Raw genomic sequence first — 60,948 nt, forward strand, 5'->3', positions numbered from 1 at the left:
TTTCTTTAACACTGCTTTTAATTTTCTTGATCTCTATTATAATGTGTAGTATTTCTTTGACTTTAAGTTTAATGTTTTCTCCTTATAATTCCTTAAGATAGAAGTTAGGTGACTAGATTAACTACTCCTAGTTTTTAATGTGTGTATTTAGAGCTATAAATTTTTCTTAAATATTTCACTGCAACTCAACTCAAATATTTCTGTGAGCTTTGTTCTCATTTAATGCTTCAAAGTGTTTTTATTTTCATTTCTTTCTAGACTACTTGTTTGACATATGAATTCTTCAGAAACGTATTTATTATTCTCCAAGAACTTTGTGCCTACAATAACTTTTCACCCAATTTTACTTTCTCTTATGTCTTCATAGCATGCTTATATGATTTGTATCCCTTCAAATTTGACAGTGTATGTGAATGGACAGAATGTGGCCTATCATTATTGCCATATATTCTATTCCGGCTTGAAAATGTGTTAAGTATTATATAAAACTTCATTCAGCTTATGGTAATTTTCTGTTCAACTATTTTCTTACTTATTCCATCACCTTTGCATCCATTAGATATTCACGAGTGATAAAATCTTTAATAATGAGCTTTCATATCTTTGACTAGTAGTTGTCTTATATGACTCATTTTAACCCTGTGCATTTCAATGTATACATAATACACAAGCATGTTATCATCCTTCAAAAAAAATTAATGATTTTATCATTATGTCTTGCCCATCTAGCCCTGATAATTTTCCTTGATGTGAATTCTGCTTCTTCCTAAAATAAATATTGTTCCCTCAGATTTCAGCTTTCTTTTTCTTTATGTTATTATTTTGTGCCATTTCCTATTATTTTAAATTAATCAGTGTGAGTGGTGGAGAGATGACTCAATTCTTTAAGAGCTTGTGTATCTCTAAGAATACTTACAACTTGAGTGCCTCATTCCAGAAGATCTAATTCCTTCTTCTGACCTGCACTCATGCATTCACATAGTCTAATATTTAAAAAAATAAATCCTAAACACAATCCATTTCTATCCTGCATACACACACACATATGATCTCAGGGCCTGACTTCATTTAGTGCTTGTTCTCAATCTGAATTTAAGTTTACTATTAATTAATGCTCTAACATTTCACATTATTTGTAAGACTCTTATAGCAGGGTATTCTCAATATTCTTTCTTTTCTTTCATAGTGTCATACATTTCCCAAGTTCATAAAGTATAAACACTGAATGTATTAGTGCTCTTATCTTTAATAAATTATCAGCTATATTGCATATAAATACAAAATGAAACTTTTTTAGCAACTATTTCTTTCATGATACATTTGCATTCTATATGAAGATCTGAGTTTCTGGTTTACTTTATTTTCTTACTCTGAAGAAGTACTTCCAACGTTCCTTGCAAGGCACAATTCTTGGTTACAAATTATCTACGTCCTTCTGTGAAAAAGTCTTTTTGCTTCATATAGAATTTTATATTGGTGGATATATTTGTTTTTTAGCATTTTAGGGCTTTATCTTGATTTTATCTCATCTCTGTGCCTTTATTATCCACCCATGTTTGCATTTTTTTTTACTTTTTTCAATATACTTTTTAGCATATTAATCATTGGTATTTTAAGTTGTTTGATTGGTTGATAACTTTAAAATATTTTCTATATCTGAATAATACTCTAATGTTGTGTATTTTTTCAACCGATTTTTTTCATTTAATGTAAGCTTTAATATTTTGTGAAATTCTGGTAACTGTAATACTTAATGAGGAAATAATTTATGTGCTTAATGTGAAGTTTCATGTTTTTATACCTGGGAGTCAGGCTGTGTTTAGAGTGGTGAAAATGGTTGGGTGCTGAAACTGTTGTCTTTTTGTCTACTTTTTGTGAGATGATCAGTTCTGTCCATTTTAATCCTGTTATTACATAGGATCCCTCTTGATGTTGTGGCAAGCTGTGAGGTGAGGGAAAGCATTCTATAATCCTACGATTAGATCTCAATGTCTTAGTGAACTTCTGTCATATGGCCACTTCATAAGTACTTTTCAAGTATTTTTTACACTTTAGATGAAGAAAAAAGTCAAGAGGGCATGTAATTTGGTGTTTCATTTCGACTGCTTAGAAAGCTAGAGAAGTCTGGACATAAGTATTTTCTTTCTTCCAGACTTGTTAGGTCCTGTTGTACCAGGTGCATGCACTCTATTAACAAGCTTCTCTTTTGGTGGGCTTTTCTGTCAAAAATGGGTTACCCTGCAAATATACCATATGAGATATTTTCTATCTCTCAGTTTGAAATCAAAGCCATCTTTAGCCAAAAGTCAATACAAATTCTAACAGCCTGTTAGATTCTTCAAATTAAAAGTCATAAAAGCATGGGATACTCTTTGTTCTGGACACTACTGGGGTTGTTTAACTGTCAACATAGTCTACTATGATAACCCAGCAGTCTTTCAAAGCGTTTTAATGTTTCTTATCCAGATAGTGTCTCCAGATGTGGCTTCTGTCCCTAGTTTCTGTTCTAGTGGGTTGTGATTATCTTTATTTTCTGAATGTTTCTTCAGGTTTTAGAATAATCCATTCTCTAAATGATCTATGAAAAGTCGTGTTTTTAAGCTTGGTCAACTATGTCATTGTGAGGAATACTGGGGTGATAAAGTCCAATCTTTTCATGTTAGACTACAAACTAGAAACTTATGTCTAAGTCCACTGTTTTTTTTTGCCAGAATTTATTGCCTTTTGTCTATTGTATAAAGTGTAGTAGGATAAATCAAGAACTCTCTAAGATCTCTTTCTCTTTCTCCCTGTCTCTGCCTCTTTAGCACTGGGAAACTGGGACTACAAGTACACACCACTATGGCTGAGGTAGGAGCTGCGGGCCTCTTCCCACAGCCCGGCTCATGGCTGCCTTGCTAGCTTATACCCCAAAATAACGACACACACACTCTATTCATTTAAACACTGCTTGGCCCATTTCTGTACATGTGTGTAGCACCTCAAGGTGTGCTTAACGGGAAGATTCTAGCCTACGTCCATCCTGGGTCAGAGCTTCATCGCATCTGCTCTGGAGAGGAGAGCATGGCTTCTGTCTCTCAGAGGAGCTGCCTTGCATCTGAGCTCACTTCCTCTTCCTCCCAGCATTCTATTCTGTCTACTCCACCCACCTAAGGGATGGCCTATCAAATGGGCCAAGGCAGTTTATTTATTGACAAATGACCTTCCTCCATCACTATGGCTGTTTCTTATGAACTGAAATTCTCATGCTTCCGTAGCAAGTATTTCACTATTTTAGCTTTCTCCCTAGCTTTTGTTTCTGATTTAGTCATACAACCTTCTCAGTTTAAAATAGATTCTGAAGTAACATGCTTTATTTTCCTTTCCATAAAATACTAAAAAACATGGCAACTTTCTTCACGGGTGAAGCTAAGTACCAAGAATTAATTGATAGCCTCTTGGTTTGTTATGTAATGTAGATTATTAGAGAAATTTCATCTTATTTTGCCATACTCAATTTTCAGAGTAATGTCTCATCAGATTTTTCATAGTATTTTCCTATAAACCTAAAAAACCTCTTTACCCACATTTAAGGGATAAAGCATGAGTTATGACCACCAAAAGGTTAGAATCCTTAGGGAGCCATGAGATAGATCCTGCTATTATCTGTTTCTAGGCCCCATTATCCATGTCCTTATAGCATACAAAATGTACTCACCTCTCAAAATTCTTTCAACCCCATATTTACATTATCACATCATATAAATTTGTATTTCATCATCAAAACAGCAATCACATAATGATACTTGTGTTAGATTTGTAATAAATATATCTAGTAAGTCAATTTATGTATTTGCTTATAGATTTGAGAAGCAAAGAAGTCACCTATCCCATAGTCAGTGTAAATCAGTACTATAAGTCTAGGGAAGTGGTCATATACATACTTAGATACTGTTCTGCTTTGCTTTATTGATGCTGTGATAAACACTATGACCAAAAAGAACATGAGGAGGAAAAGCTTTATTTTAGCTTATAGGTTATAATCTACCATCAAAGTAAGGCAAGGCAGCAAATAAAGGCAGGAACCTAGAAGCAGGAACTAAAGCAGAGACCATGGAAGAATGTTGCTTACTTGCTTGCTACCTTGGCTTGCTTTCTTATACAACTCAGGATCATCTGTCCAGGGATGACAAAACCCATAGTAGGCATAATCATACAATATCAATTATCAGTCAAGAAAATGATCCCTTCGACTTGAACATGGGATAATCTTATAGAGACAATTTCTCAGTTATGTTTTATCTTACCAGGTGTGTAAAGTTGATAACCATGATTATTTATAACAGATACATACAGACATTATTGGAATCACAAAAATATTACTAGACAACAACAGGTCTGATATCTTGTTGAAAAATATAATCAGTTTTTTGGTATTTCAAAACCTAAAGTTAATTATTTTGTCTACTGGCATCATCCTAAAGGCTTCAGGTTCCACCTTCTCTGTTAGATTTTTTTTTAACAAAGAGTAGCAATAGTTTACAGTTAAGTAAGCAGAATGACTATTTACCTTACTGTGATCAAATGCTGTATGGACCTGGAACTCCAGACTTCTCTCTTCAAGTAAAATGTTTCTCTTGGAGTATCTAAGGTTCAACAGTAACAGTGAAGGGTCATGTTGCATTCTTGGCTTTATTAGATACTCTGGTACAAGCTAACTACTCCTGTAGGCTTCCTCAACCACAGTGATGTAAATATAAATGTCGGCAACATGGTAACATATTACAAGTGTACACAAAGACATGTCTCAGGAAACTTGTATCATTTTTTCCTTTGTAGACTTCTACCTTCTAACAATTTCTTGTAAATGATTTCTCTGAGCTTTCATGGCAGTCCACAAACTTCCAATCTCTCCTGTAATACATACCAACCTCACTAAAAAGGATCATATAGTACCTTTCAAAAACAATTAGTTAATGCTTGAAGGAAAAAAATGTAAACAGTGTACACTGAAACTGATTATATTTTTTTCCTTTAAACTTACATTATGGAATCCACAGCCCCAACACAATAATGTAGCCTTTTGAAAGTACTTAGGTCATGTGGATTGCATTCTCATGAATAGGATTAGTGCCTCCAATGGAAAAAATCCTGGAGATGGAAGTGCTATGCAAGTTCCAAGATTGTATTTTTTCCAAGTTCTTGAATAAGCAAGAAAAAACCTAATATTTAACCTTAGAAATTTTTTTACCAAATAGAAGAATGACCATCTAGAGAAGGCAAAATTTCAATACTTTCCCCTTTATTTACCTATATTTCTTGAGCTCAATAAATGTTATGCACCATTATTTAATATTTCCAATAAAGAACATTTATGCCATATTAGCCTGAATCACAAAATAAGGAAAAATTTCCAATTTATTTTCATATGCATAGCAGTCACCATAGGAATAAGTATATAATTAATGTCATAATTCTTAAAGGTTGTGTTCCAAAGCTACTTAAACATTCAGTAAAGGGAGAATATCATTTAGAAATGAACAAGATGAGAAAAAAGAGAATGAGAGGCAGGAGAGTTGCCCAGGGGCTAAGAGTACATACTGCTTTTGGAGAGGACTGGAATTTTGTTCACAACACACACCTCGAGTGGCTCGTTACTTGTCTGTAAATCCAGCTCCATGGGACCCTACACTTTCTTCCATGGGCTCTACACCCAAGTGCACATACTCAAATGTATATACACATACATATGCATATGTATTAAAATAAAAATAAAACCTTTAAACAAAAGAGAATGATGACAATAAAGGAAGGAAAATGAGCAGAAGAAAGATGGAAATAAATGATTAAAAAGGAACAGAGGAATGAGGGAAGCAAAAGGGAAGAAATTCTTCAGAATATTCATCAAATCAAGATAAAAATGATAGTGTGTTGTGTTCCCTTGTAGTCAGTACTAGCCTTTTGTAAGTTGTTAAGTTACTATGTAACCAGAATGTAAACAACCATCTTGCAACTTCAGTAGCAGTGGGATATGTTGCACACTGTCCAGAAACATGGAATACCTTCAGTAAAAGCACCATCCCTGGTTTCAAGCCAGACTTGGACTCTTTTAATATTCTTATTAAAAGTTCTTCATTTAGAGATAGAAAGAGAAAAATGTCTTGGATTTTAATAAACAATGTTGGACTTTCTATTTTATTATAGTTTCAGTATGAGCTCTTGTTCTCCCCAGTAACTCAAAATTGATGTTATCACTGTTGAGCACATACTAAACTTCCTGTTACATTTTCCTATACTATCAGATTTCTGGTTCTGAAGTTTGTTGGTTTCTCATAGATAAAATGCAGTATTTCGAACTGTTTCTGCATCACACAAAAATTATAAGAAATTCTCAGCTACCTTTAATAGTGCAGTTGCCTTGGATGGAGAATGACTTCAGGAGATTTATCTAGACCCTGGATTCTGGTAGTCTCTGTCATTACTCTGATTCATCATTGATGAATGCCAGCATTTTGAAAACAACACAGGAAGGCATGCCATTTTCAGAATACCTTAAAACGAGGTCAGTGACTCTTCCCTCTTACATGCCATAGACTACATTGAGTGACTAGATTTGTTTTTTGTTTGTTTGTTTGTTTTTTGCTTTAAAAACAAATTTTTTTATTTGTATGACTACAAAAGTCTAAAGTAAATGACTTTTCTATGTGATAGATTCTTTTTGCTATAAAGCCTGTGATGAATGAAATTATAATTACACTAAATTATTTCTAATTTGTTGAAAGGCCTCCTAACATGTTAATAGAAAAAGCAACTTGTGATCACATCATATAGCTTTAATGTTGTCTTGATGGGTGACTAGATTTGAATGTAAATTTGTTGATGATTTTCAGCATGTGTAACTTGATCCTAGAAAAGCTAAATAAGAAGGTGAACCCAAAGAAAAACATATAGTTATCCTCCTGGATATTAACCTTGATCAGGCGATGAAAGGAGATAAAGATAGAGACTCACATTGGAGCACCGGGCTGAAATCCCAAGGTTCAAATGAGGAGCAGAAGGAGAGAGAGCATGAGCAAGGAACTCAGGACCGCGAGGGGTGCACCCACACACTGAGACATGGGGATGTTCTATCAGGAACTCACCAAGGCCAGCTGGCCTGGGTCTGAAAAAGCATGGGATAAAACTGGACTCGCTGAACATAGCGGACAATGAGGGCTGCTGAGAACTCAAGAACAATGACACTGGGTTTTGATCCTACTGCACCTACTGGTTTTGTGGGAGCCTAGGCTGTTTGGATGCTCACCTTACTAGACCTGGAAGGAGGTGGCAGGTCCTTGGTCTTCCCACAGGGCAGGGAACCCTGACTTCTCTTGGGGCTGCTGAGGGAGGGGGAGGGGGAGGGAAATGGGAGGCGGTGGCGGGGAGGAGGCAGAAATCTTTAATAAATAAATAAATTTAATAAAAAAAAGAAAAAAAAAGAAATCTTAGCAAAATACACAAAACAGAAGAAACACTTCTTTTTATGTACCAAGTGGTCAAAGTTAATAGCTAACACTCAGGAGTTCATTCATACAGATCTGTATTACACATTTTGGCATTTCATTCAGCACATACCAAAGACTGAGATGTGCTGTGTTGACCACAAGGAAAGCAATATTAGTAAGAGACTGTCGGCCCAATGCTTGCAACAGATGAATTAGAATATATGCTTTTTGTGCAGCCAATGAAATAGCTTCAGTACCTACATAAGCTTGTTTACTGTGAAATTTTGTGTAATTTCATAAATACAGCTTAATTTTTTTATATTTATTTATTTATTATGTATACACTATTCTGTCTGTGTGTATGCTTGAAGGCCAGAAGAGGGCACCAGACCTCTTTACAGATGGTTGTGAGCCACCATGTGGTTGCTGGGAATTGAACTCAGGACCTTTGGAAGAGCAGGCAATGCTCTTAACCACTGAGCCATCTCTCCAGCCGCAATACAGCTTAATTTTTAAGATTAAAATTTAAGGTAAGATAAAAATTAAATTGAAACATTTAAATTTAGTAGATAGTTCTTAAATTTATAGTTACATTTGGCTTTCACGGTAATGATAGGTATTTACATTATGAACTAGTTACTATAGTTCTGAGCTACTGAGTGGGTACACGAATAAGGCAAAATGAGACTGAAATGAATAAAATGAAAATGTTCCTTTTCCTCCCAACTTTCTAAGAGTATTTGGGTAGGATTTGCTCATAGAGTTTCTATTTTGTGTAAAAATGGTAATCAATTAATGCTTTCATTGTAAGTGTTTTAAAATGTGCAAAACTCTAATGCATTTGTGCATGAATTTTATTTCATCTTGCTGTTTTAATCCTCATATCTTAGGATATATGGAAAGCACCCACTTTTTGTCATATTGAATATAGTTTGAAGTTCCATGGTTGCTTGTGTTTTAAGGAAAAATGGGCACTCAAGTTCATAATTAACTTTCATGATTAAAATATTAATAATAGTCTAGAGTATAAGCAAAAATTCACTTTATGGACTTTAAGAACTTTTATTGAGACTTCCCTGACAGGCAGAGCTTCTGTAATGCTCAGATGTTCTTAAAATAAGCTGTTGACATCTTCTGAAGAATGATTGGTAGATAGGATGAGCAGGGAGGTATGGAGAATAGCATGTCATTACAGCAGAAAGTATCTGGGAGATAATTAGAAAATTTAATTTTCATTGCAGAGGCTTGAGATCCCTCTTTTTGGTACTGGCTCAGTAGCATCTACAGACAGATGTATGGTATTTTTCTGGACTGAATACAGGGGCAAAGATAGGATCGTTGTTTGATTCTGAGTTTTGTGATCTGCTCAGTCTTCCATCATGTGGATGTTCATTGCTTTTGATGAAAGGCTTATAGTTTCCTTGTGCCTTTGAACAACGATGTCTTTCGTTGAGAATGAGTCAGTATGTCAGACTAGATGTGGAGTAGGGCAACTGTGGCAAAAGGCAAAAGTTCAGGGAGGAGGATGGCTTGTCAGAAGAAAAAAATATTGATTTATTTCTTTCTCTACTGGCCTGAATCTGTCTCCCTTTGTCACTGGCCAGAAAAGATTGACAAGCAGCCCACAATGATTATCTAAGCTGGATAATTTGGACAGACCCTGATCTTTTAAAGTTATTGTTAACATTGCATCATCTACCATAAGTGCCTCTTTATTTAACCCACAAATACAGAAGAATATATATGTAATAAAGTTATTAATAAATGTATTTGTAAGTGATTCTACATTCACATGTTTTTCACAAAAGGCCAAGAGTTTCACGAAAGGTAATGTTAACTATTCTGCTTTTATTTTATTTTTTAAATTACATACAATCATGTTGAAAATTTACGATTCTCACCTGTTAAAAAAACTAAGTTGTAGGTTTTTAAGTTATGTAACCTATGGAGTCATTGTGCTTCAATCATTTAGACTTTTCTGCGTTTGAATCTATGATCCAATGTACTTTCTCAGGTTCCTGTATCGAAGCACTATTAATGCAATGTTCAAGGATATTTCAGGAGGAGAGAAGGTTAGAGTTTTAAGACATTTAGTTTATTATATTGTCATTCTTATATCTTCTCTCATTTGCTATAGAGTAGCCTTAGCTCAAGGGCATGTCCTTCTCTTCTTCCATGGTGAAACTAAGACTTAATGTATATGAAAAAGCCATATGTAAATCTAGTAATCTAATTTTAAAAGTACATATGTTTAACACTATTTGAGTGGTTCCACCCTGTATTGGTAGATAATGCTGCTCCCCAACGCAGTAGGTTAGCTAGCAAAACTCCCAGTGAGAGATGTAGCATACCTCCCTATAAATTAGTTATTGATTAGAAAGGCTCCAGAAACTTCCAAACAATGCAGGCTATTGGCACTATGCTTTGTAAACTGCATAGCAATATTCAATTGCTGAAGACACCATACAATTTGATAGTGCTATATAGATAAATTAAGCTAGGACCAAGCTAATAACTTCTTTGTTGATTGAAAGCCAGAAGATAGTATGCAGGCTACTAAAAGAAAAAAGTCATTCATAGCCCTTCCAAATTTTGAACTCTGTGTGCTATAATACTAACCTGCCAGGCAAAAATATGTCCACTGATGTAAAAGTCACAAATATTTTGGGAGTACCCAAATGCATTATGATTAGATTTGAGGTCTGCTTCAAGGAGAGAGTACATAGGCCCTGCTGTAAAGCTTATGATTGGGGAGGTCACAGTCCACAGTGGGAGCTCTACTATTGATGATGGACAGGTAGCCAAACTACTTCTAAATATTTTTGTTTTACCCACAGCCAAATGCTGTTTTGAGAATTTTTTTTGCAATGTGTGATGGTTAATGTCAGGAATCACAATTGATCAAAATGCAGAGCATAAGTGACTATTGAGTACTTAGTCTTAAATGAGGTCTATGTTATTATCACCATTAAAAGGCCCAAGGAACACCATAGAAGATAGAGCAAGAAGCTTCTAAGAGCTGGAGAGCGGGAAGGATTGTTGTGAAATTCTGTATTATCGATATGACACAGCTGTAGCAATCATGAATACACAATAGTTGTGTTTAACTGAATAAAACTTGTGAAAGAATACAACATTAATGTGGAAGGGGGACCAGTTGGGAAAAAGAAAGAAATCAGCAGGATTAGGATGGTGATAAAAGTGTGTTAATGGGGGTGAATATAATCACAGTACATTGCATGCATATATGAAATTGTCAAAAATCAAAAAAGAAATAGTATAGCATCAATAATTTATAAGGATCTGGAGCCATTGCATCACTCATACATTGCTTTTTGGTAGTCAAAATGGTCCAGGGTCTATGAAAACAAATTTAAAAGATTTAGTAAAATTAAACTCATGTTTTTCATATGATCAAGTGACTCTGTCCTGGATATTTCACTATAATGAAATAAATCACATATTTTTGTAAACAAATGTACCCATCAGTTACATTCACTTTTCCTGTTCAGCTAGAAAGAAATATCTATTCATCCAAAATAACAAACCCATGACACATTAAAGAAAAGTTTCCACAAAAGACAGTTTGGCAAACAAGTGAGGGGTGTGGGTGGGCTGGGTGGGTGTGGGTGCATTTCTTTTTGACTCACTTACAGAGTATTGATGACTCAGAGACAACTTCTTACTGCAGTATCACACATCATGGATAATGACATGGATAATGACATGGAAGTTGCATTATGGACCCCTCTTTGGTTAACCTTCTATTTCCTATGTACTCTAGTGTCTCCCATTATTACTTGTAGTTTGGGAGGACAGAAAGCAATAATAGCTGGAATGCTACGTGAGGATCCTGTGACTCTCCCCTCAGTCTTCTAACAAATGTCAATCATTCTGTTACTATTAGCATATATTTTGGTTAGCTTGTAGTTTTAGGTCTTCACTCAGAGAGGAGGTAGGTTCCTTTCTCTTGGACAGAAGGAAAGAAATTTCTAATAAAAGAAGACCACTGTAAGTCGGGCAGTGGTGGCACATGCTTTTAATCCTAGCACTTAGTAAGGCAGAGGTGAGTTTGAGGTCGGCCTGGTCTATAGAATGAGTTCCAGGACAGCCAGAGATACACAGAGAAACCCTGTCTCAAACAAACAAACAAACAAAAAAGGCCACTGTAAAACTATCGCAAAATTGTGATAAAGACCAGAAATGGGTTGTCAGAGGTTAAGATTTGGGGAAGAAAAGTGTAACTTAAATGCATAAGTAAAGATGTTTAGTGTAGTGAAGTTTCCCATCCTGATGATAGTAGGGGCTACATTAATGAATAAATGTTGGATAAATATCAGCATTATTAGTAATTGTGTGATGGAGGTGGGTCTTGTATTAATCTGTTGCTTTCATTAATTAATAAAGAAACTGCCTAGGCCCGTTTGATAGGCCAACCCTTAGGTGGGTGGAGTAAACAGAACAGAATGCTGGGAGAAAGAAGCCGAGTCAGTGAGTCGCCATGATTCTCCCACTCCAGACAGATGCAGGTTAAGATCTTTCCTGGTAAGCCAGCTCATGGTGCTACACAGAATATTAGAAATGGGTTAGATCAATATGTAAGAGCTAGCCAATAAGAGGCTGGAACTAATGGGCTAGGCAGTGTTCAAAAGAATACAGTTTCCGTGTAATTATTTTGGGGCATAAGCCATGCAGGCGGCCGGGTGCCAGGGACGCAGCCCTGCCACAGGTATTTTAACAATTGTGTTAGTTGGTGTGTTATCATTCTCACAAAATACCTAAAGAATAATTTATTCGGGCTTATGATTTCAATCCATGGTTATCTGCTTCCATTAATGGCAAGAAAGCATAGCAGAATATGTTGGACAATGCAGCTGCTTTTCTCATGGTGACAGGTAAAACAGGAAGAATGGGGGGAAGGGTCTAGGAACAAGATAACTCCTTTAAGGCCACAGCCACAGAGACATAATTTCTCCAACTAGGGATCACCTCCTACTTTCTTTTACTTTCTGTTAATGATATCTAGTACTGAAAAAACCAGCGGATAAATCTTGTCAGAGCCATCATGTTTCAGTTATGACCCTTTATACTACCAAAACTGAATAAAGTATATTACTTTTATACAGTTTTAAATGTGGAATCCAAACATGTCAGAGAAAATGCGCTTTAAATATAAATACAATTTCTTGAAACTTTTTTCAAGATAGCCTTTTAAGTTGTGTCAGTATACATAGTATAATGCTTAAATTTCATTTATTCCACAATTTATCAGTGGAGGGTTTAAACTCATTTAAAACTAGAAGTTGAATATATTTAGGGAACTACTTAGCCAATGATGCAAATCAATATCCTAGAGCATACAGTTATTTTTATAGTTGCCAGGATTAATTTTATGTCAAACTGACTCGACCACTGTGTGTTTATATATTTAGTTAAACTTTATTCTGGATAATTGAATAAGAGTAAATTCAGGAGATATTAGGAAGAGAAAGCAGAAAGATTGTGAGAGCCAAAAGGTATGGATGACACCAAGAAAATACTGTCTTCAAACACAATGGGACTGACACATATATGAACTCAAAGAGATTGTGGCAATGAGCATAAGACAGGTTCAAACCAGATAGGGTCTCAGTGCTAAGAGGGCGAAGTGGACATGAACTCCCACCCTTAAGCAAGAAGCTATCTCAATATTCACTTGCAAAAGAAAATTAATTTTCCCCAGTGAAATCTCACTGGGCATATTAACTGTACATAAGGGTAAACCATATGCTCAGCACAAAATGACCAACAAAGAATGACCTCAGTGGGATTTTTGTAGACTTTTTGTTTCATATTGCCTTGTTTAGGCATTTTTAAACTCTTACTGGTCTTTTGTTTGTACATTATAGTTTCAAATTTTGTGTTTTTATGGGTTGTGTGTCACGATTTTTTGTGTTTTTTGTTTGCCTGTTTGTTTTCTAAAAGAGAAACAAAACGCATGGAGTTGGGTGGGTGGGGAGATGGGATTAATCTAGAATGGTTTGGGAGAGGGGAAACCATGATGAGAACATAGTGTGAAAAAAAATATTTTTCAATAATATTTTTAATATAATCTTTTTAGAAAATAATAACTTTGAGTGACTGAATAAAGCACCCCCTTCCAATGTGAATGGACTTCAGCCTGAACAGAACATTAAAAAAAATGCTTTCCAAGGGTAGGAATCAATTTTTCCTAGGATATCAGCCCTTTTACTGTTTCCCTTCAAATTACAGCCATATAATCAAGTGATTCTGAATTTTGAGTTTGTCAATATGTGCTCTAGAAGTGTCTCATTGGAGCTTCTATGTCTCCAGCTTAATGGCACTTCCTGAGTATGGAGTAAGTTATCAATTTCCATATTTAATGAGCTATTTCCTTATTTAATATGTAAATATATTCATACATGTGTAAATATATGAATATACTTGGACATGTATATTAAAACCTGATGGGTTCTCCAGCAGATAGGACTGAGGCAGAGCTGATCCAGTTGATCTTTTCCTGGGGCTGAGAAGGATGGTGAGTGTTGACAACCCACACCTCCCCCCAACCTCTGGGGAGAAACACACACTGAGTTGGGAGACTATCGAAGCAGAAACTCACTTTATTGCATCAGGGCAGGAACTTACATAGCTCTGCGGTAGTGGAGAACTGAGGTCGTGGGCTGGAGTCTTGGGATGGGGTGAGGAGGAGTGAGGAATAAGGGCCAATAATATCCTATCTCATCAGCAATGGGTGGGCAGAGGTGGACCTAGGTTAGGCTGTGCTGAGTCACCCCTCTCCAAACTCAACTTAGGCTCAGGAAGTTACACTGAGCCTCATCAAAATCAAGTTAGGCTTAGAAAGGTACGCCGGGCCTCATGAGGCCCAACGAAAACCTTCCTTAGTTCATTTGGACTAGCATAAATGAACACTGTAGACTGACTGACTTCTAAACAACAAAAAGTTCTTTTAAATTTTTTGTTTTTTTTTTTTAAGTTCTGGAGGCTCATAATTACAAACTTGAGTCACTAGCATATTTAGTATCTGGCAAGGCAAGATCCACTTCTTGGTTCATAGGCAGCCATCTTTCCTGGTGTACTCACATGAATAAACAGGATGCTTTTTCAAAGGCACTAATCCCTTTCATTAGAGATTTTCTTTTGTTAACCTAATAAACTTCTAAAAATTATACCTTAAAATATCATAATATTTTGTGATCATAAGTTTACATGTGTGTATTTCATTGATACTGCAAAATATTGAAAATATGAAGAACATTTTTGAGTCATTGCATACATTCTTATCCATGGAACATGAATATTTTGGATAGTTTCCTCTACTGGTTTATACTATTTTAGTAAGATGTTAATGGAGCTATAGAAATTCATATGCATATATGTGCATATAACATATATAAAACTGCATATGTCTTAGAGTTTTTATTCTAATCTTTTAAATGTTGCTTGGATCAACCCAACTACTAACCCTTTGATCTCCAATGGTGGCGTGCCTGTGAGATGTGCTACTGTAATGATGGCCCAAAGCTTGTGGGAGTAACCAACCAATATCTGATTGGATTTAAGGCCCACTCCACAAGGTGGAAATCATCTGTGACATTGGTTGGGTGGTCAAGAATCTAATATTAGATAGGCCAGGGACATAGGAGGAAACCAAATACTATTTTTCTCCTAAATGAAAACAGCAATGAAATGACTCCTAAAGACATTCTGCTACACTTATAGATTAGTGCATTGTTCAGATATCATCAGAACAGTTTCCTCCTACACTAACTAGGAACAAACACAGAGACCCATAACTGGACAGTGTGCAGGTAACTGGGGATCTTGAAACACTCAGTCCTAAATTAGATGTCTCCACCAAATCCCTCCACACAGAGTTCAGGGAACTCTGTGAATGACAAGGCTGAAAGAGTGTAAGAGCCAGAAGGGGACACCAAGTAAACAAGGCCATATAAACACAGCAGGATTGATGAACCTATGAAATTTCAGAGACTGAGGCAGCATGCACAGGTCCTGCAAGGAACTGCATCAGATGGGATCCCAGTACTCAGGGAAGAAGTAGACATACGCACCCACCCCTAACTCAGAGGCTCTCTACAATTTATAACTATTTGAAAATGAAAAATTAGTTTTCTCCAACAGAGTTTCAATGTGTATACAAATCACTCTTAAGGGCAGGGCCCATGCCCAGCAGGAGATGACCAACACAAAACAAATTCAATGGCATCTTTGGAGATTATTTGTCACATAATGTTTATCAAGGCATCCCCATCCCTTTTTTTAAATTTGCATGTCCTTTGTGTATAAATCATAGCTTCTGATTTTTTATGGGATACCTGTGTGTATGCTAACACATGTCTCTCTGCATCTATATGTTCTTCTTATGCTTTTTCTTTGGATCTTTTTCTTCTGTTTGCTTATTTGTTTTGCTTTATTTAAATTTGTTTGTATTATGTTGTCTTATTTTATTATTCCTTAGATGCCTGTTTGTTTTCTAAGTAGAGACAGGAAGTATGGATTTGTATGGGAGGAGTGGTGGGAAAGATCTTGGAATAGTTGGATGAAGAGAAACCATAATTAGGATAAACTGTACTAAAAAACCATTTTCAATAAAATAAAAACAAAAAATTATTCTTAAATAATATGAGCAAAATAGTCATCTGAGAATATAAAAACATTTTACTTTGCTTAGAGTTTGAAAGCATTTGCATTTTATTATTGAAGTTTTAAATTTAGATTTTTAATAAGAAAAGGATGTAAAACATAGTAAAAATATTTTTATGTGCACAGCATAAATTCTGATGTCCTGAGCATTAGGAAGCTATAGAGAATGATTCCTGAGAGGCTGAAAACAAACAAGGTTTATCATTGTCCCAGCTCAGTACACTGAATTCTGTATAAACATGATCAAGACTAAATTCATAGTGTGTACCATTGAATCAAATTACCAACCATGCAAGTAAGCAGAAAAACATGTTCAATAGGGAAAATTAAAAATACACATGAAACATCACAATGTATTACTTAAGTATACATGGTAATTGTTTGTTAATTAAAGTAAAAATTTTAATTCCCCAGATCAGCAGAGCCTGATGGCACAGAGTTGTATTCTAAGTTTCTCTGGAGTCTCACAAATTGAATTATGTCAGGACCACAGAGATAACTCAAGGCCAGCTTGAGCAACTTCGAAAAAAACTGCCCCAAAGTGGCAGTAAACGGGGTGGGAGCTGAGCATGTGGGAGGCCTTAGGGACAATGTACAGTACTCCAAAACAAAATCAATATATCTCATCTGAGCAAAATGATGAGCAAAGACTTAAATGAATTTTATAACTAAAGTCCATGTGTTTAAAAATGAGGAAAATATTAAAGAGATGAGTAGAAAATAAAAACAAAAATGCATAAAAGGCAGTGTAGACAGTGTCAGATATAAAAATACTACAACATTAGATATGGCAAAAGATTCATGAAGCTTCAAAAATACCAGCATATTTCTAATATTTTTCTGCATTGAAAAACCCAAGAATCAGCTTTATAAATCTAGGAAACATATGCTACTTTTATTGAGTACTTGGAGGTTGATGAATGGACTGGGAATTGTATAAATTTGGAAATTATATTTTCAGTATATTTTATAATTATTTGGATATAAGAATATATCTACCACTAGTAATAATATAGCATTTAGTAATTACAGTGCTTAATTGTGGCCAACGGCAGAAATAGCAGCTGTACACTGGATAAAGTAATTGTTTGCTAATGTAGGAAACTGAATATGAACTATGAATACAAGTTTATTTCTTTAGGAAGACTGGCAGAATTAAGACTGTGGCACAGTTACAAACCCTGCCTCATACAATATTCTAGATGTGATCATCAGCACCGTCAAACAAAGGAGAAGGTAATGAATAATAGATGAACAATTGCAATTTGTTATAAATACAAACCCTTCCTTATATGGTATAATTCCTATGAATGACAGATTCTCCATTTAGAATCTTTAGTGACTTTTTTGAGCTTACTCATGTGGTAACTGTTCTTTAATAGAACACATTAAACTTTCAACAAGGAAAGACTCAACTTATGAACTAAAAGCACATTTCTGTACTTACCTTTAAAGTAAATTCTAAATTAGTAGGGTGAAATTTGCTTTTGCTTTTTTGTGTGCCTAGTTAAAAGTTTAGGCCAGGTGATGACAGCACACATCTTTAATCCCAGTGCTTGGGAGGCAGAGGCAGGAGGATCTCTGTGAATTCGAGGCCAGCCTGGTCTACAAGAGCTAGTTCCAGGACAGGCCCCAAAGCTACAGAGAAACCATGTCTCGAAATATATATGTATGTGTGTGTGTATTGTATGTATATTTGTGTGTATATACATACATACATATATATATATTTATATATGTTCTACAAAATTTATCAAGATGGAATATGCAGCATTCATTTAATAGATGCCATTATATTATAAGACAAAACAGGATTTTCCTGTAAGGTCAGTAATTTTGTATTCTTTCCTAATTTCCTGTGTATAAACATGGCTTTGAATATTCACAAATAAGGTAAGCCCAGATATTTGTGCATTTGTTTAGGGGCAAGACTCAAACAAATGTACTATGAAAACTCTGCTGAAAATGCATGGTCCTTGGTAAATTTCAGATCACAAAAGCAAATATATTCTCTGCCAAAAATGATTCTGTTTCTCTGCTCAATTTTATGTTATTTTTTTCAGAATTGTTTGGATTTTATGTCCTAAGGTGAACTCTTAGGTAGAAGGATATTGTGACACTTTTTAAAATCTTTTTTGAGATTACAATATTATTACACTGATATCTCCCTTTCCTTTCTGCCCTCCAAAACCTCCTATATACCCATGTTTGCTCTCTTTCAAATTCTTCGCCTCTTTTGCTCTAATTCTTATTGCAGGCATATATGTATCTCTGTGTGTATGTGTGTATTCCTAAATGTAACCTTCCCATTCCGTATGTTACTTGTATTATGTTTTTAGGACTGATGGCTTGTTACTGTACAACAAATTGGCATGTTCTTCCCTGGGACAGATCTCTTTTGTTTCTCCCAGTTTTCTTCACTTGCCTATAGGTCCTTCTGTAATGCTGAGGCCTTACGGGCTTTTCCCTGTTGACTATGGTATATCCATGCTGTTATCTTTGTTCAGGTCATATTTAGGTTGTCATGTTGGTGAAACTTTATGACGTTATTTTCTGTTATTTTAGCAAGCACAAGCTCACAACAAAATCTCTGTTCCTCTGGCCCTCACATTCTTTCTATCCACTCTTCTTCCATATGCCCTGAATCTTACATGTATGAGTGTTTTGTAGATGTATCCACTGGGACTGGGTTCTACAACTCTGCATTTTTGTTGGTTGTGGTTTTCTGTGGTGATTTTAATCTGTTGCAAAGAGAAGTTTCTCTGATGAGGGATGAAGACTAAATTTATCTGTGGGCTCTATGGACATGTTTATAGATTATTGTTATGGATTATGCTCATTTACTAAATTTAGAGGTTGTCCATTTCACCTCCTATAACCATGACTTGTGAGCATCAAGTAGCCACCTATGTTTCTAGAATCAGACATGTTTTCCCTCTTGTTGAGCATGACCTAACTCCAAATGGAGAGCTGTTGTTTCATGCCAAGGTATTAATGCCACTATTTCACCCTTAAGGTTATTGACCCATTGATGTGTGTCATGAAAATTATAGCTACGTATGAATCTTAGTTGCTTATCTTCTTTGGAAACTTCTACAGTGCTTTCTGGGACAAATTAAAGCTAGTCCTTGGTGAGGGTTCATTCAGTTTAATTCCAGCTCAGATTCCTGGTCTTGTTTGTGAAGTTCATGATGTCTCTAACAATTGGGACAGACAATCCTTGTGGTGGTATTTTTGCTTGTCAACTTGATTTTGATTTGGAATCACCAAAGAAACATACCTTTGGATGTGTCTGTGAGGGATTTCTAAGAAAGGTTTAATAGAGTAAAGAGAAGTCACATCTTGAATGTGGCACTGTCACATTACTGTGGTATTAACACTGAAATTTTAGTGAAGTAAGAAGCCAGCTGAGACCCAGCACTCATGTCTATGCTTCAAGTTTGCAGATGAAAAGTGGCCAAAGACTTTATATAGTCATTGCCATGTATTCTCTACCATAATAAACTGATTTAGTGTCTAGTTGCTGCGCAAAAGTACTTGACAAAAACAACTTAAACCAAAATTAAAAAAACAAAACATTTATTTTGTCTCACAGTTAGTCAATCATGGAAGGGAATGCATGACAGAAGGAACATGAGGTGTCTGGTCACATTGTATTCACCATCAGGAAACAGAGAAGTGAATGTGTTGTTCTGCTTCTTTCTCCTCCTTATTTACACTGGGGCACAGCTTGTAGAATGGTGCCAACCACACTTAGAAACAATACTCGGAGCTTGGTTCCCAATGTGGCAATGTTAAAGGGTTGGATTTAAGAATTAGAGATGAGTGCAATATGCTAGGCTATGGCATCTAAACTCTGATAAATTGCAAAATGTTATACTGGAACTGGTTCACCTCTGTGGGTGGATGAGTTCTTGTGAGACTAGATTGTTATAATGAAAGGCCACTGTTTGCCAGGTCCCCATTTGTATAGCATCATTTTCCCTTGTGCTGCTATGTCACAATGTGATATAGTTAGTACTTTGTAAATAAGTTGCTGATACCAGGCAATTTGGACAATTATAAGCCAAATAAGCCTCTTTTCTTCAAAACTCATCAGAGAGTGCTGATCTTGCTGCAGTGATGTATGCTGTTAACCCCAGAACTTAGGAGACAGAGACAGTAGATATTTCTAAGTTCAAGGCCAGCCTAGTCTTCACAGGGAGTTCTAGGCCAGCCATGGTTACATTGTGAAACAGTGCCTTAAAAAAAGGAAAAGGTCTTATATTTTTAATAGCAGCCTAAAACAAACAAAAGCTGTTACCATTTTTATATGACCTTAAATATATTTTGCAGTTGTGAGAAGAAATAAGAATACAGAAACACAATCTCTGCTATCAGCTAGGAGGAGAGAGATTGCTGGGTCTTCTGTATGTTTTTGTATTTAATTCTACTGTATATTATCCATTTATTAATGCCTTGATTACTAATCATCATCACCAAGGCAAACTCTATTAAGAAAAGCATTTTATTGGGGATTTGCTTATAGCTTTAGGGTGTTAGTCCATGATCATCCTGGCAGGAAGCAGACAGGCATGGAGCCAGAGGAGTAGCTGAGAACTTTTCATCCTGATCCAGAGGCAGTAGTTAAGAAAGACACATTGGACCTGATGTGGCCTTTGACACATTGCCTCCAAAAAGACCACAACTTTTAATCATTCCCAAAATAGTTCCACTACCTGGGTGCTAAGCATTCAAACACAGATGCTTATCAGAGGAATTCTCATTCAACCCACCATAATTAATAAAGTGGAGTTTTCTTCTATACAGATAGCTATTTATGTATTAATTTATTCATTGAGAATTTTATGTATTTGATTACATCTTCCTCTCCTCCAGCTCATCCTAGATTCACCCACACACACACTCAACTCTATAATCTTTCTCTCTCTTAAAAGCAAAACCAAAAAATTGGTTTCTGATTTCTGTTTGCCATTGAGTATGAAGGCTGTCCTGGAGCATGATTGACATATCCAGTGTCATTCCACTGAAGAAAACTGATTCTCCTGCTTCCAACAGATATCAATTACAGATACCTTCCTATCTAAGGATCAGCTTCCATCTTCCATGGTAGGATTTTTTTCTGACTTTACCTTTTCAGATCTTATGCAAGTTGTCACAGTCTGTGTGAGTTTTTATGTATTTCTGCCCAGTTGTGTCTTGAGGACGTTGGTTCCCTGCTATTATTCACCATCTCTAGCTATTATAATTGTTCTTCCTCCTCTTCTGCAAAGATACGTTAAACTTGAAGGAAGGGGTGAGAAAAAAAAAAAAACACCCCAATAGAAATGACTGCCACAAAGTTTCTTACTCTCTGCACATTATCCAGTTGTGGGTCTCTGTATCTGGGCAAAAGTGAATGCATGTTTTCTCCTCTGATAGTGTGTGTAGCATCTACCAGCACTCTGGGGCAAAGCTTACAGTTAGAGTACCAGTCAGAAATCTTCATGCTCTATATAGTCAAAGAGCATGGGTTTTAGATGAACTCAGATCAGGGCTTTTATCCCTGCCTTATTACTCAGCATCATCAAGAACTTTAAATAATTGTGAAAGTTATTCATAAACAAAGTGAGTCTGATAAAGATTATCTTGTAAAACTATTGGAATACATGTAATATTTGAAAATGTTTGAAGCTGGGCTGGAGAGATACTGCTCTTACAGAGGTTCCAGATTCAATTCCCAACATACACATGGCTAATTACAACCATTTTAAAGTTCCATTCTATGATATTCTGAACCTTCTTCTGGATTCCATGCACATCAGGCTTGCATATGGTATACACACACACACACACATGCAGGCAAATTATTCATTCACACAAAATAAAAATAAATATTTTAAAACTACATGGAGGCTGTGCCTTTTAAATAATGTCATTTATTTCTTATTATAACACTAGACAATGCTGCCAGCAACCTTGACTTTTTAAGAATATCAATATATATAAAATATGCAACTCCTTGTCCAAAAATAAAATAAATAAAAGAGTTGCAAATAAATCTACAGGAATTTTTCTTATGTGAGTAAGTCATTTCATTAATTTCGGCAAAAATTCTATAAACAAAAAAAAAACCCTTGAAAGTCATAGGGTTTACTAAAACCAACCAAATACCTGGACCAAAACCACTCCCCTTTCATTCATTTGATCACTACCAAAATGAGGCTCTCCCTAAGAGTTTACCATACTGCATACAATGTAACCTAATTATGAAAATACCCCTTTTATTATATCTTAATTCAATCTTTTTTAAAGAAAGAATAACTTTGGGTGACTGAGTAAAGCACATTACTTCCCAGTGCCAATGAACCTCAGTCTAAACAGACCATAAAGAATAGCTTTCCAAGGGTAATAATCAGTTTTACTGGGACATTAGCCCTTTTCTGTTTCCCTTTCAAATAACAAAATTAAACAAATGCGACATAAACGAATGAAACACATTTTTGCATTATTAAACCTGTGTTTGTGTGTGTGTGTGTGTGTGTGTGTACGTGAGAAACGGCAAGCACGGGTCCTACAAGGGACCAGACCAGGTCCTCTACATATCCATATACATTTGTATTCACACACACACACACACACACACACACACACACACACACACACACACATGCATGTACACACATACATGCACACACATGCATGCCTGCACACACAAGCACATGCATGTACACACACACACACACACACACATATGCAGAGGACCTAGTCCAAACCCTTGTGGAGCCTGTGCTTGCTGCTTCAATCTCTGAGTTCATATGAGAATTGTCCACTTGATTTATGCAAGACAACTCTTTCTGTATATTATGAATCAGTAACTATATTGAGAGGATTTTGAAAAATCCCTCAGTACCATAAAAATAACATAATTCTGCATTTTGGACAGAATTATAAGGGCTTTGTTTCACCTTATTTAATTCTTCTGATTTGTATCCTTCCTTTCCTGATATTTTTGTTTGTTTGTTTTTCTTGAGACTGGGTTTCTGTGTAGCTTTAGAGGCTGTCTGGAACTAGCTCTTGTAGACCAGGCTGGACTCAAACTCACAGAGATCCGCCTGCCTCTACCTCCCGAGTGCTGGAATTAAAAGCGTGCACCACCACTACCCAGCTACCTTTCCTGATTTATTTGCATCAGTATAGAATATATAGGCTCCAGTTATTGGTGCATCACATACAGTTTGGGAAAGATTCCAAGAAGTTCTCTTTATAAGTTTAACTCTATCACTTTTGGGATAATTGCTATTAATTTTTTACAAAAATTAGCACAAACTCTTTGCCATGGTTTATTGTCGTCCCATTTATATTTCGTCAGTAGTGAAAGGCACTATGATCACTGCTGGGTCTATACCTGCTAATTGACAAAGTCTCAATTTACCTTTTATAATTAATTCAGAGACATTTTTCACAAAACTTTTTAGTTTTTTTTTAACTTGGTTTATGTGGTAAAAAGATCCATTCTAAGATGGTATCATCCCTCTGCATTAAAATTCCTGTAGGAAAATTCTGGAAGGCAATATAACTAGAATACAATTAAGATTTGTATTCACCCTATGCACATGTACGTACTGTAATTTCTCCTTAACCTTTGTCAATTCCTTTTCTGCTTTAGCTGTTAATTCTTTGGGACTATTTAAGTATTTGTCACCATCTAAGGTTTTACTTAAATGAACTATTAGGTCAGGTGTAGGGATAAGTCCCATCCATTAGGGGGCATGTTTGCCTCGGGCTAGTGTTTACTGATAAATCTGCCGGGCTTGATCCCAGCAGCCCCTTTTTTTTCTGCTTTCCTGTTCTCCGCGGGAACCTGTAAGTCTATTTCCCCATTAAAGCTGTATATATTTTCAAAAAAAAAAAAAAAAAAAAAAGAAGAAGAAGAAGTGGGATTAACTGGTTTTATGGGATGATTGGTATTTGTGAATTACTGTTTATAGAAAATTGTATTGTACTGTTTCTTGTATATTGATATATTGAATAGTGAATGTGAGTGTTCCTACCTCTATTTTTGTATGAGTATGCTTATAACTTTTTCTATATTGTATTGATACATCTACCATATTACAATGTACATTTCTACCTCTGATACTATGATATTGTTTACATTTGAAGATCATTGTCTTCATATATTGCACAGTTGTTTATTCTTTTAGTCTTCAAGTTAGATAGGTATTGAAAATTATGTTTGTCATATTTATTTTTAGGTTAATCAGGTCTTTTAGATACATAGAGATTATATTTAGTATAGATAGTATGATCTTCAGCCTCTTCGAAGAGCTGTAGAAAATGGCCTTTAATCTAACCTAAAATTTCTGTGCCAACGAGACACAATTACTCCTGGCAACACCACTCTACTCCTGAGAGAACGTTGAGCACCAAAGACACTCCACTGGGAGCTTGTCTTCTTGGCAGAACTGGCCTTTGGGTTAAAAAAAGCCTATACCTCAACTTCTGACAAAGATACAGAATATCCCTAAGTGGATGAAACAGGACTGTCTTATCCTGCCAAGACAGGGTAGGATAGTTCTAAGAATGGTATGTCAGTTATGTTAGGCCTTAGCCAAAGTTGGTTGACTCAACATTGCAAACGAGACTTTGAGTGATTGCCCAGGTAGTCAATTGTCTCTGTCAATTGTTGCACATTTTGGATATCTCTCGTTTGTTAAGTAATATTTATTCCCTTCTCAGATCTTTGACGGAGTTGAAGATTATATAATTGTAGTTATTCTCTATGTTATTTAGACTCCTTGAGATAGAATGTTTAGCAAAACTTTTGTTCTCAATATTGTTTGTTATATTTATTATTTGTTATTATTGTATATAGTTGTATTTGGTTTAGTTCTGTCTTATTTAGACAAAAGAGGGAGATGTAGGGATATGCCCCACAAATTAGGGGGCGTGTTCGCCTCGGGCTAATATTTACTGATAAATCTGCCGGGCATGATCCCAGCAGCCCCTTTTTTTCTGCATTCCTGTTCTCTGCGGGAACCTGTGGTCCTGTAAGTCTATTTCCCCATTAAAGCTGTATGTATATATTTTTATAATCTGTCTGCATTCATTTACGTCGTTACAGTCAGGTGTTATCCCAACAGGTAGTTGTAGACTAGAAATGTCTCCTAATAATCTTTGAAAGTCATTAAGAGTCTGCAACCGGTCTCCCCTAATTTGTGCCTTTTTTGTTCTAATTTTCTGTAAACCTACTTCATAACATAGGTAATTAATAGAATATCCTCTTTGAATCTTTTAAGGAATAATCTGTAATCCCCATTTAGGCAATACTTTCTTTACTTTTTAAAACAACCTTAAAAGTATCTGCATTTGAATCAGATAACAAAATGCCATCCATGTAATGATAGATTATAGACAGGGAACTGCTTATGTATTATTTTCAATGGTTGACTAAGTATTGGCATAGAGTGGGGATATTGATCATTCCCTGTGGGAGGGCAGTTCTTTGATATCTCCTTGTAGGCTAAGAGTTAAGTAGACACTGTGAAGGCAATTTTTTTCTATTCTTTTCTTGTAAAGATATAGTAAAGAAATAATCCTTTAAATTAGTAACTATGAAAGGCTGTCCCTTTGGTAACAGAGAAGGCAGAGGAACTTCAGATTGCAAAGGGCCCATAGGTTGAATTACCTGTTGGCATCTCTTATATCTGTCATCATTCTCCACTTACCAGATTTCTATTTAACAACAAATACAGGAGAATTCCAAGGGCTGGTAAATTCTTCAATACGGTGAGCATCTAGTTGCTCTTGTACCAGCTGTTCCAACGCATGCAGCTTTTCTTCAGCTAGAGGCCACTGTTTAACCCATATTGGTTTCTCAGTTAACCATTTTAAAGGCAAGGCCATTCGTACCTCTGAAGGTTTATCAATTGCTTTGTGTTCTTATACATCCTGAATGGCTGGTGATCTTCATCTATAATATCTTCTAACATTTTCCCCAGAAACATAATTATTTGAGGCTGCAGGAATTTTAATCTGGGTATTTTATTGCTGCAACAGGTCATGATCCTACAAACTTATTGTAATATTAGTCATATATGTCCTCAGTCTTTTTCTTTGTTGTTTTGACCATATGTAGTCTACCTATCTCGTGTTTTGATTTACCTGAGATAGAGTTTCAATTTCTAGGAACTGAACATCTACCTCTTGAAGAAGCTAATTTGGATGTCAAGATTCTGGAGTAATGATACTTACATCCACACCCATGTCTAGAAGGCCTTCAATAAAATTGCCATTTATACACACTCTTAGCTTTGGTCTTTGATCGTTTATAGAAGTCTCTCAGAATATATGTTTACTATGTCCTTCTGGAGTTTTTGACTCATCCTCCACATTTATTCCATTCTCCAGACCAGTATTGTTTTTTTACAGTAGGCAGTGGATTTTTAAATTTTCCTGGTGAGCCACGTTCTCTACAGTAACTGGGAACAACTGGACTGCGTTTGTCATGGGGGCCTGCAAGAGGCCCCCCATGGCATTTCCCAGTGCTATTGGGTTGCCTTGTCTACCTTTTGTTGACCTACATTTATTGGTCCAATGTCAGCCCTTGTCACACCTCCTACATATACCTGAGGGCTGAATCCTTCTATTCTTGCCATTCCCAGAGGTGACATTATTCCTAGGAATTCATTGTCTACAACCCCTTCTCAGATGTCCCATTCTAATTAATGTCACAATTAAAACATTTGGTATTTTTATGTCTCCTCTTACCATTGTAAATTGCTTCTCCTACCCAAGTTTCAGTACCATAGTAAAGTGTCTCGACATTCATTGTATATAAGACCCGTTTATCCATGGGTGCTGATCTTATCTTTAAAGGCCCAAGAATCCTTTTGCATTCTAAGTTGGCATTCTCATTAGCCAAAGATTCTGGGTCAGTTACCCCTATTTGTACAGCCTTAGTTAATCTTTGTAAAAAGTCACTAAAGGGTTCTCTTTGACCCTGTTTAACTCTAAGATATGATTCAGCTCCCTTTCCTAGTTCCTGAATCCTGTCCCAAGCCTTTAAAGCTGCTGTGCTACATAGGAACAAGGCACGGTCATCATAAAGAGCTTGATCCTGAGTATAAGAGTAAAGTCCTTCACCTAGAATTTGATCTAGGGAAATCTCAAGTCCTTTTGCTTTTTCTTGTTGTTAGAAAATTCTCACTTCCTCTTTATAAAAGCACCTCCAAAGTAATTGTAGTCCACTTTATGGGACTGCTGAGATTAACTGAACCAAATCTTGAGGCATGACTTTGCTATTGAAAGCCCATGTTTTAAACATTTCCCTAACAAAGGACTAATGTGGTCTATACGGCACAATTGCTTGTTTACTTTCTTTTAGTTCAGTCATACATATGGGCTCCCATGTGTATTCCTCAACAACCTTAGGGAACTTGGATCCAGATACTTTTTCTGATATTATTAATGGAAAGGAAGGCAGAACTCTGGGAAAGCTATCCCAGAGATTTTTACATACTGATGAGGCAAAATTTTGTCTTTGTACTTTTTGTCCCTGGTCATCAAATTTGATAAATTCCTCAATCTTTTCAAATCAGTTTACTACTGCCTTTTGTAATATCTAGATTTCCTGTCCAGTTTTCCGCTCTATGCCCTCATTGAGGATTCCAAGGTGTGAAGTCTGTCCAGTAGAGACAATGTCTCATCTTTGGACATAATCTTTATAGCATGCATATCATCTTCCTATATAGAGACATTCTGTCAGTCAATCTGTCATACCCCTTTGGTAGTCTGATTAATACATTCAACAGTATGAATTTTCTCAGACAATGTCTTAGCATTACCTTTCTCTATAGCAGTGAATTTTTCTTTGAAAAGAGTGGTATCAGTATGTAAGAACTTTAACATTTTTAAGAGGTACTCATTCTTGGCCTTGTTGTAAAACTATGTTTTTAAGGAAAGAATATGGAGGACAAACCTAATCCCCAGACTCAGATACAGTGGTGTAGGAGGGAGATCATATAAGTGAAAAGTCTATTGAAATCCTGTAGGGTTAAATTGTCCATAATTTTGCCCTTTTAAATTTTTAATTTATATTTCAAATTATAAATCTTACCTGTTGATGATTTTTGAGCTGGAGTAAGTGCAGTAACCATTACCTGGCAGTAGGTGTCACGGCATACTTAGAGTCGGGTGGCTGGTCTGAATCTGATTTTAGAGTTAAACTCTGAAAGATATGCTCAGATTAAAAACAGTTATTTAGTATAAATCACAGAGTGTGTGCCCCATGGATGCCCTGATTGGTCAGCAGTTGCCAAAGAAGTAGAATAGCAAATAAAGACAAATTATTAGAAGCCACAGAACAGCTGGCTTAGACCAGGAAAGCCTGCTTCTCCCCTGAGTTTCTGCCGCACAGAAAAACTGAACCCAGGATGACTCCAAGTCCTCAGGCATTCTGGCCCTCTGCAACTGTATGACTCTGAGGCGTTTAACAAAGAGATATAAAGAACCTCAGGGTCACTATGCGAGAATTATATGCCCAAATGAACTACTGGCTGTGTGCACAAGCCGTGACTAAGGTGGACTGAGCAAGGACATGACACGTGCCAAGCCACATGCAGGTTGAGCCTGGTAGGCAGTCAGGGCTGGGAATTTATATCCAAATACATTGGGCACCAGGTGTTGAAATGATCAGGCTAGCTAAAGATACAACAATTATATTTTATTTATTATAAGGGCAAAACTCACGAAACAGGGAACAAGAAAATCCAAGCACAGCAATGTCCTGTGGGAAAAGGTGCAGAGAGCACACACAGGAGGTGCATGCATTTTACCCTGGGTCCCAGTGAAGCCGTGCCTTAACTAAGACCCACCTAATAAAGATGATTGGATAACAAGGTTCCCCATCATCAGGTCCTCTATGTATGCATACACACACACACACACACACACACACACAGAGAGAGACACACACACGCATGCACGCACATACACACACTTCTGGCTTTTAGAGTCTCCATTGAGAAGTAAGGTGTAATTCTAATTGGTCTGCTTTTCTGTTATTTGTTTGTTTTTTTTTTCCCTTGCAGCTTCTAATACTCTTTCTTTGTTCTGTATGCTGTGTTTTGATTATGTGGTGAGGGGACTTTCTTTCCTGGTCTAATCTGGTATTCTGTATGCCTCTTGTACCTTTATGGGAATCTCCTTCTTTAGGTTAGGAAATTTTTCTTCCATGATTTTTTTTTAAACCATTTTCTGGGTTCTTGAGCTAGGCTTCTTTTCCTTATTCTATTTCTATTATTCTTTTGTTTGGTATTTTCATAGTGTCCCAGATTACTTGGATGGTTTGTGCCATAAATTTCTTAGATTTCACATTTTCTTTGATCAGTGTATCTATTTTTTCTATAATATCTTTAATGCCCAAGATTTCCTCTTCCATCTCTTGTATTCTGTGAAGCTTGCCTCTGTAGTTCTTGTTCAAATTCCTAAATTTTTCATTTCCAGAATTCCTCCAGTTTATAGTATCTTTATTGCTTTTATTTTCATTTTGAAGTTTTGCACAGTTTTATTCTTTTCCTACAATTATTTGTGGATTTTGTTATTTGTTATTTTTCTGTAAGGGATTTATTCATTTCCTAAAATTGTCTGTGTTTTCCTGGACTTAAGTGATTTATTAATTTTCTCTTTAAACACCTCTACCATCCTCATGTCGTTAGTTGCAAGGTCTCGTTTTTTGGTTTTAGCTATTCTGGAATGTTCAGGGCCTCCTGGATAAGATAGCAGGATATGGAGACATATTGCCCTGGTTGTTGTCATTGTGTTTTTATAGTAGTGTTTGGCATCTGCTTTTGTGATGATTACAGTTTTAGGTGCTGATTTCTTTGATGGGATGGGTGCTTTGTTCATTGGTTTCTGGTTATTGGAGAGTGTGGTGACTGTGTGTTACCTGTTTTCCTGATCTGTTCAGCTGGTATGCTCCCACAGAATGTCTACTGTTGTTGGAAACTGAGTAACTGGGATGAGTTGGGGGAAGGAAGGTTGTAGGAGATGGTATTTGGGATCTGTTGGGAAAGAGAGACCACAGCAAGTTTCTGGCTATAAAAATGTGTATGAGACTGGGGGATGGGATCTCAGGAGCAATAGGAGAGGAGATGTGGGTCTGCATACAGCCTTCTTGTTGCCCTGAGTGGAGCTGCTCATTGGTTAGTAGGGAGCACCTACTGGAGTTGGGATCAGGGACACAGATACCAGTGGGGTGAAGGAGATTAGGAAGGCATGATTTGTGGGATCCACCAGATATGTGGGCAGGGTTGAGGGGAGGCTGCAGCTAGTGTTCTGTGCAGAGTTAGGGACAATATTGGAAGATTGGGTTTAAGAGAACAGAGAGGGGGAGGGAGGGAGGGAAGGAGGGAGGGAGGGAGAGAGAGAGAGAGAGAGAGAGAGAGAGAGAGAGAGAGAGAGAGAGAGAGAATGTCAGCTACTGTTTATTTTTTATTTTGTATTTATTTATTTGATTTTTTGAGACAGGGTTTCTCTGTAGCTTTGGAGCCTGTCTGGGAATTAGCTCTGTAAACCAGGATGGCCTTGTACTCATAGAGATCCACCTGGCTCTGCCTCCTGAGTACTGGGATTAAAGGTGTATGCCACCACCACCCAGCTCTTTTTATTTTAAACAGGCATGGCCTGTAGTTTAGCAGGGGTGTCTGCTAGAGTTGGAAACTGGGACAAAGTAACCAGTGGAGTGAGGGGAGGGAGATTAGGAGTGGATGGTTTATGAGATCCTCAGGAGATGTGGGTAGGGGTGAGGGAAGGCTGCTAGAAGGCTAGGAATGACTCTAGAGAACTGGGTCTTGGGGAACAGAGAGCATAGAGGTCTGCAGGCAGCCTACTTGTTTTTCTCCCCTCTTTGTTATTTTTTTTAAATAGCTCACTTATTTCAATTAGTTTTGTCTAGATTTTCATGGGAATAGGGCTCCCCAGTGGAGTATGGGCAACCTACTTCAGGATACATCCATGAAGAAAACTAACACTCTATCCTTCAGCAGCCATCAGTTTCAAACAGCTCCTCAGCTAGGAGTCTCTCTTGTGAGTCTTTGAGTCTTTCTGGTATCTGTACTGAAATACTGAAACTCTTCCCTTACCCTACCCTTCTGATCCTCTAAGTCTCACCATTCTACTCTTAGTTTGTTGGATTCCAAGAATTTCAAGTTAGATATTTAAGATCACATAGTACCTAACAGAATTATGCTCTATATCAGAGTCTCTTATTTTCAGGTCACCTTGCAGAAAAAAGCTCTCATGTACCTGGGAACACTGGGCATCGAGTGATGAGGTATCAGTCTCATAAACCCACCTTAGCCTTCTAGATCTGAAAGCAGACCCCCGGCTGGGATCTTAGCAATTCCTTTTCTTGAGCAGCATTTGTCTCTTGGAAGACTTCCAGGAAAGAGTATAGTCCTCCAAACCCTTGGTTATTTCCCCTCTGCAGGGGACAGACATACTCCAAAAACGATAGTCATGACCAAGCTGAAATCCCAGGACAGGGGTTGTGTGCTGTTACACATAAAAAATAGTGATCTATACCTACCACAGCCATACAGGCATGGACTCTTAGGTAATTTCTGTGTAAGGATAGTTACTTTCTATAGGAAAGCCTAAAGGTATGATTTATGAACCTCTAGTCTTTTGAGGTCTGTTTTTATTGAGCTTTAGGCAATTACACTGTCAAATAATCTTCATGATAGGTCTTGCTATGCATCCTAGGAAGTTCTGTAGGTTGGCCTCCAATTCCCAATCCTCTTGCATCAGTCTCTCACTTTAATCGTACTTTACATTTATGTTTTGTATTTTCATTGCTAATCCCTTGTTCTCTGTATTGTAAAACAGTATTTTACATTGGGAATCAGATGTTTATCATCAGAAATAATTTTTTAATTTATTTATTTATTTATTAAAGATTTCTGCCTCCTCCCCACCACCACCTCCCATTTCCCTCCCCCTCTCCCAGTCAAGTCCCCCTCCCTCGTCAACCCTAAGAGCAATCAGGGTTCCCTGCCCTGTGGGAAGTCCAAGGACCACCCACCTCCATCCTGGTCTATTACAGAGCTACAGTATTGAAAACAGAAATAATTTTTTGAAGTAATGGGTAGAAAATGAATCACAGATACAAGGCCTGCTTCTTTCTTGGAATGATACCATGCTATTTACTTCTGAGTAATTCAGCTTAGATGATTAGTATAGCTGTGCAGTGTACTATTCTTGATAACTTAAGAAACTACAAGTTCTTTGACTGTATTTTGAATCTGATAAAGGTCAAATGGCACAGTGTAAGGCCGAGACTGTGTCTTTAAACACTTATTTTAGTTTTTATCTGTATGAATGTTTTGCCTGTATGTATATCTGTGCATCATGTGCATGCAGTGCCCATGAAAGCCAGAAGGAATTGGATCCTCTAGAATTGGAATTACAGATGATTTAGCCACCATGTGGGTACTGAGAATCCAACCTGGGTCCTCTGAAACAGCAGCTAGTGTTCTTAGCCAAACCTGGGTCTTCTGAAACAGCAGCCAGTGTTCTCAGCCACTGAACCATGTCTTCAGCCCTGCTGAAATTATTTAGACTGAAGATGATAATTTGATATGGGAATCCCCTCTGTATGCTGTGAATACCATTGGTTAATAAAGAAACTGCTTTGAGCCTAAAGCAGAGCAGGGCAGAACAGAGCTAGGTGGGAAAAACTAAACTGAATCCTGGGGAAAAGAAGGCAGAGTCAGGGAGATACCATGTAGCTCTACCAGGGACAGATGCCAGATGAAACTTTACCCAGTAAGCCACGGCTATGTGGCAATACAGATGAATAGACATGAGTTAAATTAATATAAGAGTTAGCCAATAAGAAGCTAGATCTAATCAACCAAGCAGTGATTTAATTAGTACAGTTTCTTTGTGGTTATTTTAGGGCTGAGCAGCCAGGAACAAAGAAGTGGCCTCCTAGAACAGTAATTTATTAAAGTTCCCTATTAATGGAACATAATCTGACTTTACCTGTGTATACTGACTGTGCATTCAGTGACTTCTTAGTACCTCTTCACAAGTATCACTTTTTTTGAATAAAATTCTCTGAATATGGTTATATACAATCTGTGTACTCTGTTTACCTGCACTGGGGCAATGAGCTGATGGTCCATTCTTGCCCCAAGTGGAAATTTGTGGCACTGTCAAATTCCAAAAGAATTTTTAAGATTTGTTTCCTTATTCAGACCTAGTCTGTCTGCTCTCAGAAATGTCATATGAATCTGGTCCTTACCACTCCTCCAACTTATTCAGGATGTTGGGAATCTCCAGCTCAGGTCCCATTCCAAGCGCAGCCCAGATATTTACCTGGTATGCCAGCCCCACCTCTCTCTGACCAGACCCCACCCTCAGAAAGCCTGCCATTGGCATTTCCTCCCCTGGAGCTGCTCAAAGACTACACCTACAGGGTATTTAAGGCCCCCTTCTTGGGTTCAACAGTGTGATTTCTCTCCTGGTTTCTTCTCTCCACCAGAGCAACCTGGAAGTTGCTTTGCTCAGATTAAACCTGGTCTTATTAATTTGGCTTGATTTGATATATTGCATGGTAGAAGAAACCCACTACTGTGGATTTCAAAATACTTACCACAGGCTATTACACAGCCGCACTTAAATTACTTGCCATTGATGAAACTCAGTCACCAAATGTTTTGTATTACAGCTTGTGAAACTCTAAAGGAGGGCTCAATATTTTGGTGGTAAAAATATTTAAAAGCATAATTTGGATAATCACCTAGTGAGTCTGGTAGCCCTTGACTGAAAACACAAACTTTAATTTGTCTAACAGGGAACAACCCCATAGGCAAATTAAATATTCCTCAATTATTAAATCCTAGCAATAATCTTTGAGCCACATTTTCGTTCATTTATACCCTTTGAATTGCCTATTCTAATATATTCCAGAGTGATCTACAGTTAGCTCTCAAGAAAATGTCATGTTCCTATCATGTTTCTATTTGTGTTTTAAATCTTACCTAATATATTATCCACTTTCTTAAATATAGCTGCTCCTAGACTCTGATAACCTCATTGTCAGTGACTACACCATGTTTTCCTTACTAGATCCAGTTATTGAAGGGAAGAGGGGAAATTACAGAGAATCAATGCTTAATTGAAAATTGAAGGAAATAAGCCGGGCAGTGATGACAAATGCTGTAATGATTGTTCTGTCTCTTTAAGAGACAAGCCACGCCCACTCCCTCCCCCATCCGCTGAGGCAGGCTGATCTTCAGCATCCAGCCTGAGCTCTCTCTTTTCCATCTCCCTCTCAGAGAGGCAGCTTCTGCCTCTCTCCCCACTTCTCCACTTCCTCTGCTTCTGTGTCTCTCTATTCTTTTTCATCTTCCTCTCAGAGAAGCAGCTTCAGTCTCTCTCCTCTCTGCTCTCTTCTCTCTCCCACGTTCTACCCTTCTCCCTTCCCTTCCATAACCCCTAAATATATGTCCAACTTCACTCGGTATGGTGTGCTATCCGTCTTTCTCTTGCCTGGCCCCTACCACCACCTGGAGACCTGGAGACCTGCTACGTGGTCCTGTGTGCCATCCCTGCCTAAGACTGCCCACTGCCAGGGACTTGCCCCATCCTGGGACCCACTGTCTGTCGCCCGGGACCAGTCAGCCACCCACAAGGCTTGCTGGGGACCAGCCACCTTCCTGCTACGTGGTCTCCTGCACAGTCCCTGCCTGGGAATGGCTGCTTTCTGCAGCAAGCTGCCGGGAACCCGCAGCAAACCCATTATACATGCCTTTAATCCTAGCACTTGGGAAACAAAGTCAGGCAGATGTCTAAGTTTGAAGCCAGCCTGGTCTACAGAGTGAGTTCCATGACAGCCAGAGCTATAGAAAATTTAAAAATTCAAAGAGTAAATTCTTGAATATAGTAATAGAGGTTTACAATTTACGTTCTAATGAATCCAAGTAAAGCCATCAAATGCAACTTTATTTCACTTAGCATTAACAAGAAAGGAAAAAAAGTATATTGTTAACAAATTGCAATGGAATATGAAAATTTCAAAAATAGTAAAATACTTGCCACTTTACTTTCATCATCATATGACATCACATTTCCGTGCAAATCCTCTTTCCAATGCAATGTTACATAACATTTTAATAAGGTAAGGTTTTCCAATTTGTTGAAAGTAACAAAACTCTTGAGTCCTAAATTCACAAGTGACTAACCACTTTATGCAGCTAACATAAGCATTATGCAAATCGCTGATTAAAGAGACATTTACAAAGTAACAAAAATATCTATGTTTTACTAATGTATAGAAGGTCAAGAACGTATACATTTTGGTTCTGGTATTCTATGAACTCTCCACTCATTAGGAGGCTGACTGTTCTTCAAATATAATATGGAAACCATAGAACAGATTCAACTACTTGTAGGATGGAGTCTTGGATTGTATCCTGGCTTTGACAATGGTGCCAGCCCTTCCTTGACCTCTCCTTCTTATTCCCCCTACCTGATCTCTAAGAGCCAACTGGTAGAGATTAGGGAAGGCACTAGGGACAGTGCCACTGACCTTAGCTAAAACTTCCAGAACTTTCATCTTGGTGGTTTCAGCATGGGCTCTGGGTCCCCACAGGAACTCATAGCATGGAGGATCACTGCCAGGAATTTGGCGGTACTCCAGGTAATTTTCCTGCACTAGATCTTTGTTTATGAACTCTTGGGGCTCCCCAAAGATTAAGTGCTTCTTTCCAGCATATACCCCTACTCCATTCAGAAACTGCCAGACTTCTTGTTCAGTGGCACGATTGCCCTTCATGAAGATCACACCCAGGACAGACATCAGGAGACCTGTCCTGGGCAACCCCCAATTGCTACTCAGACTTCCCTCAGTGGAGAGACCCAGTTTACCCACCACCATATAGGACTGAGTGTTGGGATCTATTTCCTTCAACTCAAGACCAAAGACTAGCTCTAGGCGTGCAGAGGTTCTACGGAGGATCTCAGGGAACTGTTCTTTATACTTCTTGTTTACTATTGCCAGCATTTCACTCCGTGTAACTGCCTCTTTCATCTTAAACTTATCCAGCAGGAATTCTATTAGTACACTAGCCTTCCGCATGATCGGTTCCTTAAATGTGTGCTGAATAGAGGTCACTGTCTGAATTGCACCTGAAGTTTGCTTATCAGCAAGAACAACAGCATTCCTAACACCCACACCAGAGCCTGTGCAGGACACATCTGCCCTGCGAGATCCAGGGGGTTTTAGCTCCTGTAGAGCACAAACATCAGGGAACCTGGAGCCATCACTCTGGTCAACAGGAGGACATGCAGCTTCTTTTCCAGTGTGAACTTCTGGGAGACCCTGGAGCTCACTGCGTGCCTGTTGTCGTTTTGCACGGGAGCGGCTCTTACTCTTTTGACCCCTAGGCATGATGACTGGGCTCAGGGATGAAGCAGGGGATCTGACAAGGCAGGAATCTGGAAGGGTGACAATGGAAATCTGTAAGTACCACATTGTTACCAGATAAAGTATACCTGGGATTTAACAAAGACCTGCTTTTGCAGCTTTCCAGAAGGACATCTTTCTTGGAACATACCAGGGCTCCTGTACTCATGGATCAGTCTCTATTCTGCAAACCCTGTGGAGGAAATTAAAACTTGTTAGACCACTGCATGAAAATCTAGTCTGACGCTTCCAAGAGTAGGTCAGGCCTTTCACTGGGGTCCCTTGGGATCAAGATTCAAGAGTTCCCTTACTTTACATTCATAATTAATCATATGAATTATTAGCAAAGTCCTTTATACCCACTTCCTTTTGTTCTTCTCAAACTAACACTACAAACTCCCTCAGTATCACTCAGGTAGAAATTTAAACTGCCTTTCTTCCCACTTCATCATTCAGATGACAATCAGGACTCAGTACTAGCAAAAATTGAAATACTGGAGGGATTTTGCTCTTAAAAGGAGTGTTGTTTTCATGGTGATTAAAAATCTTCATCCTGACTTCATCTGACTGGGGTAGAATGTCTAGGTTATTGTGGTGATGAGGAAACACTGTCTTTTTTTTTTTTTTTTTTTTTTTTTTTTGGTTTTTCGAGACAGGGTTTCTCTGTAGCTTTGGTTCCTGTCCTGGAACTAGCTCTTCTAGACCAGGCTGGCCTCGAACTCACAGAGATCCGCCTGCCTCTGCCTCCCGAGTGCTGGGATTAAAGGCGATTAAAGGCCTGCGCCACCACCGCCCGGCTCTGCCTTACTTTCTTAAGGGAAAGTGAAGGAGAACTTCAGTCTTTGGTCCTTATTAGACCCACTTAGGCCACTATACAGGGGTGAAGTCCTATGATTATGCAAACCCACTTAGGCCACCATCCAAGGAGAGACCTATGGGCATATGTATTTACCCACATAGATCCCTATGTAGTGGCAGAGATCTGTGCAAATGGACCGACTTAGGCTGCCATAAAGGGACAGAGCCTGTCACAACAGACTCATTACAGCCACCATGTATGGGCAGAAGCATGTAACTGTGCAAAACCATTTTGCCATGACACAGCATCACCTGTCTGTGTATATCTACCACACCAACAGACCCAGAGCATGGAATTTTAAAGATGGGTTTCTCTCTAGCCCCTTAAAGCCCAGTAATTTTGTTTTGGTGAAGTCTAGTGCCCTCTGCCAGGGCCTTCATTCAATGAGACCAGCAGAAAAACAAAACAAAACAAAACAAAAAAACGGGCTCTTGGTAAAACTGCTCCATCCCCCCAAAAATACCAAAGATGCAAACAGGCCCCTGACCGAAAGCAGCTTCTCCGATTAAAGGGCTAAAAGGGACAAGGAGGAATTGGAGAGATAAATTCTGACAATTTTAAAACAGATTACCCAACCCAAACCCAGAATTACCTAGAATCGATCACTAAGATGACAGGACAATTCAACTTCTGTCAGCAGAGTCCACGGAAAAAGAGTAATGCTCAACTTCCGGCCACGCTCCTTCTGTTCCCATACACTTCTGAACAGAGAAAGGAAGTGAGATCATGCTCACCTACCATTCCCAGGAGTTCTGATCAGAGGCCATATCTGATATTATCCTCACCTTCTGGCCCCTCCCCTTCTGCACCCATAGACTGCAGATCAGAGCCCAGAACTGATATTATCCTCACCTCCAGCCCCTCTCCTTCTGTTCCCATAGACTTCAGAACAGGCTGGGAACTGATAAAATCCTCTTATCAGAGCCAGGAATTGATATTATCCTCACCTTCCCGGCACCTCCCCTTCGGTTCGCACAGACTTCTGACCAGAGTACAAAACTGATATATTCTTCTGAACAGAGCCCGGAAGTGAGGTTATCCTCACTTTCCGGGCCCTCCCCTTCTGTTCCCATAGCCTGCTGACCAGAGCCCAGAAGTGAGGTCATCCTCACCTTCCGGCCTGTCCCCTTAGATTCCCGTATTCTTCTGATCAGAGCCCAGAACTGATATTATCCTCACCTTCCGGCCCTTCCCCTTCTGTTCCTGTAGAATTCTGATCAGAGCCCAGAACAGATATAATCCTCTGATCAGAGCCCGGAACTGATACTATGCTCACCTTAAGGCCCTTTCCCTTGCGTTCCCTTCCACTGCTGAATAGAGCCCGGAAGTGAGGTCATCCTCACCTTCCGGCCCCTCCCCTTAGATTCCCATAGACTTCTGATCAGAGCCCGGAACTGATATTATCCTCTGACCAGAGCCCGGAACTGATATTATCCTCACCTTCCGGCCCTTCCCCTTCTGTTCCTGTAGACTTCTGATCAGAGCACACTGATATAATCCTCTGATCAGAGCCCGGAACTGATATTATCCTCACCTTCAGACCCTTCCCCTTCTGTTCCGATAGACTTCTGATCAGAGCCCAGAACTGATATAATCCTCTTATCAGAGCACGGAACTGATTATTATGCTCACCTTCTGTCCCCTCCCCTTCTGTTCCCATAGCCTGCTGATCAGAGCCCAGAAGTGAGGTCATCCTCACCTTCCGGCCTGTCCCCCTAGATTCCCGTATTCTTCTGTAAGAGCCCTGAACTGATATTATCCTTACCTTCCGGCCCTTCCCCTTCTGTTCCCATGGACTTCTGATCAGAGCCCGGAACTGATATAATCCTCTGATCAGAGCCCGGAACTGATACTATGCTCACCTTACAGCCCTTTCCCTTGTGTTCCCTTCCACTGCTGAACAGAGCCCGGAAGTGAGGTCATTCTCACATTCCGGCCCCTCCCTTCAGATTCCCATAGACTTCTGATCTGAGCCCGGAACTGATATAATCCCCACCTTCCGGCCCTTCCCCTTCTGTTCCCATAGCCTGCTGAACAGAGCCCGGAAGTGAGGTCATCCTCACCTTCCAGCCCCTCCCCTTAGATTTCCATAGACTTCTGATCAGAGCCCGGAACTGTTATAATCCTCTGATCAGAGCCGGAACTGATATAATTCTCTGATCAGTGCCCGGAACTGATATTTTGCTCACCTTCCGGCCATTACCCTTCTGTTCCCCTAGACTGCTGAACAGTGCCAGAAGGGAGGTCATCCTCACTTTCCGGCCCCTCCCCTTCTGTTCCCATAGCCTGCAGATCAGAGCCCAGAAGTGAGGTCATCCTCACCTTCCGGCCCCTCCCCTTAGATTCCCGTATTCTTCTGATCAGAGCCCGGAACTGATATTAACCTCACCTTCCGGCCCCTCCCCTTCTCTTCCCATAGACTTCTGATCAGAGCCCAGAACTGATATAATCCTCTGATCATAGCCCAGAACTGATATAATCCTCTGATCAGAGCCCGTAACTGATATTATCCTCACCTTCCGGCCCTTCCCCTTCTGTTCCCATAGACTTCTGATCTGAGCCAGGAACTGATATAATCCTCTGAACAGAGCCCGTAACTGATATTGTCCTCAACTTCTGGCCCTTCCCTTTCTGTTACCGTAGACTTCTGATCAGACCCCGGAACCCATATTATCCTCACCTTACAGCCCTTTCCCTTCATGTTCCCATAGACTGCTGATCAGAGCCCAGGAGTGAGGTCATCCTCATCTTCTGGCCCCTTCCCTCCTGTTCCCATAGATGGCTGAACAGAGCCCAGAAGTGATATTATCCTCACCTTCTGGCCCCACCCCTCTTGTTCCCATAGACTGCTGATCGGAGCCCAGAAATAATATTATCCTCACCTTCTAGCCCCTCTCTTTCTGTTCCCATAGACTTCTGATCAGAGCCCGGAACTGATATAATTCTCTGAACAGAGCCCAGAACTGATATTATCCTCACATTCCGGCCCCTTCCCTCCTGTTCCCATACACTCCTGATCAGAGCCCGGAAGTGATACTATCCTCACCTTCCGACCCTTCCCCTTCTGTTCCCATAGACTTCTGATCAGAGCCCGGAACTGATATAATTCTCTGATCAGAGCCCGGAACTGATATAATTCTCTGAACAGAGCCCAGAACTGATATTATCCTCACATTCCGGCCCCTTCCCTCCTGTTCCCATAGACTCCTGATCAGAGCCCGGAAGTGGTATTATTCTAACCTTCTGGCCCTTCCTCTTATATTCCTGTAGACTTCTGATCAGGGCCCGGAACTGATATTATCCTTTGATCAGAGCTCGGAACTAATATTATCCTCACCTTCTGCCCTTCCTCTTCTGTTCCCCTAGACTGCAGATCAGAGCCTGGAAGTGAGGTCATCCTCACCTTCCGGTCCCTCCCCTTATATTCCCATGGACTTCTGATGAGAGACAGGAACTGATATTATCCTGTGAACAGAGCCCGGAACTGATATTATGCTCACCTTTCGGCCCCTCTCCTTCTGTGTCCATAGACTTCTGATCTGGAGCCTGGAAGTGAGGTTATCCTCACTTTCTGGCCCCTCCCCTTCTGTTCCCAGAGACTGCTGATCAGAGCCTGGAAGTGAGGTCATCCTCACTTTCAGGCCCCTTCCCTTATGTTCCAGTAGACTTCTGAACAGACCCCGGATCTGATACAATCCTCTGATCAGAGCCCGGAACTGAAATTATCCTCACCTTCTGGCCCCTCCCCTTCTGTTTCTGTAGACTTCTGATCAGAGCCTGCTAGTGATATTATCTGCAACTTTTGCCCTCTCCCATTTTACTTCTAGGTACCTCTAAATATAAGTTGGAAGTGAAGTAATCGGCAACTTTGTTCCTTCCAATTTTGTACTTCCCATTTTATTTTTCTTGATGTGGGAATAGAACTCAGCAGTGAAGTAATCTGCAACATTGTTCCTGCTTATTTTGTTCCTTCAGACCTCTGATTAGGGAGTCAAGCAATCTTCAACTTCACGTTTCTCCCTTTCTGTTTCTGTGGACCTCTGAACACAAAATGGATGTGAAATAATCTTCACCTTCACATCCTTCCCATTCTGTTCCTGTGTTTCTGTAAATAAAGCTCCATGGGTGTTGTTCTGCTTTCTTTTGTTCTATAGGAGGGAGTTTTCTGATGCTTGTCTTTTCTAGCTAGTTATTATTAATCCTTATTTAGCCCTTTCCCATCACCTTTATTTATCTTGCTTTTCTTCAGTGCTGTTAGTTTTCCTTTGTTTTTTTCCCCATCTCATCTCTTCCCTCCCTTCACCTATGGCTGTTTCTATTTCAGGATTCTCATCTCTCCTTTCTACCACTCCCTTCCTCTCCCCTCCCTTGTCTCTTATTTCCTACTCCCTACCTACCTCTCACCTCCTTAAGCTTAGTGACTCTTCCCCTTCCCACTTCTCCCAGCTTTCCCTACCACTCCTTAACTTCTCTCCTCCTCTCCTCTAAAATCCCTGCCTCCCCTACATACTTCCTTCACTCGCTTTAACCTAATCTTTTCTCCTCTCCTCCACTTTCCCCTCTTTACTCACCCCCCTACTTATTTTTGTCTTCCCTTTCCTCCACTCCCCATCTCTTTTTTCTTAATATTCCTTTCCTCTTCCCTCTTCCTCTCCTTCTTTTCCATTCTCCTCCCTTAACTACATGTAATTACCTACATGTCTCCTTACTTGGGCTCCCTTCTCCTTTACCCACCTTGTCCTACTTCTCTCATTTCTTCCTTTCTCTTCCCCTCTCCACCTACTTCACCTTTACTTTTTACCTCCATCCCACTCTTCTTTAACCTCTCTCCCCTTTGCTTCCTTTCCCCTTCCCACCTACAACTCCACCCTTTTTTCCTTTCCTTTATCCTCTCCTTTCTTGTTCTACCCTACTTCCTTTCTCACTCTCTGCTACCTACCATTCCACTGCCTTATATTGCTATGTGCTCAGACTACCCTGGGTTTTCTAATTTTATACAGTTGGCCTTGAACTCTCAATACTCTAGATATCTGGTATAGCTCATGTACAGCCAATCTTGTTTGTTCACATATAGTAAAAAAAATAAGCTTTGTCAAGGAGTTTTATAATGAGGCAATTCTTTGATTGTAGCATATGGTAGATTTAAACTGACAGTCTACCTCTGCTTCATGAGTTCCAGAATTACAGGTGTGTAACATCATACTTAAATCTCATCAACTTTTTCACCTCCATTGTAGGTGCTCAGGTACTTCCCTTTATTATGATTTTTGGCACTGAGACTGCTGATATGAAACATTGGTATGGGTCATCCATCTATGCCTATCTGGCCTGGATAATAAAGGTAGTTTAGGGTAGAGACAGGACAGGAGAATGAGTGTTATATATTTTGAAATATGGCTCTTTTCTATCCTCATTTTTTCTATCTTCATCTTTTCTATCCTCATTTCAGTTCTTTATACTAGGCATGGAAATTAAACGTTTTCTCAGATGAAATCATCCATTTCCTCCAGCCATGGCCCCGAAGACTCTCTAAGGGGTAAAAGAGGGAGCTCCTTAGCCTGACAAGTATGTCTAGGTCCTCTGATCGCTGACATAATGAAATGTTCAAAATTTTCAGGGGTAAATTACTACCATTCTCAGATGTTAATACTGATTATACTTCCTCCTCCAGCTTCGTCCCTGTAGGCATTTTCAGTTAGTATTGTTAAAAAAAAATACTGGTAGGTCTCTTCTACTAAACAGATTTCAAGAAGTTTACAACTTTCATTGGACTCACACTTCATTAACAAACTCAAACATTTATGCTATCCTAGTGACTCCATTAATAATAGAAGGTGAAGTTACTACCTTACATTCCTTTACTAGGGAAGTTTTTAAAAAAGATCTGCTGTAGATGAAACAGGCCAGACTTGAAAATGTTCCTTCCAGTCAATTATGTCATCTTCTATCACAGGTTACAGTCATGCTTTCATTTTAGGGTACATTCATTCATAGATTCTAGTTCCATACAAACATTGAGAGTTTTTTCTTTATTCCTTTAACCATTCCATGATTGATTTCAATCACGGGGGGGGAGGGAGGAAGCAGGGTGAGTTTTGTTGGGATCTTCACAGCCCCAAGTGAGGCAGTAAATAATAAAAGTGTAAGGTCAATTGATATATTTTCTGCTCTGGTGAGTAAACACTAATTCTATTGGGGATTAATTTTTCATATTTTTCATGACTTAATAATTCCTTTTTATTATGGAACATTATTAGGCTTTCAGTTTGTTGTAAAAACTGTTATCTGGGAGAGAACAGATGACACTTTCCCTTTTGAATGTTTCTGGATCATTTTGCTTTATGTGATAATCATCTAGTTACATCCAGTTTCCCACAAATCACATAGCTTTGTTTTAAAAGCTGAGTAAAACTTTATTGTGTATATTCGTATATATGATTCACTTTGTATTTCTGTTCATCTGGTGGTAATTACCTAACTTCATTGCTTTATTTGGTTATTGTTGAAGTGTCATGTTAATCTTAGAGAATTGGCTTTGTGATAAGTGGAGTTAATTTTTTTACATAGATAGAATTTGTGAAAATGTATAACACAGTACCTCTGTGTTATGGTTTTGTTAAGCTGCTTTTCTGATTTCCATTGTGCTTAGACTAATTTATATCCCCACAAACAGTGTATCCATTTTCTCTTTTCCTCATGTGTTTTCAAGAGATGAGATAAATTTTAAATATAATGTATTGATTTTGATTTTCCTGATGGCTAAGGATACTTAACTTTTAAAACTGTTTTTTTTTTTATCATTTGTATTCTTCTATTCAGTTGACCTTAGTTGAATTTTTGTGCCTTGGTGTGTATATTTCTAGTTTTTCAAGCATTTTCCATACCAGCCCAGTGTAATATAATTTACTGGTAGATTTTCAAGCATTTTGTGATCACTTTACTTCATTTTAGTAACCAGTAAAATCTTTACCAAAGAATTCTATACAACTATGAGTTTCTTTGGTTTAATCAGTAGTTGTGCTGTGCAGTTAGCACTGTGGATTTCTTTAGGACAAATTGTCTTGTCTCCTTCATTTTGATGTTAGAGCCACCACCTTTATAGGTGATGTTAATTATTTAGGGGTTACAGTGAGGTGATTCTCTAATTTTAAAATTCCTTTCGAGCGTATTTTCTGAAATTCTTTCAGTCAACTCTTTTTATTATACTTTAACTTTTTCAATTTACTGCATTTACATGCTTGTAATATCTGAAAGATTTCTCATTAATGTTGAATTCCTTCTGTATGTAGAATTTGTACATTTTATTTTCTTAGTATCATATAAGTTTCTTCCATTTGTTATTGAGAAAATTATGAAAGTGTTTATATATCTTTAAAGAGTTGGTTTTTATTTATATCCTCTTATATAAAATTAATGCATTACACATTTACTTTCTACTTGCTGCTTTTTTCTGTTTGACTTGATATTCATTCTCTTAATATTTTAAATTGACTAATCAAATAATCTTTTTCCCATATACATGTTTTGTTTCAATCCAATGTCTGTATTTGTGTCTCAGGCTGGTCTGACAGTGACAGTGGGGTTGAGGTTGGTGTTGAACTCTACATCCTCATACATCTATCTTCCAAGTACTGGTATAAAATTAAATGCTTAGGCCACAAACCTGGCCATAAGCACTTCCATCACTGGCCTTTTGGATATTTGTAACAATATTTCTAATAAAACTGCTTGTTTTTTGTGTAAATATTACAAAGATTGTACATATCTTTTGTAATGACATAATATTTTAAACATATAAGTATATAAAACACATTTTTCTAAATCTGTGCACAAAACCTCCAGGCATTGATGACTTACTTTTTAGGGCAGAAAGATGTGCATAAAAGAGGGCTGTTGCACATCAGGTCTCTGTATCTGTTTCCATCAGTTGCTGGATGATGCACCTCTGTTGTGGGTATAGCAGAATATCATTAAGAATCATTTCATTGACATATTTGTTTGTTTTTTTTTTACCAGTTGTGTTTGGTTCTACCAAACATTAATAGAAGTCCTCACTAGGGTCATCTTCATAGGTTTCAGGGAGTTTTCACTGTACTAAGTTTCTACAGCAGCCCCTAAATGCCCATTCCAGCTATCTCTGCCCATACTCACTCCCTCCATCCCTCCTGACCTCATATGATCCTACCTGTTCCCTCATACCACTCTAAATTCATCCAGTTTCATCCTATGACTTTTAAATTCATAAATATATTCGCAGTAGTTTCACATTTACTACAAATTTAGGAGAAATGCTTAAGGAGTCTTTATTGTTACAACTCTACACAGTCATTTTATACTTATACCTTGATTGGCATAATATTTGTGTTACAATAAATGAGCTTATATTAATGCATTTGTATTAAGTGAAATCCCTGTTTAACTTTAAATATTCTGTGAGTTTTGGAAAAAAACAATATATGAGAGGAATGGAGAGAAGGCTTATAGCATTACAGAATACCTGGGTTTAGTTCCCAGCACCTGGAAGCTCACAATCATCTGTAACTCCAGTTCCAGAGTATCCAGATTCCTCACTAAGAATAGTAAACATACAGTACACTTAAATATATGCAGGAAACACACACACACACACAATATATATATATATATATATATATATATATATATATATATATATATATAAATCTTTTTGGAAAAGAATTTATGATATGAATGTTGTCTTAAAAGATGCTTTCACATTACATTGAGGCGGACCAAGAACCTTCCCGCTATATCTAAGCTGAGCAAGGTATCCTTTCATAGGGAATGGGCTTCAAAAACAAGTTCATGCACTAGGAATAAATCCTGATCCCACTTCTGGTGGACCCACAAACTGACCAAGCCACAGAAGTGTCATTCACGTTCAGAGTCCCTAGTTCAGTCTTTTGCAGGTTCCCCAACAACAGTCCAGAGTCCCTGAACTCCTGAGTGGAGTGAGTGGGGGTGGAGTGGGAAGAAAATGGGGTTGGGGACTGGGATTGTTATGTAAAATAATAAGATTGTTTTAAAAAATAAAAAAAAAGAGATACTTTCCCGATACCCAGATTCTTCTTTGTTCACTTATTCGTCTGTCTTTTCATATCCTTGGCCACCTTGTCTTTCTAAATGGCTTTAATAGTATTATCTTTTGAAACATCCAGCTTCTTTCAAATAGACTACTTCCACTTATTCATATGCACAGCTTAGCAGCTTGTTTGTTTTTATCACTAAATATTAATCAACTTTATGGATGTTTCAGACATTTTTATTCATTCATCTGTTGAAGAACATCTTGATTTATTCTATAATTTGACAATTATGAATAAAAATGCTATCAAAATTTGTATGCAGATTTTGTATGGATATAACTTTCAAATAATGTAAACACTGAGGATTTGAGTTGCTGGATAGTATGATAAAAGTATTTTGATTTTATAAGTTACTATCAAACTGTCTTCCAAGGAGGCTGTACAGTTTTTACATCAACACTAAAAATGGGGAGTTCTCTGGTTCTACAAATTCTCCATCATTTGGTCTGTAGGTATTTAGGATTTTATTAACTTTATTAAGTGTATAATTTCTTATGTGGAAATACTCTGATCTATATGTTCTATTATCCATATATTTATTTAAATATATTACAAACAACAGATTCAGTTAATCTGTATTATTAACATTTGGATATAGCGATGTTCAAAGAATTCCATTATTTTACTGTTTACAAGTAAGTTTTATTGATGGATTATTTGATATTTGATATTAGAAATTTGTGACTTCTTTTTAATGTGGCTGGAAGTTTATTATTTTATTAAATGCTGTCTTTTTATTTTATTGTTTTTCTTTTCTATTAATTCTATTAATGTTTATGTTTTTACTTTGAATCCTTAATGTTATTGTGTCAGAAATGTCCATGGGAGGAGACTCCCAAAATATTATAGACTTTCTATAGAACTTGTTGCAACCCTGAGTGTTGGGACATAGTCCAGGAATGGAGCTGTGTGAAAATTCTGAGTGCTTGTGTTGGTCATTAATGTAATTCATAGACCTCAAAACTGTGTAGAACTGTTGATTGCTTTCCTCCTTTGAAAGCATTCTGGTACCATGAAATGAAATAATAAACTTTCAGAACACATCAAATTCAGGGCCTCTAAAGCCAGTGTCCAAAGTGTACACCGTCTTCTGCAACAGGTACCTAACAATTTCATTTCAGGCATCATGCTTCTAGAGGTGGTGGGACCTGGGAGAATGAAGCTGATAAGTAAGTGGACTAAAGTTTTATGCAATAGACAACTTTTATTCAGAGCATTGTACAATTTATATTATATTCTGGATGTTAAGAAAAATCATTGGTATTCTGCTATGCCCCTCTCTATTGTTCTTCCACCATACCCCATTATTGGTCCCTTTTTACTTTTCTTTGTTTACAGGGTTACACTATGATATATCCTTAATCTGAAGATTAGGAGCTAGGTAGGAATCTTCAATGAGAGAGAACATGAGAGATGTCTGTCTGGATCTTTATTTCCTCACTCAACTTTTTTTCTAGTCCCATATATTTATCTGGAAAATTCCATGACTTTGTTTGATTAATGGTATACATGTATAGCATTTTCATTATCCGTTCATTGCTTGAAGGACATAAGATTGTCTACATTTCCTAGATATTCTAATACAGCAGCAGTAAACAGGGTGGAGTAGGATGTTGAGTCCCTTGGGTATATGCCAAACAGTGATATAACTGGTTCATATGGTAGATTTATTTTTGAACTTTCTATAAAATCTGTACACTGGTATCCAGAGGGCCTTCACCAGTTTGCAGTCCCACCAGCAATAAATGAGTGTTTTGTTTTACCACACTCCCTGCAGCATTTGTTGTCACTTGTTTTGTTTATTTTTGCCATTCTGAGAACTCAATGTTTAGGTCTCAGCCCCATTTTAATTGGTTATGGAACTTTTTGACTCTTTGTATTTTGAGGTATTTATATATTCTGGATGTTAATCTCCCGTCAGATATATAGTTTGCAAAGACAACCTCTTTTGTGCTCCATGGATACTATACCCATTTTGTGTACTAGGATAGGGTCTGTTTTAGAGAAGCTTCCATGTGCTTCTGAGTAGAATGTATATTCTTTGATGTTTGGGTAAAATATTATAGAAATCTACTAAATCTACTTAATCTATGACATCATTTATTTCTAATGTTTCCCTGCTTTTTGCCCAGATGACCCTGATCAATTAGTACGGATCAGGAAAACAAAGTTATTGTACCAGACAGGATGATATAAATAAAACCTAACTGGTGTTCTGTTCTCACCCTGTACTTCATAGGAGACAAAGGCAATTTTGTTCATTTATTTTCTAATAATTTCAAAAGCATTGATCAACTGATATTCCTAGCACGGTTCCAAAATAGAAGTGAGATTTGAAGTTCTTTCCGTTTTGATCCTTGTATTTTATACCAAAATCCTAGAAGGTAACCCCTCTTTATCATGCTGATCCAGGCTGAGGTTCAGTGGTTTTTTGGTCAGGATAAAATTTGACATTGTGTGATTTGAAGTTCTTCCCACAAGTTCTCGGTGACAAGTAGTGCTTGGATTTTATTTCTCTTGGCTTTTGGTACCTTCATCATTGTTTGTAAAGGAAACATCTACACAGATATTGAGTAGGCTTATCTGAGAGAGTCATAGTGTGTCCCTAAGAGCATTAAGTGTTTATGAAACTAACAGAAAATAGAACTGTTATTATAGAAATGGTCTAAGTCTCTCTGCTACAAGACTGTTAGTACCATCACATTGAAAATTTCCCCTTTTTGGGCTTTATTTTGCTTTGATTTGTTTAGTTTTGTTGAAGTGCTTGGAATAGAATTCAACACATTGCTCATACTAAATAAGCACTCTAACTTTGAGATGCTTAAAACATACCTTTCAGATGATTGTGTGAAATACCTTTATGGTGTTCACTGCTAAAGTTCAGGACCTCTTGCTTTCCTGCTTCAAGTGAAGCTGGTCTCTGGCCTGTTCATAGCACTAAAGGAAATCTTAAGGAAACTTTTCCATCCTAGCTTTCAGTTTGTCAGCTCTGAATCTATGTCTCTGAGACATTTACTTCCTCACAGTTATCATAGTCTCATCTAGCTTGCCACCCCATCTAACTTAAACGATCTTTTTTGTAGATATATCGTGGTGCCTTGACTCCTTAAGCAGCCTAGCTTCAGGATACATAAACTTGACAATTCATGTCATCAGACTACTTAGACCATCTCCATATCTTCTTTACACTTGTCTTTTACTGAAATTTAGAATGTTACTATCTTCCTGTAAAGATATCACCTTCAGACTCTAAAAACCTATTCTATTGTCAATGGCTTGGCCTTTTTCTTTTTCTTTTTTTTTTTTTATCATTCAGAACAGTTGCTAAATTGTTGCCTAATGCGTAAGTAATGGAGAGAGTAACCAGTTCATTTATTACAGTGTAGCTATTCATAAATTCTTAACTAAACCCAGAAAATCTGTGGTGTATGTGTGTGTGTATATACATTTATCATAAAAATACTAATGAAAAGCCACTAAGATGTCTCAACAAAGGTGCTTGTCAGCAAGACTGACCTCCACACAACTGCCATGCCAGAAGGACAAACACTCACACACACACACACACAAACTGCAAATACAAAACAATTATTAGAAAAGTACTAAAATAAGTAATGAGCAAACAATTTGCTATTATGTACTTTTCTGTTTTCACTTATTATTGTCCCAGCTGCCATGCTGTTGGGTTCCATATCATTAGAAATTATTTTCTATGTTTCTTTTGGAAAATTTAAAAATGCTAATGGAAGAACACAATGCATAGCAGCTATGTGATCTATATGATTTATACACTTAGTTTAGAACATGTATAAATACTCTGTATTCCAGTAAATATTTAAAAGAAAAATTAGAAGGAAATAAAGAAAACATTGTTTCTTGTTGACCCAGCCTCTCGGAGCCCAGAAAACACCCGAATGGAGGTTCCTCTGTACCAGGGAGGGAGGAATCAGCCACGCTAAATTAAATTTGAGGGCCATAGAGAGGGAGACCTTGGGCATGAGGTTGGATTGGTAAGGAGGCAGGGAGGATTTTGGAGGATGGAGTTGAGGGGAAAGAATATGATCAAAATATATTGTACGAAAAAAATAATAAAATATTTTCCAAAAACTAAACTTCACAAAAATAAAATATATAAGGTCATCAAAACAAGGGGAAGTGTGAAAAGTTAAAACTACTCAAGTGTTAGTGGCTAACACCTTGAGATAGGCAGTTTGATTTAGTAGTGAATATTTGTAGAATGTTGGGCACTCCACAATGTCCTCACAGGGAACATAATAACACATAAATCGTGATACCAATAGATCTCTGAATACATTATATATTCATGAGTATAAAAATAGACACTTCAATTCCTTGTCAACTTTCAGTTAGCCCTTCTTCTCTGTGGTTTTCCTCTCCTTAGCAAGTGATTTCTTCCCTTCTAGTTCTACCTACTTGCCAATTAGGATTTTCTCATTCAGTTGAATCAAACCCTTGTTATACTTAACTCTCTTCTTTTGTCTCTCAGTGTTATGTTGAACTCAAAGGGAATAACCTAAACTATTTACATATTTTTGATATTCAAGTTCTGTCAGTTTTACAGCAACAGTTTAGCCCATGAACACATGTCGGAGTAGGGACTGTTACTGTGCATGGTCTAGACAGTATAGAAAGATGTACAATGCAGTTGCCTGATTAGGAAATATTGTTGAAGTTTTGGGAAACATTTCTGGCCAAGGAAACATTCAAGACCATGGCCTATGGTTGATTTAAAACATTCAATACATTCATGTAAGTGTGTGAATGGTTCTTAGGATGAATCCCTAACAGAGTAGCTTCTTTCCCTTCAGAGAACAATGTAGCAGATGGATTACATGGAAAAACACGTTTTTGTTTACAACTTGGACAAACTTGATTGCTTGTGTTTTTATTGTTGTTTTTTTCTTTATAGTTTGTAAGGAAAACAGGGTCCTGATGAGAAAGAATAGTGAAAATAACAGTGTTCATAAATAATAATCTTATTTTCTCCTTCTCCACAGTGAAGTCACTCAACAGCCTTAACCCTGCCTTTGCATCTATAAATGAATATACAATCCTAATATTTGTCTATTTTAAGCTATGCAGGACACATAATGCTCTAATATTCTTAGTGACTGCATTCAAGAGATTTTGAGTTAGAAGATATGTGGGAAGATTTATTTGGCATAAAAAACACACTTCTAAAGGTTCTCACTGTTACTGTATAACCTTTGTGTTGTTCTAGAATATTCTGTATCTTCAGTAACAGAATGACATATTTTTCTTTCTCTTCTTTTTCCTTAAAATAAATTGTTCATATTTGGAGTGTTATTCATTTATGCCTTAGAAATAAAGCCTTTTTGTCAGTATTATTGCTGATTTTTTTCACATCTCACCTTTAAGGAACAAGGCACCATTGGGCTCTTAGGCATCTTGAAGTTGGAAAAATGTGAATATTGATGAGGTAACTCATGCTTGTGTGGCTATTCTCAGTAGTATGCAAATCTGTGGAAGGTTGACACCACACATTTTGTGCATTTCTAAAATTTGAATGAGTTGCTTGGAGACTATGAATCAGATCTGCAGTGTGATGCTGTTTGGTATTTCCAAATTAGATTATAAAATGTGTTAATTTTTTTTGCAAGATAGTTTATTATCAGGGGTTTAAGTGAATTTTAATTATTAAAACAAAGGAAAGAGAACAACAGTAATTCAGCCAGTGTTCTTTGAAACTCATATATGGAGGGGGGATTTAAGTTTCTGGTCATATTTGACATTATTTTGTCCTCATTCATGAACTATAAATGTTTAGCTGTTTATAGTTCCACCGATATTTTTCTGGTTACTTTTCATTTGAGCTCAGATTTCTATAGGATTAATTCCACTGTAACATGGCATTAAGGGTAATCTCCTGCATCCCCATTTTTATGGTTGGCCCTACATAAAAGTGACATTTATTTTATTCCGAAAGCTATGTGGTCATTTGGTTTTAATTATTCTTATCTACATCAGTTAAACTAAAAGAGAATTCAATTCATGGTTTATAAAAATTTTGAGGTGGGACTACATAAGTAATAGTACCAACCAAAAAGGAAATCTGAATTTCACTGCTTTTCTTCAGTTACATTTCTTTATTTAGGTAAAGATAGGCCCCTTGTACTATCCTGGTCAATAGCAAATAGTATGGTCTGTTGAGTAAATACAGCAAAGCTCATTAGAAAAAAAAAAAAAAAAAAAAAAAAGCACTTACTATTTCATAAGGTGGATTTTAACCCAACTAGATTTGATGGAGAGAGCATTACTTGAAATGAACTTGACCTAGAGATCCTTTGCCTTTTTTACACCTTGACCGGAAAGAAAAGGCCACTGAATTTCTTGGTAATTATCACATAAAATATATTTCTCGAGTTTCAATAGCATTATCAAAAATCACATCATATTTTAATGATTAAAAATAATGAAAAATTTAATGATTAAAATGATCAGTGGTCATTTCTATCAACAGAATGACCATTTCTCTCCAGATTCACACGTTGAGTTTGAATTCCTAATATTATATTATCAAATCCATTTTGAAAGTATGTAGGTCTTGAAAGGTGAGTTTTCCTGAAAAAATTACCATTCTATTAAAGTTATGCAAGAGCTTATTTTCCATCTCATGACATGTGAGGGTGCCATTGGAGGAAAGTCATCTGCAAATTTAGAAGAGTGGCTTCAGAAAGTCCTAGATTGGCTGGAGCCTTGATTTTATAAGTGCTAGCTTCTCAACATATAAGATGCGAATTTCTTCTCTTGAAACCATTTATTGTGTTTAGTTGGTTAAGATTTAATTTATCATATATTCTTAAATAAGCTAAGTTAATCTAAATATACAGTCATAAAGGTTATTTTCACAGAAATAAAAACTGGAGATATAAGCAGGATAATATTTGAACACCATCTTTTATTCAGTTTTATTTCTTGAGTACAACATTTTTATTGTTGCATTATTTAACTTTCCAAATAAACATTTCTTCACTACATTATTTTAAAATATAACATGACAGAAAAATTGCTATAACTCTTAAATAACACATAAAAATAAGCATATAATTACCAGCCTGGTCTACAGAGCTAGTTCCAGGACAGGCTCCAAAGCCACAGAGAAACCCTGTCTCGAAAAGCCAAAAAAAAAAAAATAATAATAATAAGCATATAATCATTGTGGTGGTTTATAAATTTGTATTCTGAAGCCATTTCAGGTCTCCAGTCACAGCAATATTTAGACATTATCTAGGAAAAACAAGCAAGGAAGAAACAAATAAATGAAGCAATGAAAAATTAATTAGGAGGGAAGATAGAAATGTGTGGAGGGAGAAAAGTTTCAGGTATTTGGTCAACCTAATGTGTGTGTGTGTGTGTGTGTGTCTGTGTATTCTATACATTTGTGCTCAATACTAGCTGTCCACTGACTACAAATTTGAATGTATATGTTCAGAGCATGAACAACCTGGCTGCGTGAGACTTTAGTAGGAGTGTCAAAATCAGCTTCACATGGTGCTGGTACATTTCTACCTACTCTGGTGGCAACCCTGGCTTAGAATTTTTCTCTTCATCGTAGTAGGATTCTTCTTTTAGGAGAAGAAAGAAGTAGACTCCTACTTAAGCCATCTTCCTTTTGTCTCTCTTTCTCTCTTTTTAGGTTTTCAGTATTGATGGGAAGACGATGGTGTAATCATAAATAAAATGTGAATAAGGGAAAGAGGAATTCATTTTAAAGCAAAAGAAGAAGTGTCAGAAAATACCATGGGAATAATTTATTTTAGATGAAATACTATAGAATCATGTAAGAGTGAGCAGCAGCATTACCCAGAAGTTTACGAATGACAATTTTATAATGAAATAATTGTAAGTACAGATACACAACACAGGGCTACAGCAAGATATCCAAAAGGAGTCCTAGTGAGGGTCCAGGATCAACAGAGACCTCAAATGACACCTATGACTCATTGCAATGAGCACTTGCAAGTAACGCTATATGAGCTAAAGGATAACCTGTGTGACTCACTGTGTCACACTTCAACTGCTATGATAAAAAATTTTCTCCTCTGTTTTCCTTTTTCTGTGTTTTAAATTTTATCTTGGGAGAAAGTGCAAGGGCAGAGGGCAGGAGCAAAGGGATGGGGAGATGAGTGGTATTGAGATGTATGATGTGAAATCCACAAAGAATCAATAATTAGTTAAATTAGAAGAAAATACAGAGACGAAGTGAGTTAGATGTAGTCTACAAGTATAAAGAGAATATTTACAACCAGGAAGAAGAATTTGGAAAATGATTAATTCTGTTTTTTTATATGGTATTCATTTTATGAAAAATAGTGTACATTTCAAGTTTTGGGGTTGGCACAATAGCTACATCAGTAAAGTGCTGTGCAAATGTAAGGATCTGAGTTCAATTTGAAGAACCCACATTTAAAAAGCTGAACCTTGTGGTAATCTTAAAAACCTGAGCATTATGGTAATCACATATAATCCCAACACTGAGGAGATAGATATAGATTGATTCCTGGGGCTTACTAGACATCCAGTCTTATAGTCTTGCCTAATTAGGGAGTTCCAGGAAAAGGAAACAGTTTGTACAAACACATGTACATACATGCATACCTGTACACTCATACACAGCAGACACACATACACACACAGAGGGAGAGAGAGAGAGAGAGAGAGAGAGAGAGAGAGAGAGAGAGAGAGAGAATACCATTTAAGACTGGAGATGTGGTTCAGCTAGTAGAATTCAAGTCTAACATACTGAATAAATTGGACATGGTGACCCACATCTCTAATCTCCATGCTGTAGACCTGAAAGCATAAGAATCAGAGCTATATTGTGATGCATGAGACCCTGTCTCATAAAGAGAGAAAGAATGAAAAAGCAGGAAGTTTGATGGTGTTACTTTTCTTATGAATACTGCCAAGTTAAATAGTGCATATTTAGTCATTATTTAGAATTAACAACAATAATAAAAAAGTACACACTTAGAAATCTCTAATTTCTTCATTATATGGTCTGACAAATACAAACACATTTATAACAATCATGTCACAAAGATACGCTTTACTTTTAAATATAATTTGTACTTTTAAATTAGAGCTCAGTACCTTTTCTGGAGGATATTTTGGGTTTAGTAAGAAGACACAGATTAGTATTCCGAGTTAATTTTTTTCTCTTTTAAAAAAGGGGATTTGAAGTTCTATAGAATCAGTCAAGTGGTTGGCCAATATGGGAAAATAACAAATCCTAGAAAATATGTTTATTTTTGGTATTGTGATTATTAATTTTGTCAGCTTGACTGGGCTATGAGGTGCCCAAATATTTAATGAAATGTTATTCTGGGTGTTTCTATGTAGGTAAATTTAGAAGCAGGTAGACTGGGATTCAGTAGACTGGAATTTAGATGCAGTTAGACAGGGATTCAGTAGACTGAAATTTAGATGCAGTTAGACAGGGATTCAGTAGATTGAATAAAGCATACTGCCTTTCATAATGTGTGCGGCCTTCAAGCTGAAAAGAAAAAAATCCCTTTCTTAAGTAGGAGGCAGTTCCTTCTTATATCTATCTTCCAATGGTCCCTGTCTTTTACTTGTAACTGATTCATGAGGTATTCCTGAATTTTGAGGCTGTTTGCCTTTGTATTAGAACTGTACAATTATAGCTTCTGGTTCTCTAGCTTGATGGCGTTTCCTGCATGTCATGGAAGCCATCAATATTCATTTTAAGTGAGCCAATTCTTATTCCATATATACAATATTCATGCTTATGTGGAAATGTATTTTCATGTTTATAAAAAAGTTTTAGTTCATTTGAACTGCTACAAAAAAACTCCGTAAATATGATGACTTCTAAACAGCAAAATTTTGTTCATCAAAGCTCTAGATACTGGGAATTGCAAACTTGAGTCACTGACAGAATTGCTCTTTGCCTGTGACCTACTTCATACTCATGGATGTTCATTGTTTTCAGTGTTCTCTTGTGGAACAAATGGTTCCTTTTATAAGAGACTTAATATCATTAATTACATAATTGCCCTCAAAAGGTGACACCTGCACATAAGAGATACATTTATGTCCAAGTCAGAATATACATGATATTTTATTGTCATAAAGTAGATATACATGTGTTTCATCAATGTTTAGAAATATAAAAAGTATGAAGAAAAAATTGGGTACTCAGATAAGTTTTCACCCACAGGCAGGAACATTACTGATGGTTTCTTCCTTGGTTTATATTCTTTTAGTGACATGTTAATTGACCTATAAAAATTCATTCCCAGACTCACAATCATATACATACACTTATATTTTCATGTGTGTGTGTATATATCAATTTCCATCCAGGTTATTATTCTAATTTCTCTCTAATGTGTATTGGCTTCCAGTTGGAAACATTTTGGTTGTAAATGTGAATTATTAATATGAAATAGCTTGAACCACCTGATTCAAATAGCTAAATGCAGCATAAATGACTATAGATGGAGTTCAGTATATTAAACATTAAGTAAGAAAAGAGTGTGATACCTTAGGCATTGAGAATAAACATGAACCTGTTGTCACAGCTTTCTGCTATTTTCACAGATTGCAGAGAGGTAAAGTTCAGTTGAAACCTAGCCTTCTCTGCTGAGAGGATGAAGTTAAAGATCAGAGAAAGACCATGTAGATCAAATTCAGAAAAACTTATTGGAAGCAAGAGACATTAACAGAAAGAGAATTCTAGACTCCATGAAATGACTACCTGATCTTTTTCATTCTAGTCTGAAGACATGCCATGCCCAGGACAACAGAGCAAAAGAAGGAGGGAAGAGGGAGAGGAAGGAAGGGAGAGAGAGAAACAGACACAGAGAGATAATACTCAAGAATAATGTTTGTGTGTTAATTCAAGGTTTTTCCTAAATGCATGATGTTCTGATGTCACCTAATCAACCTTAAAGGGAACAGCTGTAGGTTTCATAGAAAAATATGTATGTATAAAAAAGTAGCATGTAGCACACTAGTGCTTTATAAACATGAGCAAGAACAAATCCATGATGTTTGCTTTCTAATTGAATTGGCAGAGGTGTAACAATTTAGGGCAGAATATGTTTAAGAAATAAAATATAACTATGCATAAAGCAGCACAGTATACACCATATGTAAACAAAACTATTAGCAGTCAAACTTAAAAGTCAATGTATCAAAATTTATGATAAGTTGATAAATGGCCATTGGAATTAAAAAGTATAATCCATGTGTTTAAGAAAAAAGGAAATGGATCTATTAAAATTCATATATTTCATGAGGAATAAAAATAGTAATCAAACTGGCACAGTGTGAGACAAAATATCATTGGTTAATGTATTAACATTATTTATGACTAGAGGATCAGTGAACCTATGAATGTTAAAAAATTTTAAATTTTATAGTGCATTTTTGTATTTAGAAAAATAAAATCAATGTTAAAATGATGTTTAACTTATTTAAATTCACTACAGAGAAGATTGACAAATTTATTAGTAATAATATAAAGTAGGTAAATATATTTTAACTCTATTGTTTTGATTATTTGGCTACAAGCATATAGGCACCATTATTTTTTGCGATTAAAATATTTAGACATGCCTGACAGTAGAAATGGCAGCTGTGCACTAGAGATGAAGGAATTGCTTATTAAGGCAATAAACAAAATTTCAAAATTTGAAAGATAAAAGAATATTCCTCAGTGCTCTGAAAGTGGCCTGGTAATAGAAAGTGCTTGCTTAGCATATGTGTGGCCCGGAGTGAAATCCCAGCCCCACAAAAAGCAGGAGAGCTAGGAACTGGGGAGTGAAGGTTAGCATGGGCTCCATTTTAGGAGGTGAGATAAGGAACAAGGATGCTTTCAGTTTATTCAGTCACCAAAACATGTGGTCAACAAAATATCCAAAATTAAAATTACTTATGAAAACAAACGCTTCCATGTCTGACAGCTTTTAAGAAGCCCAGATTTGCAGTGAAATTCTCAGTGACTTTGGAGACTACAATATAGTGGCAGCTTTGTAATATAAGATCATGTCTAAATATCTAGTTGATAAATGCTAATTCCAGGAGTGTACATACTGATCACGCTGTATCATCAATCCTCTATTTTTTTTTTATTTTCAAAGAGTCTCATTAAGTTGATCATGCTGACCTAGAACAAACTGTAGCTAAGGAAGACCTTGAAGTTACAATCTTCCTCTCACACGTAGTGAAAATTTAAGCTATGTCGCATGTCTAGCCTAGTTTTATCTTTTCCTATGGTGGTTTGAATGAAAATGTATCCCATATAGGCTTATATATTTGCATACTTGATCTCCAGTAGGTGGAACTGTTTCCGAAAGGGTTAGGAAGTGTGACCTTCTTGAAAGAGATGGGTCACTGGAGGAAAACTTTGCGGTTTCAAAAGACAACACCACTATCAGTCAGCTCTTTCTTCATGCCATGCTTGTTGTCTCAAGATGTGGGGTGGACTTTAATTATCTGTAACTGCAAGCCCAATTAAATTCTTTCTTTCATAAGTTGCATTGATCATGATGTTTTATCACAGCAATAGAAAAGTAATTAAGACAGGATGTGTATTTATTAATATTTGTGTTACTATAATGAGATACCTAATTTGAGAGATTTGGTACCATTATTAAGAGAAGATCTTTATTTTTCTTATAGTTCTGGAAACCTAAGGATGTATTACCAGCATTGACTTGATTCTGGTATCTAGATGACACAATGGAAGATGGCATCATAGGGAGATTGCATGTGACAGTGGAATGTCATATTACAAGACATATAGTCACAGATTGGGAAGGAGCCAATTTCTAACTGTTGGGATCCTATTTTTTCCTTTGGAACCCTTTTAAGACAATTAGACAGGGTTCTATGATAATTGCATTTTAGGCTGATACCTCAGTGACTGACCTCTCACTATATTACACTTCTTTTATCTCCCATTTTTGACAATTTCATACATATAAGCAATGTATTATGATTATGTTTATATGCAAATGCTCCATTGTTTCCCCGTTCTTGTTACTCTGAAACCTGTCTTCCCACATAGGACCCCAGTAGCTACACTACTGAAGAAACTGACACAGTCGTCTCCAGTGACTGCTGGAAGTTTTAAGCTTCTCAAGAAGGGATGGGGCCTCACAGGAAACTTCTGTGAGTTATCCACTGTAAAAAAAAAATCCAAGGGCCCAATCTTCTATGGCTATCCATAGCTGCTGTGTGTTCATTGTTGCAATACCAATGTCACATCTGGTTGGTAGCATTTCATGAGACTCTTCCCCATTTTCCAGCTCTTAAATTCTTTCAGATGTCACTTTTAGTATGTTCTCTGTGCCTTAGGGTTTTAATGCAGTATCACATTGAATACTGAGCACTTATCAGTCACATATTCTCAGAACTATGACCAGATAATGAAACTGTGCATTAATTGTCACCTTCTACAAATGCAGCTTCTCCACTTTATACTAAATCATGAGAAGAATCCATGTGATGAGATTATTATCTCAGAACACAGAAGCTAAGGCAGCAAGCGGCTTCCATGGAAGAAAACGTTTTGATTTGAACATGGGGAATCATGATGATATGAGTAATTTCAAAAGAAAGATTAAAGTCCTGGAGTAAGGATAGCTTGGCAAGTTGTAAAGTATTTCAGTGGTTTGAGAACAGAAATGATGACCCTCTCAACCCTTAAATTATGTCCATCATCTTGTTTTGTCCTGTTTCTTGATCTCTAAAATGAGTTAGTCAATTTATGATTGGGCACTTTGAACTATGTGGGACAAGTGCAACTCTTCTCTTCACGGAAGCACTACAGTTCTTAAAAGTAGTGTCCTGCCTGCAAGATACACTAAGGAAATAGTGGCATGAAACTTGAGAAAGTACATACCATATTCGGGGCCACTGATAGTGACACTGGGATTTGTCTCTACAACATGTACTGTCTTTTTTGGGATCCTATTCTCTTTAGATGTACTCCTTGCTCAACCTAGATGTAGTAGGGAGGGTCTTGAACTTTCCACAGGGAGGTGTGCATTGCCCTCTCTTAAGATTGGAGGGGGTCAGGTGGGAGGGTGGGTGGAGGTAGTGGGTGGGTGTGGGAGGCGAGGAGGGAGTGGGAATTTGGATTGGTATTTTTTTTAAAGTAATAAAATAAAAAAAAAAGAAACTTGAGAAAGTAACAGACCAATATCTGATTTGACTTAAGACCCATTACATGAGATGAAAACCATATCCAACACTTGGGTGTGTAAAGGCGTAAACGAATGCAGACAGATTGTAAAAATATATACAGCTTTAATGGGGAAATAGACTTACAGAACCACCGTTCCTGGAGACCAGGAAAGCAGAAGC

General features: G+C 37.3%; 1 protein-coding gene across 1 annotated transcript; it reads right to left on the reverse strand.

Moving 5' to 3' along the window:
• Positions 1 to 35,580: 35,580 nt before the first annotated feature.
• Positions 35,581 to 36,712, reverse strand: LOC130868420 (melanoma-associated antigen B4-like). Its single transcript, XM_057760648.1, has one exon. The coding sequence runs from the start codon at positions 36,670 to 36,672 to the stop codon at positions 35,581 to 35,583; it is 1,092 nt and encodes a 363-aa protein (XP_057616631.1). The 5' UTR covers positions 36,673 to 36,712.
• Positions 36,713 to 60,948: the final 24,236 nt, after the last annotated feature.

Source organism: Chionomys nivalis, chromosome X (assembly GCF_950005125.1).
Source record: "Chionomys nivalis chromosome X, mChiNiv1.1, whole genome shotgun sequence".
Classification (NCBI taxonomy): domain Eukaryota; kingdom Metazoa; phylum Chordata; class Mammalia; order Rodentia; family Cricetidae; genus Chionomys; species Chionomys nivalis.

Excerpts from the sequence above, each read along its gene's own strand:
- LOC130868420 (XM_057760648.1), bottom strand. The coding sequence starts at position 36,672 with ATGTGGTACTTACAGATTTCCATTGTCACCCTTCCAGATTCCTGCCTT.